Source organism: Musa acuminata, chromosome BXJ3-3, assembly GCF_036884655.1.
Source record: "Musa acuminata AAA Group cultivar baxijiao chromosome BXJ3-3, Cavendish_Baxijiao_AAA, whole genome shotgun sequence".
In the NCBI taxonomy this organism is placed as follows: Eukaryota; Viridiplantae; Streptophyta; class Magnoliopsida; order Zingiberales; family Musaceae; genus Musa; species Musa acuminata.
This window is the reverse complement of record NC_088351.1, coordinates 34,107,373-34,166,316: the sequence shown is the minus strand read 5'-3', so window position 1 is coordinate 34,166,316 and position 58,944 is coordinate 34,107,373. Positions and strand designations below refer to the sequence as shown.

Genomic DNA, 58,944 nt, shown 5'->3' with positions numbered 1-58,944 from the left:
GAAACTTCTGTGACACCAATTCCTTGGATTTGGAGGGATATCTTTTATGTAATAGCACTGTTTGATTTCTGTATGTCTGTAAACAAGGATTTAGTTTCACTTGGTGACCTTTGTGGTTTGATGGTGGACTTGTATGTTGACCTGGATCTCTGTTTGGAAAATGTTATGAACCTATTCTTTTTGTTCAAAATATGCTCCAGTGTTTCGTTTTGATTGAGAAATCAAGTTGCAAAAAATTCTTAATATTTTTTTTTCCTTCATTTGACTGAGACATCATTGTTCATTATATCCATTACCCAACTATTGAAATGTTAATATATTTTTTTTCTAATGAAATGTTAGTACTTGACATAGTTACTTAGCTACTGATATGTATGTTACTTCTAGTTTTATGTCAACCAGTGAAGGGTTTCTTCGTGACATATATATTATGGTCCAACATATTTCAATGAATGATATCTTTATTTTATCAAGTCTTTCGAGTTTTATTTAGTAAAAAAGAATGTGTTTTTCCATATGAAACATTGCTGCAATTGATCATGAAGTGTTACATTGTTTGATTATGTATGTGTATGTATAGTGCATAAAAGAAGTTCAAAAAAGGAGGGTCTGTTTCATCCACAACCTGTTGAATGATTGACTACTAATTAAAAGAAGGGCTCATGTTTTGCTTTTGGTTCGCTGCAAATATTTCAACCTAACCTAACCTTGTCAGGTGCATGGAAAACACTGTTCTTCCAATAGGCTCATGAAAGTTCATATCTCAATTCCTCGAAAAGAAGTAGAGACTTATTCGTGGTTTTGTTCTCCCTTCCTATTCTCATATCTCCTAGTCATTGATCTCCAGCTTCAGCCCAAACTCCTTACCCATGAGCTGGGAAAAGCCCTCTATTTGTACGACACTCGACCCGTCTCTAATTTGTCGTCCGATGCTCACATTACTGCCGAGTCCCGTCGCATTCAGATGCGATGTCGGTTTTAGCTGCAATCCCACTATCACCACCTTCCTTATGACCAACCTGTGCTTCAAAGCATATGTGCCGTTGACCACTTCCGACTTGAGCCTCAGATTCTTCTTCCCTTCCATCCAGTTCCTAAACCTCACCAAACTCCACTCACTCGCCGCCCCTCCCATCTCCACCTCCTCCCCGTCGTCCACGAACACCTCCCCGCTTGCACTCCCCGCCTCGTCGAGCGCCACGAGGAGCTCGAACGGGTTCTGCCTCGCCCGCCGAGTCGTGAGCGCCTGGCCTTGCATCACCACGATGTTCCCTCCCCTGACATGGACGTTGATGGTGTCCGCCGGCGCATCGAGCGTCACGTACTCCCCGTTCTTGCTGCTTACCCACCGTAAGTAGTCGAACAGGTTGTACCATCTGCCTTTTGGGAAGTAGGCCTCGACGGTGATCGCGTTCGGCTTCAGTACCGGGGAGACCATCACCCCTGCCCCCATCAGGAACTGTGTGCTGATGCCGTATGTCGTCGTGTCTTCAGGGAACGAGAAGAAGAGCGGTCGCGCTATGGGTGCTCCCCTCACGTGTGCCTCGTACATCAAGGTGTAGATGTGAGGAAGAAGGCGGTAGCGGAGGCCGAGCGCCTTCCGCGCGGAGCGGGCGACGGAGTCCCAAATGTAGAGCTCTTGGTGAATGGAGTGGATGTCCGAGTGGTCTCTTGCGAACGGATAGAACGCGCCCAGCTTCATACAACACGAGAAAGGTTTCGGTCAGTCTTCGTACGATCCATCGGCAGGCGACAAAGTTACAGCGCACCTGAATCCACCGGCTGCAGAGCTCCTCGGTGGTGTCGTCGCCGAACCCGCAGATGTCAGCTCCGACCATCGGGATCCCGAAGATGCCAGAGTTGAGGATCGATGGTATGGAATACCCAAGATCGTCCCATTTCGCGGCGTTGTCCCCGGTCCAATGTGCCGCGTACTTCCCCGAACCGACGAAGGTCGACCGGCTGAGCACGAACGGCCTCTTCCCCGTAGTCTTGATCAGCCCATCATGAGTCGCCCTGGATTCCAGGAGGCCATAAAGGTTATGCGCATCGTACTCTGTTACATTCCCAAAGTGAACTGCAGATGCCGGCACCGTCTTGTTGTTGATCGGTCGTCGAACACCGGCATTGTTGACGCTATACGAAGGCTCATCTATCGAGTTCACCGGCGGAGAGGTTATGAAGTTAGATATCTCGTTCATGTCAATCCACAGGCCGTCGACCGGAAGCGTCTGCCGGAAAGTGGCGATCTCCCGGGCCCAGAAATCTGCCGCGGCAGGGTTCAGGAAGTCCGGGAAGTAGACCGGTCCGGGCCACACACTTCCAAGGTAGTACTCCTGCCCTCTCCTCAAGAAGACACCTTGCTTCATCCCCCTCAGGAATGTGCCATAGGTGTTGTTGACACTGATACCTACAACGTTTCCATCGTTTCAGAGCCGAACAGGGGACAGAGTCTAGTTGCTGCAGGACCTAACCTGGATCCAAGATGACCACATACTTCTGCCCGTTCCTGTGAAGCTGGTTGACAAACCTCTTCATCCTGTCCGCCGGGAAGTTGATCGGATCGAGCGTGAAGTCCTTGAAGCCATCCATGTGATCGATGTCAGTCCACATTACATCAAGAGGTATGGTGGCATTTGCGTAGCCTGCAACCACGTATTCCAGCTCCGACACGTTCTTATACCCGTATCGGCACTGGTGGAATCCTGCATCCAAAGAGGTAGGCATCTAAATCCCGGATCACGTCGGACAGCTCGAGCATGGGTGTGTGCTGTGTACTGACCGAAGGACCAATACGGCATGGGGGTGGGTCGGCCGACGAGCTCGGTGTACTGGTCCATGACTGACAATGGCGACGGCCCGGCGAAGAAATAGAAGTCGAGGACTCCTCCGATCACTTTGTAGGTGATGTAGGATCCTCCGTATATGACGTCCATCCCGTTGCTATTGAGGAGGAGCACTCCGTGGGTGATCCCCGGCGGACTGGTCGTGTTGGATGACGACCTCACGTCGATGTAGAAGGGGTGAGACCCGTACAGATTCTGGTCGAGGATCGCCGCTGGGATGTCTGCGTTCCACATCGTCAACGTGTCATCCGGGACTAGCTTGAACGTCCTCTTGGTGTGCTCCCCGAGTCCGTACAGCGATGCTCTGTCGGCCGGCAGCGACGACGAGATCTCCAAGTAGCGATCTTTGAAGACGAACGTTGGGAGCGTGCGGAAGAGGACGTCGCCGGTGGAGCGGCGGGAGACCGTAAACGTGACAGGGGATGTTGGATGGAGGGTGAACTCGAGGTCGGAGTCTTTCATGGAGATGACATGGGCTTGGAGCTGATCGTGGCGGCCTTGGAGCATTGGTGGCGGGGATTGCCGAGGGATGATGCGCTGAGGAACCTCCCATCGCCGGTGATGGGAGTCGGTGATTCGGACTCGTAGCCGATCCTTGGTCTCAAAGCTGCACGTAGATCTCCCGGTCAGCATCTATAGTCTCGGTAAACTAAGCTTAGCGCACACATACACACCTTGCGAAGAGGCTGATGTTTTGGATGTCAGGGCCGTAGACCGACGTGCTGCGTATGAGTCCGAGCTCGGCGGTCAACGTCTTCCCGGAAGGGGCGACGCCGACGGACCGCAGATTGTATCCATATCCGACTTGTTGCTCTTGCGAAGCAGCGGGAGAACCGAATCCCAGAAGCAGACAGAGATGCAAGAGGAGGAGGAAGAAGACAGAGGAGGGATTAGCAGAGGGGAAGATTGTCATCGTCCACATACGATCACTGGCGGAGGGATGAGCTGAAGACCACGAGACGGTGATGCTTTATTTGAGATTGGTGGGTGACGGGGAGGAGAAAACACGCCTGAGGTGGTTGCACGTTATGTCGTCTTGAGCGACAGATAAGGGTGGACCGATCATCCATGGGAGGGCAGATTCCCCTCATGTCTTGTTCGAAAAGGACGGGGGTCGTTTGTAATGATCCACAAGTAAGTGTTGTTCCACGCACGCGGTGATGCCGCGACAGAGACGCCATAACCAACACTACATTGGTAACAGTAACGATGCATGATTGAGAGCATCGATGCAGAGGGGATTGACGCAGCAGCAGCAGTACATTGGGAATCTCATGTGCAACTTCGAGGCAGATAAGGTGATGACGATGATCACGCCGTCGGTTTCGGGAATTGTTTGACAGCAGCAACAATTCGCATCCAAAAGTCAAATCTCATCAGGAAAGAAGTAAAGCTGCTACAAAGTCAAAGGTGTAAGTTTGGTATACGTGCTTCACCATATCTGAGGAGATAAAATTAGCCGTAATAAAAGGTATATACGTACCTCTCCATATCCGAGGAGATAAAATTAACCACCGTGTAAGGTAGGCATTGAAATGATCAGCTACCCAATTCCTGTTCAATTGGTTTTGCTAGTTTATCTGTCACGTCTAGTAAGGATCTAATATTTAAGTCTGGTTAGTATAAACAACTCTTTAGCCGTGGCATCGGGGCCAACGCAACTTAGTTCGTGTCCGGATGATGGGTCGTCGTTTCCTTCAGGAGGGGGCTCCTTGCTAACGCGCTCGGAGAGAAGTGCCTCGCCTTGGTGCCTGCACACATGTTGGGTCAGGATGCTCGACCCGACTCCTCTGATGATTAAGTTAGTCGATGATCGTGGGAGTCCCCCCCCTTTTTTGTTTAGAATGCCAGGGTATTTATAGGGGTGTTCGGTGTTATCTGATGTGCCTGCTCGTATGGGGTAGGATCGTACCTTCTGATGACGTCTGACATCGTTGTTGGCGTAGCGTGCGGAGTCGAGCCTGAGCGATCGTTAATGGGTCTCGATTGGCGTTACGACCCGTGTCAGTCGCGCGGTGTCAGCCCAACAGGGGTGCGAGGCGTCAACGGGTGTCACGCAAGTCTTATCGTAATTATTACCCTCATCAAGTCTATCATAAATTTGTCTCGATTCATGTGGTTCGGATCTTGAAACATACCCAACAAAAGGTCGTATGCTTGAGTTAATAGCGTTGGATATGATAACTAAAATCTATCATATCAACTATACAAATCATTCTAAGACACAAATAGTGAGATTTGTTCTAACATAGTTAATACCACAAAAATATCACTGAATAAGTCAAATTTTTTCCAAGATGGAGGTCTTTTGTGATTCAGCACATCTATCATCGACGAGCTTTCCAATTCCCTCCATGATAGCAAGCGACAATCCCTCCTCGACAACAATTACAAACATCCATCCAATGAACTATTCTTTAAAAAATTGGAAGGGATGTTTCTCGACTTCGTAATCTCCATTTACAATCAACATGAGTACTCATTTCTTTTTTCACGTGTTCCACGTGACTTCATTTTATATATTTTCTTTCAATTTTTAGATATACATACGCATGTGATGGTGGATTTTATTATCAGAAATTTCTCATCTTACCCATACAAAACCCAGCATGTGGGGTCCATATGAGAGAGGACACGTCATCCCTATCCATCTCTAACCTGAGTTGGGTCGGCTTTTACCAACCATGATTCCAAGTTGGTCCAAAACTAGGCTTCGGTTCGCAGTCCCTTTAGATCGAGTTAGAGAAGGATTCTAATGATGGGTGACGGAGTGTGGCTTTCGGTATGAGCTGTGATGACTTCGATCTGGGCTTGGTGAAGCCCATTAATATGTTCTTACAGTGTCTCTTGGGCCGGCCCACTCTTGTTTGGAAAACATCATTCTCGTCATTACAAAAAAAAATACATTTTAGTTTTTGTACCATTATAATAAATATTTAAAATATTAATACAACATATAATTTTAATAAATGATTTGCTTTTATATTAGTACGACGATATTGTACTTGAAAAATTTACATTTGAATCTCTATAATTTTGAAAATGAAACAAATAACCTCATTTGTCTTAATATCATTGGTTATATTGACAGAAAATATAAGACATTATGTGCTAGATCGATGAAAAAGTGATTGGTAAAAAGATAATTTCAATGTCTCTTCTATTTCTAATGGTATGGCCTAGTTACTTTGCCACCTAGTCCACCTCTTGTTACATTGTTGGGATACTCAAGGCATAGTTGTCATCGTACCTGGCTTCTGACGTAGTGAGAGCGACCACCACCGAGATGTTCAAGGTATGGTCATTGTCTCGCTTGACTCCTGGTGTAACGAGAGCGAACGCTACTAGGATGCTCAGGGTGTGATCATTGTCACTACCAATATCATCCTCCTCGAGCCCCTCCTTGTAGTTGTGCATCCAGCACTCGCTATGACATCCCATTCTCGATCCTCGCCCATGCCACTTTCGGCATCCATGATGCCCATGTCATCCTCCTCCATGCACTTTATCGCCTATGATTGGTTCGGGCCTAAGACATGGATCGATAGCCAGACAGTCTTCCTCCTCCTCTTGGCTTTCGTCCTCTTGTCCCCTTACGGAATGCCACTCCCATGGCTTGCAACCTTACTGTTAGAGCTCGTCGTCTTCTAGGTGGCCTGCTTGTGTTATTATGGAAGCGGATGCATGGTATCAAATTATTATAAAAACTCTCAGCTTTCATTCTTCATCGCTTGGCTCTTAGGTTGGATTTACAACGATGTAGGTGGATTTGGCCCCATGCTCTTTATGATGCCCGGTCTATCACCACCCAAGTTCTAGGTGTTGAATCTCGGATTTTGATGATGAAGTCAATTGTCATTTGTTATCTAATCTATGTGTTGAGATAAGTGTGCAGGATTAACTACGATGAGATTAAGACAAGCAGCAGGAGTTGCCCCGGAGTCAAGATCATGATCACGTTGGGAGTTCGAGAGTTCGACGGAAGTTCGGACGGTCGTCGGAGGTTCAGAGAGAACAGATCCGAGAAGTCCAGAAGCTTGCCAAGCGAAGCTCGTCGGAACTCGCCAAGTGGATCGTCGCAAAGTCCAGGAGTATGCCGGATGTCCGCAGAAGGATCACCGAGGGTTATCGGTTGATCGACGGAAGTTGGCCGGAAACTCGCCGGAAGAAGCGATTGACGCATCGGAGCAAGCTGCAGAAGTTGTCTTAGAGATAATCGTAGTTAGCACGATGATTAAGCATGAAAATGGGAGGTGATCCCATTAGCTTAATCTTGGGGCAATTGGGCCCCTGAAAAGATTCAAAGTGGGTCGAATGGAGTGAACCATTCGGACCCTGATTGCACCAGGAGGTGCAACCGCCCCAGCCAGGAGGTGCAACCGCCTGGGCTGAGGGGTTGAGAGGTGCAACCGCCCCAGCCAGGAGGTGCAACCGCCTGGGCTGAGGGGCTGGGAGGTGCAACCGCCCCAGCTAGGAGGTGCAACCGCCAGGGTTGCACGGCTGGGAGGTGCAACCGCTCCAGCCAAGAGGTTGCACCGCCAGAGCTCAAGTTCCGAGCTCTGCCAGGCGATGCAACCACAGAGCTCAGTCTTCGAGCTCTGGCAGAGTGGTGCATCAGCCTGAGCTCAGTCTCGAGCTTTGCCAGGTGATGAATTCACCAAGCTCAGTCTTCGAGCTATGGCAGAATGGTGCATCAGCTTGAGCTCAGTTTGGAGCTCTGCCAAGTGATGCAACCACCGAGCTCAGATTTCGAGCTCTGCCAGGTGATGCAACCACCAAGCTCAGTCTTCGAGCTCTGCCAGGTGATGCAACCATCGAGCTCAGTCTTCGAGCTCTGGCAGAGAAGAAGCAATCGGCAGAGCTCAGTCTTCGAGCTCTGCCAGGCGGTGCCACCTCTCCAGTCGAGAGGTGCAACCGCCTGATCCCAGAATTCTGGGATTTGATCGATTTGATCGTTTTGAGCTCGAATTTTGAATTGGGTTGGGGCCTATAAATACCCCACCCATTCAGCACTGAAAAGATACAGACCTATACCAAAATTGTGATCTTTTCTGTGATTCTAAAGAGCTCAAAAGTGTTGTAAAGCCTTGAGTCTCCTCCTTCTGTTCTTCAAGTTTTCAACTGTAAAGTGAGGAGAGAAAGGTCTGTAAAGGTTGTCTCCTAAGCCTGTCAAAAGGAGAGAAACTGTAAGAGGGAAGTTTGGCCTTCGCCCATTGAAGGAAGGCAGCTAGTTGACGTCGGCAACCTCATCGGTGGAGGAAGCCAAAAGTGGAGTAGGTCAAGGCTGACCGAACCACTCTAAATCTCTGGTTTGCGTTTAATTTCGAGCACTTTATCATTACTGCAAACCTCCCTCATCACTACTGCTCTCTGCGCTTTCACGAACAAGTTCTAAGTGCTGTTCTTCCAAATCTGGATTCAGACGTAAACTCGTATTTTCATACATTACAGTTTACGTTTACGTTTGATTCTGCAGAACTGTTTTCCGCGCTTTTACGAACGAGCTTCCTTGCAGTTTACGCTTACATTTTAATCCTATTAATAACTGCAATCTGTCCTCTACGATTTTACGAACGAGTTTCAACATTTAGATGTAAAACTGCATTCGGACGTAAATCGGCTTTCTTCGCTCAATCATCAGATTTCAGTTTACGTTTACGTCTTGATTTCAACTGCATACTACCTTCTGCGAATATACAAACGAGTTTCAAAGTTTAGACGTAAATCTGCGTCTAGACGTAAAACTGCGTTTAGACGTAAATCTGCGTTTAGACGTAAAACTGCGTTTAGACGTAAAACTGCGTTTAGACGTAAATCTGCGTTTAGACGTAAAATTGCGTTTAAACGTAAAACTGCGTTTAGACGTAAAACTGCGTTTAGACGTAAATCTGCGTTTAGACGTAAATCTGCATTTAGACGTAAATCTGAGCTTAGACGCAAAACTGCGCTTAGACGCAAAACTGCGCTTAGACGCAATCTGCGCTTAGACGCAAACTGCACTTAGATACAAACTGAGAATTTGCTTTTGCATCATAATTGTTTTTGAACGAACGCAGCTTTTTGTTTTTAAATTATTATAAGATTTCCGCTGCACTAATTCACCCCCCCCCTCTTAGTGCTCTTGATCCTAACAATTGGTATCAGAGCTCGGTTAACTCTCTAAAGGATTAAAACCCAAGAGAGATGGCATACGCCAGAAACCAAGAGGGGCATTCGATTACACGTCCACCCATGTTCAGTGGAACGGACTACACTTACTGGAAGACCCGAATGAGGATCTTTCTTATTTCTATGGATTTTGAACTATGGAACCTTGTTGAAAATGGATTTTCAAAATCTTCTCTTCCAATGATCAATTGGAACGATTTGGAGAAGAAGGCTTTCGCTCTTAATGCAAAGGCTATGAATGCCTTATTTTGCGCTCTTGATAAAAACGAGTTTAATCGTGTTTCAACTTGCGAAACTGCTTTTGATATTTGGCACACACTTGAAGTGACCCACGAGGGCACAAGTAGAGTGAAAGAGTCAAAAATCAATCTGTTGCTGCATTCTTTTGAACTTTTTCGAATGAAACCGAGTGAAACCATTGGCGACATGTTCACCCGTTTCACGGATGTCGTCAACGGTTTAAAAGGTCTCGGAAAGAGCTTTTCGGATTTTGAGCTTGTTAATAAGATACTAAGATCCCTTCCTAAGAGTTGGGATCCTAAAGTCACCGCCATTCAAGAGGCAAAAGATCTGCAAAATTTCCCTCTTGAAGAACTAATCGGGTCATTAATGACCTACGAAATGACCTGCAAAGCTCATGAAGAGCAAGAAGACATCCTTCCAAAGAACAGGAAGGATATGGCACTTAAAACTTCTGAATGCCACTTGAGAGAAATCTCAAGTGATGAGGATTGTGACGATGACCTGGCACTTTTGACAAGAAAGTTTAAGAAATTCTTCAAAAGAAACAAGTTTAAAAACGATGTGAAAAATAAACTTGAACCTAAGAAGGACCAAGTGATCTGCTATGAATGTAAAAAGCCGGGACATTACAAAAGTGATTGTCCCCAAGTCAAGAAAAGAACGACAAAGAAGAAGGCGCTCCAAGCAACATGGGATGATTCGAGCGCATCCGAGGAAGAAGAATCCAACACCGAGCAAGTTGCTCATTACGCCTTTATGGCCATCGAAGAGGAGGTAACGGATTTATTAGATGCTGATTTATCTTTCGATGAATTATTAAATGCCTTCCATGATTTATTTGATGAATGCAAAGTTATAAATAGAAAATACAAGTTGCTAAAAAGGGTACATGATAATCTTACCTGTGAGTTTGATAAATTAAAAGTCGAACATCATGATAGTTTAAACTCATGTACCAAATGTCATGATTTAGAAACTATACAAAAAGAAAACTTGCTGCTTAAGGACACCTTGAAGAAATTCGAGGTTGGTAGCAAGTCATTAAACATGATCCTTACAAACAAGGGTCATGCTCCCAAAAGAAGTGGGATTGGATTTGTGAGGAGTCCTCACCGAAATCCAACTACCTTTGTAAAAGGCCCCATCTTACACGTTCAACACCAAACCAAGTGCAACTTTTGTTGCAAATCTGGACACAAGACACATTGTTGTCCATTCAAGAAAATAAGTCCAAACAAATTAATTTGGGTTCCTAAAGGAACCATGATAAACTCTATGCAACATGATAGAAAATATAGATCTGTTTATGAGGCACCCAAAAGCAAATGGGTTCCTAAAGATCATCCGTTCCTATAAAAACATTAAAAGTCTAGGCCGGAGCAAGAAATAATGTTCTGCTCCTTAACTCTCAATAATCATAAACCAAGAATCAAAAAGGAACTCGCAACGCTTAAGTAACAAGTGGAAGCTATGAAATCACAAATACGATACAATTAGAAACTTATGATATCCAAATTCACATACCCCCCTGATCTTCAAAACCTGTTCATCTACGGATTAATTCTTGTAGAAACTAAACATGTCATGATCTTAAAAGGGACACCAAACAAACATTCGTATGCACGTTAAAAGATCTATCTTACAAAGAGCCTCTTCCTTAAATAAAAACTCATACGAAATCATGTAACAAACATCAATTGCTCTGAAACTCTTCTCAAAGCAAATTCTCCCAAATCAAATCATCCTAAGTACTCACCTGCTGCAGGCGGTGGCACCTCTCCAGCTGGCGGTTGCACCTCCAGCCTTCACGGGTTGCCAGAGGTTGCACCGCTCCAGCCAGAGGTGCAACCGCCAGCAGCTCTGCCCCCTTAAAATCACGCTAGGGCCGGCTAAGGAACCGACCCCAACTCACCCCCATTCCCTCCTCTACTCTTCCAAGACTCCTCCATTCCCACTTCACTCCTCTAAGCCTTCCAAATACCTCCCATTTCGGAGCAAAACATCAAGAATCCTTCCTTCTCTTGAAGATTTCACAAAGGTATTCTCTAAGAAGCTCTTAAATTCTGTTTTGTTCTTCATTTTCTTTAGCTCATCATCATCCCTTTAAAACAGCAGTAGTAATGGGATCTAGAAGATCCTCAAGGGACAAGGGAAAGAGGAGAGTAGTAGAAGAGTTTGATCTCACTCTTTTTGATTCCAAAAACCATGCTGAAAAATTTCTCTCCTTCGAACTAAGAAGCATCAATAAGGGAAAATATGTAGATCTGAATGAACTAAGAGATGTAGAGACTATCCATTGGTTTGCAAACCTAAATCTACTTCCCATTTTGCAAATCAACGAACCCATTTATCCTAGACTAGTTCGATTGTTTTACAACAACATGCAAAAAGATGATGAAGAAAGGATATCAACCTATCTCTTAGGACAACACATTTCAATCACTGATAGATTCATTTGTGATATAATAGGTATCCCCATGAAAAGCATAGGACTTTACTTCAAAGGATCATGGGATGAAAATACTATTGGAACATCTTACGTTGACGCCTTAGGAACAATCCTTGCCAATCCTAACATAGAATCTATTTCTAAAAGTTGTGAACATCTAATGCCTTTTAACACTAAGATACTTCATCATATCATGACTAGTATAATTCTTCCTAAGCAATATCATCATGATGAAGTGAGTCAATTGGAATTAGGAATTATGTACCTAATCATGAAAGAACGTGACATTTGTCTTGGCTATCTGATCCAACAAAACATGTTGGAATTATCTACAAAAGATATGATGCTCCCATATGGTGGAATTATTACTAGAATAATGAAAGCTTACGACATTCAAATACCACTAGAAGAAGAAGTAATGAAATCAGATAGATACAGCATAATAAACAAAAATCTACTTCACCGACTAAGATGTCACTATAGAAACGGTAACTGGGTTAGAATGCCTAGAAGAACTAATCCCCCTGAACCTGAACCTGAACCAGAGCCGGAAACCCCAATCTTTAGGAGTACCCACTCTCCTCCAATTTGTCCCTTTGAGGAAACACATCCGGTTGAGCAAACTCACACATCATCCATCGAAGATATCGGGATTCGGATGGACCGATTTGAGCAACGACAAGAACGGCTTGAACTTCGACAAGATCAAATCCTAACCGAGCTACAACAAATCCATCGACAATTTGACTCTTTATTTAGGCACTTTAATCTTCCACCTCATGAATAAGCTTGTATAAACATCTGATGTTTTTGATATGACATGTTGTAAACTCCTTATGTTATTCATGAAGGACTTTGTCTTTATGGTTACCTGATATGCTGTACATATGTTACCCTGATATGGTTATCTTTGTCTGTGTAAGCATATTTGCAAACATCTCTTATTGTTTATCTCGGTTTTTGCACTGAAACTAAAAAGGTTTAAAAACCTATGCCTTGAAAATATGAAGCAACATACCAATGTAAGTTGATAAGTCAGCAGTATGACATTGATATGGTTGCTATTGCTAATATGATTGCTATCATGCCATGTATCAAACAAAAATTTGCATCATACGAACTGATATCTTACCATGTGATGCAATGCTACACTTGCTGAAATAAAAAACCTGCTATGCAATATGATATAATGCTGCACTTGAAATAATTGTGTTACTACATCAAAATTATTTTTCGGATGTTATTACTATTACATGCCTTGACAACGCTTGATCAAATAACATGTTGCAAATTATGTGACAAATATTTTTAACCAAATGCATGTAAAAAGTTCATTTTTTGGGTTGTATGCTAAAAATGGGATGTTCTCGTACACTCTTATGAAAACTCCTTGGAAAATGACTTTCCTCCGTCAAGCAAAAACAATAAAGTGATATATGTGTCATAACTTCCTTTATATGCTTGATAATGCTATCATGCTTTTTGTTGATGACAAAGGGGGAGAAAAATATGAATTGATAAACACTATGTCATAGCTGAACTGCCATAATCATATCTATGTCATAGTTGCAAATACTTGAGTGATGCTATAAACAATGTTATGCCATCCTTGCATCACCAAGAGATATGTGAACATGTACTATGTCATAGCTGAACTGCCATAATCATATCTATGTCATAGTTGCAAATACTTGAGTGATGCTATAAACAATGTTATGCCATCCTTGCATCACCAAGAGATATGTGAATATGTACTATAGTTTGCATCATATCTTGATTTGATATTGTGAAGAAAATGCAAACTTGCTAGAAAATCTCAAATGTAAGCATCATGTAAGAAGTCCTTCGTTGCTTTATATGATTACATGATGAATGGTTACAAACACTATCATACAAACTTGTTGATGTATGTCATGCCTTGACATAATTCTTGAAGAGATACATCATGATAGGCATCATGATGGGAGCATTGATAAGTTTAATTGATCTAACTTATCAATGCGTCACTTGAATTCTTAGGTCTTGAATTCAAGGTTGACTTATCTCAACTATGGCATATAGATAGGGGGAGTTAAGGATAACTCCTTTATCAATTGATTGTCATCATAAAAAAGGGGGAGATTGTTGAATCTCGGATTTTGATGATGAAGTCAATTGTCATTTGTTATCTAATCTATGTGTTGAGATAAGTGTGCAGGATTAACTACGATGAGATTAAGACAAGCAGCAGGAGTTGCCCCGGAGTCAAGATCATGATCACGTTGGGAGTTCGAGAGTTCGACGGAAGTTCGGACGGTCGTCGGAGGTTCAGAGAGAACAGATCCGAGAAGTCCAGAAGCTTGCCAAGCGAAGCTCGTCGGAACTCGCCAAGTGGATCGTCGCAAAGTCCAGGAGTATGCCGGATGTCCGCAGAAGGATCACCGAGGGTTATCGGTTGATCGACGGAAGTTGGCCGGAAACTCGCCGGAAGAAGCGATTGACGCATCGGAGCAAGCTGCAGAAGTTGTCTTAGAGATAATCGTAGTTAGCACGATGATTAAGCATGAAAATGGGAGGTGATCCCATTAGCTTAATCTTGGGGCAATTGGGCCCCTGAAAAGATTCAAAGTGGGTCGAATGGAGTGAACCATTCGGACCCTGATTGCACCAGGAGGTGCAACCGCCCCAGCCAGGAGGTGCAACCGCCTGGGCTGAGGGGTTGAGAGGTGCAACCGCCCCAGCCAGGAGGTGCAACCGCCTGGGCTGAGGGGCTGGGAGGTGCAACCGCCCCAGCCAGGAGGTGCAACCGCCAGGGTTGCACGGCTGGGAGGTGCAACCGCTCCAGCCAAGAGGTTGCACCGCCAGAGCTCAAGTTCCGAGCTCTGCCAGGCGATGCAACCACAGAGCTCAGTCTTCGAGCTCTGGCAGAGTGGTGCATCAGCCTGAGCTCAGTCTCGAGCTTTGCCAGGTGATGAATTCACCAAGCTCAGTCTTCGAGCTATGGCAGAATGGTGCATCAGCTTGAGCTCAGTTTGGAGCTCTGCCAAGTGATGCAACCACCGAGCTCAGATTTCGAGCTCTGCCAGGTGATGCAACCACCAAGCTCAGTCTTCGAGCTCTGCCAGGTGATGCAACCATCGAGCTCAGTCTTCGAGCTCTGGCAGAGAAGAAGCAATCGGCAGAGCTCAGTCTTCGAGCTCTGCCAGGCGGTGCCACCTCTCCAGTCGAGAGGTGCAACCGCCTGATCCCAGAATTCTGGGATTTGATCGATTTGATCGTTTTGAGCTCGAATTTTGAATTGGGTTGGGGCCTATAAATACCCCACCCATTCAGCACTGAAAAGATACAGACCTATACCAAAATTGTGATCTTTTCTGTGATTCTAAAGAGCTCAAAAGTGTTGTAAAGCCTTGAGTCTCCTCCTTCTGTTCTTCAAGTTTTCAACTGTAAAGTGAGGAGAGAAAGGTCTGTAAAGGTTGTCTCCTAAGCCTGTCAAAAGGAGAGAAACTGTAAGAGGGAAGTTTGGCCTTCGCCCATTGAAGGAAGACAGCTAGTTGACGTCGGCAACCTCATCGGTGGAGGAAGCCAAAAGTGGAGTAGGTCAAGGCTGACCGAACCACTCTAAATCTCTGGTTTGCGTTTAATTTCGAGCACTTTATCATTACTGCAAACCTCCCTCATCACTACTGCTCTCTGCGCTTTCACGAACAAGTTCTAAGTGCTGTTCTTCCAAATCTGGATTCAGACGTAAACTCGTATTTTCATGCATTATAGTTTACGTTTACGTTTGATTCTGCAGAACTGTTTTCCGCGCTTTTACGAACGAGCTTCCTTGCAGTTTACGCTTACATTTTAATCCTATTAATAACTGCAATCTGTCCTCTACGATTTTACGAACGAGTTTCAACATTTAGACGTAAAACTGCATTCGGACGTAAATCGGCTTTCTTCGCTCAATCATCAGATTTCAGTTTACGTTTACGTCTTGATTTCAACTGCATACTACCTTCTGCGAATATACAAACGAGTTTCAAAGTTTAGACGTAAATCTGCGTCTAGACGTAAAACTGCGTTTAGACGTAAATCTGCGTTTAGACGTAAAACTGCGTTTAGACGTAAAACTGCGTTTAGACGTAAATCTGCGTTTAGACGTAAAACTGCGTTTAAACGTAAAACTACGTTTAGACGTAAAACTGCGTTTAGACGTAAATCTGCGTTTAGACGTAAATCTGCATTTAGACGTAAATCTGAGCTTAGACGCAAAACTGCGCTTAGACGCAAAACTGCGCTTAGACGCAATCTGCGCTTAGACGCAAACTGCACTTAGATACAAACTGAGAATTTGCTTTTGCATCATAATTGTTTTTGAACGAACGCAGCTTTTTGTTTTTAAATTATTATAAGATTTCCGCTGCACTAATTCACCCCCCCCCCTCTTAGTGCTCTTGATCCTAACACTAGGTACTCTTATTCCGTTGCTCATCGCCAACATTGGTAATTGGGCAACGACGACATTGAGCATCTCGGTGGTAGGGCAATTGGGTCTCCCCGTCTTTATGATGCTAATAGAATTCAAATATAAAAAATAATATATAACTAGCCCCATCTAGTATGATATATTCTATATAATAAATAAAGCTGTGACAATGGTTATCAACGACGTTGTTGTGGACCTATTGTTCCGACACATTTCTTCCTACAAAGTTTGAAAATATCACTATCATTGCTCGAGTTAGTACAATTCTTATTTGTGAAATAAGTTAGGATCTTGACAAAATTCCACTAAACTCAATTCATTGAAACATCCTAATAGAATGAAAATTATGTTCTTCTACTCTTTTATCTTCTATCTACGATGATCATTTAAACATCTTACCCGCTCATAACGTAAGTTATAGAGGGATAGAAAAAGCAGGAACACAAATAAATATGTTCATCCGGAATGAAAATATTTATTTGAAAAAGTAAAATTCCTTACGTTACTGTAAACTAAAATGTTATCTTGTATAATAGCAAGATGTGAACACACTTCAATAATGTGAATCGTAGCTTAACTACACAAAAAAAAAAGCTGAGAATTCTAACACACAAACCACTAGTCTTAACCCTTTGTTTACGTGATCACGTTGTTTGATCGACCAAAAGGGTGTGGAAAAGCCACATCCCTGCAAAGCATCAAACCGGTGGCTTAATTTACATGCTACATTCCATATATCCTATGTGGTGACACATGGTGCCCATGGTCTCGCTTGACCAAAGAGAGCATCATCATCTTGACTTCCAAGACATGCCCAATGAAGCGTGGAGAGATGAGAGGTACAAAGTAAAAAGAAAGAAAGATGTGAGCCTACCTTTGAAACAGCATCACTAGACAAAGATTTGTCCTCCTCCCCCTTCCAAAGGCCATAATGATCTATGATGTATGTATGTATACAAAGTCCACAAAAGATGTGTCAACTACTCCCCCCCCCCCCCATGCAATAGATTTATTACACCCAAAGTAACTTTTTCCCAATCTCACGAATTCTCATTGTCGGGGCTTTCCATTGTACACGAGAATAAGTCCAAAGGGAGAAGTTTTTGTGGTCGGTCATGGGACAAAAGCTAAGGAGACATGCTTACACCTTTTGAGAAAAAGTAGCATTTAGATGGAGAGAGAGAGAGAGAGCAATGGTCATCATAATTAAGATGTGTCCATCGTAGCTAATCATGCCACTAGTGGAGAAATTAATTAAGCTAGCTTCTATGAAATTTTATTTGATTCGATGGTGACTCTATAGTTAGAGAAGCTAATCATCGCGCTTGCTATTTAGTCAATTTCATAAAATTTACTCAAATCGATTGAGCTTTGATGAACAAAGCATCTATTATTTATTTAATATACTGAACTTATTATCTATTTTTTCGAAAAACAAATAGTAATTTTGATAGTAGCATTTGGTCCAAACATAACCATTAATGAGTGCAAGTCGTATTCCAATATATATCCAATATTCTATGCACATATTTAATGGTTAATATATTATTACACATTAATAGATCTCAAGTTCAAATTCATATTTGAATGTCTCGTGTACTGTTTAATGTAATAATAATTTGTGCTAATAATTTGCGGCATGAATCATGACCAGTTGGTGCACCACAACATCAGCAGGAACAGTTGTGATTTCTTGCAAGCGTCGAAGGAGTCGTCGTCGTCGTCCCAACATGATGTCCTGTGCTTGTTGTCTTCCCCATCTTTTTTGGTCAAACATCACGGGGGAGCTCCGATGGCTGTCTCATGAAAGCTCTACCAAGCTTTAGTGAAGCCGCTTTGGACGACCCTCGCAAAAAGGCAAGCCTATGGCAGCAGCAACACAACGCGCACGTAGAAGAATATCCGAGCTCACTCGCCATGACCTTCAAAGACGTCCAAGTAGAAGGAACAAAACTGCTTTCCAAAAGCTTCCTTCCGACCCAACTTGTTTAGGGCAAATAATAGATTCCTTTTCTCTTCTGATGAACCCAACCGTGCATGCCATCGTCTCCGTGATCAGTGGTTAGGGTGTCGATAGTGAGATGCCGATGGCTTCTTGCGATCGAGACAAACATTACGAGTCAACATTACTACGTTGCGAGAGGAGCAAAGGTAGATGAGTCAGTGGATTTGGCAATCTAAAAGTGGAGAAGACAACTCCTAGCTGTCACTGGCTACAGATAATAGCACTCAGATAAAGCTGCTTCGGTTTGCCAGTTTCAATTGACTGTCATATTAATCAAGTATTATTTCTCACTGGAATTTGTCTTCCGGTTTCTACCATGCTAATTTTCTACCCTATAAATTTGTCTCAGGCTATCATAACAACAATGATAATTGCATGGATAACCCACTTCATGTTCTATGTGATTATACCTTCCTAGTTTTCTCCATGATTCAACAAGTATATATATATATATATATATATATATGATCCTCCGCAACAATCGATTTGTCTTTGCATGATTTAAGTCTACATGCATTAAAAAATATATCAAAAGAGTCGAATTTACGTGATTCGATACTCCTAGCGAACATCCATCGATAATTTTTTTTACAAAAATTCGCTCTATAAATACTCACTATTTATATAATAATTAAATTATATTTTAAAGATTTTTTTTTTCTTCATATACAAGTGCTTAAATTTCTTATTATCTAAGGATTCTACAATCGAGAGTAACAAATAATTTCTGTTGAGCATTGTCTTTTAAGGTTTATCTTAATCACTCACTCATTGTCCAATTGAAACTCGAATAAAGCTATTTCGGATCATTTCTATGATATTAATTTTAGCAATGCAGACAGGGGACAAGAATTAGGTGACTCGTCATAATCTAGCAAGTTGACCATTGCAATGCAAACATCGATATGATAAGGGAATAGAAACCCTGCTATGGTCATTAATTTAATTTATTTTAGGAAACAGGAACATTAATGCTGCCTACAAGAGTCTGAAAATATTCCCAAAGTGCAACATAAATTAGTCTTTATAATTCGATTACACTGAGGTGTCATCAATTATCATCCAACACTTGGTTCTTTCATCTTGTTGATCGTCCCTTTTTAAGGTAGAAATAGGGCATTTTATATCATCTTGAGGATGACTCTTAGTACAACAAAAGTATTATTCCTTTTCGACATGGACTCTTAACTACAAAAACATCTATATATGTATATGTTGATCATCTCAATGTCCTCTTTTAGCAGAAGCTTCGTGTACTAGATTTATCCTTTGTTGATTATATTATAGTATATTAGCCTAGCAATTTGATATAAATAGAATGTAGGCCTAAATGTGCATTCTTGGATGGGTTGTGGGTTGTGCTGTCATACATAACATATTTTTTGGATGATTCACAGTGTATTCTTAAACTAGTGGAAAGGAATAATTCTCCTTTGAAACATATCCATCTAATCATTCTTTAAATTACACGCGACCGACCGATGTTGATTTTGTAGTTTCAGTGCCATCTATTTTATTAGTCATCGAATCAAATCCTTAATCAGCTAAGCTAGTCAATACCTTTCGAATGATATATATATATAGTGTCATATGCTTGATTGAATGTGGAGTGAGGAGCATAGACAACACAAAACTAAAACAAACATAAGACTTTGTTGCTCATTGTTACATGATGTTACATAAGTACTAATAACAAGAGCTAGCAGTTCAACTTCAGTTATCTTCTGTGCAATGAAGGGATCAATATGGAATGTTGATAGGCTCTGCCTTGTATGTGGACACAATTTGCATGATATAAATGAGATAATGAGTGGGAGAACATCACAATGGACCACAACAAACATGATCATGCAAATAACACTACTATGTATGCAGCAATAGACCTAGTGATCCATTTCAATTGGGGGTCCCTTTCTGTTCTTTTAACCTTCTGATGTTCTCACTAATATATAGTTATGTATACATTAAAATCGTTCTTCTTTAAATGTGTCTCTCTTCTTATTTTTGTACTTACATTTTATTTTATGCATTCTATCTCTATGCCAATTACCTGAGTCGCATATACCTTTGTATGAAATATTGAGACATTTCTCGACAAGGGAGGGAGAGCTTTACTATGATGTCTCCAATAGGAAAAGCTTTAGGAAGATCTTCGTTAATGATGCCTGACTACCTACCAAATTTTATATATTTTTATGGAGACAATGAAGTTGTATTTTGACTAAAGGTCACTTTAAAAAAAAAAAATTAATATCAAGCAAAGATGAGAAAGAATTTTTTTAAAAAAAATGAAAATAAATTTCAATATTTGTAAATACTTTCGGAAGGTGTATATGGTTTTAATCTTTCCAAACTTCTCAATGCCACTGTGCAACTATATCAGAATTCAACACAAGGGTAGCAAATGCAAGAAATGAAGTTGTATTATGACCAATTAGTACCTGTAATCCACTTTTCTAATCAGACTAAAAGGATTGTACTCTTGCTTAGATCTGTCAACAGTATTGAGTGTCTGATGAAAGCTTTGGTGAGTACAAATACATGAATACTAAATATTAAAGAAAAATGTATGAAAAAGAAAATGCAGAAAGTATAAATAAAACATAAAAAAGTAAAGAATGCTATCTTTTTCCTGATTGGTAGGCTGAGGTTGGCTGCAAGAATCTGAAGTTAATCCAAGTGCTCCAGACAAACCCAGTTCAGAAGAAGAGAAAGAAAAAGAAATATCTCTCAGAGGGGAGTGAGGAAAGCCAGCAGGCTTTACTTGTTTGCTCTCAGGCCCTGCAAGCTGGGAATTATAGCTACCCTTTTCACACTTTCTCCCCTCCATCTCCGTCCCAACTCAATCCCACTTCAAGGTCCGTCCGGGGAGAAGCAAGCTAAGAAGGCACTGCTAGGGTTTGCTACGTCTGGGGAGCTGGGATGGGGTTTTCCAGTTGAGTGGGTAGTGTGCTTGCACCATCAAAAGTGGCTCCTTTGCGTAATATATTAATGCCTGTGTTGTTTACTTTTGAGAAAGGAAATCCTCTCCTCCAAGGGGGCTATAAATCCTCTACAACTCTAACCTTGGCTTCTCATCACTTCTCTTTCCCTTTACCTCTCTCTCTCTCTCTCTCTCTCTCTCTCTCTCTCTTCAGGAACTAGATCTTGTAAGGGTTTGTAGATCAAGTGGTCTTTCTTTTTCTCCATGGAGGAGAGTCTTGTGGAGCTCAATCGTCAAGAGAGGAAGAGATGTGAAGTGGCCCTTTTCACTCCCTTCCTCCGGGTAAGGGAGTGAGTTTCCTGCTTCCCAATAGAGAACCAGAGGTGATGGTGGGGAGAATACAGGTGAAATGGGTTGTGCCTGGCTCCCTGTATGCCACACGTATAGACCAACCCATCGAGTGATTGGCTACTGTGGGTGGCGTGCAAGGAGCCAAGCATGACCTCTCTCTCTCTTTCTCTCTCTCTCGCTCTCTCTTGTGATCTAGCGGTCATTTTATGTATGTGGTGCTCGGAATAGTAAGAGATGGACATGTAGCTACGCATATGATCATATATCTTGAGTTTGATCTTGACGGTCGTTTCATTGTTTTGCAGGAATCAAGGGGCCTGTGTCCAAACTCTTGTGGGAGAGAGAGAGAGAGAGAGAGAGAGAGAGAGAGAGAGAGAGAGAGAGAGAGAGGTTTCAGATAACTATGATCCTTTGTCTTTTATTTGATTCCTTTACTTGTGAGCGATATTTTTATGATGACCACCCAATTTCCTCGTGGTGTTTTGTTTATTACTACAAATCACCAGTGATACAGAAGTGGAATATAGCTTTTGCATTGATATATATGTGGATGAGACCGAAGATTCTACGACATGAACATGGATCCAGCTTGTGTATCATCACAGTAAGATCGTCATCATCATCATCATCATATGTTTGCCTATACATTCAACCTGTGTTACAGGCTAACGTGTTGTTGTTCTATGGCAAAGTTTTATGATTCTTTCATCTCTTGATATCCATAAATAAATGGCAAAGATACTGTTCTTGATGGTTTGCAGTAGCTGGAGCATTATTTCTTGATCCTGTTACCATCGTATGTTGGTTTCTGCTATCTTCAAATTGACATTGTGATGCTTATAGTTGTGTACAAATGCACATCATTCTCTCTCTGCTGAGATTCTATAGGGTTCAGATGTGTGTCAGCTCCTTTGCAATATTTGGATGGGACTAATTGGGTGTTCATTTCTCTCTCATATGCAATCTCAAACACTCTCAACTGCTACAATGTATGAGTGACCATCTTCTTCTCTCGCATGATCACTTAAAAGATACATACCCATTTTTTTCCACAGGAATGTATGTGTTTGCCTCTCTGACAACTTTGTTAGGGTAAACTGCTCTCCACACTTCTTGTTTCTGTCTCGAACTTGTACAGATGATTCAATGCTCTCTTACATAGAAATTCTTATGCTTTGTCTTTGATTATTCTATATATGTATTTGTATGCTCATGGTTTGTGTCGACAACATTTGTCTAACATCTATCACTCACTCACTCACTCACTCTCTCTCTCATGCGGCTCCTTACGACGATATCTGATATCTCAAAGAAAAACTAATCAATAAACCTCGGTGTTTTATGTCTTGTGATCAATAATATCAACACACACAAGCGCATGCGCAGCATTTAAATTCTCGAAAAGATGTTGAAACGAAGCAAGAACTTAAGCTTCCTGCCCTACAAGTCCAATAGTTTTTGATGCATCGAGTGCTTGGTTGGAAGCATGCATGTCACCTTCTCTGCAACACTTCCATGGAGGGTTGTTCTGATAAGAGTGTGATAGCTTCTCTAGCAACGTCGGGTCCACCGGAAGGAGAGGTGCTGAGGAATCCACAGCATGTCCATTAAATTTAGGTTGGGTGGTGCATGGCGCCATACCTTTTGCCTTGCTGTTGTCTGTGACAGTGCGAGCAAGAAGAAGAGCCCAAGTGTCTTGGCTCGGTGGGTTGTCAGCTTTCTAGCCTACCGAGGACTGAGCAGCTTTGTGTGTCATCCAAAAGGAATTTTCAAGACTAGGGAAAGAAGCCCATCAGAACTCCCCATCCCTCCCTCCCTGGAACTCACCCTGCCCCCACTTCCCTCTCCCCAATGCATGTTTATGTTTATAATATACACACACCATCATCATCTCTCTCTCTCTCTCTCTCTGTACAGGAACTTGTAATATATATAGATATATATACATATAAAAGAAAGTTCTGGACTAATCTCTCCCCTCTTCCTCTTCCCTGATCTTGCTTAGAGTGAGCTTTCATACAGTGCAAACTGAGAAGTAAAGCAGGCAGGGAAGTGAAAGAAAGGTGGCAGCAGCTCAACTCCACCGAGGGATGACAGATACCAGAGAGCACATCCATGCTGTTCATCATGTCCTTTCGCCACTCCAGGCGCGCATCTCAAAGCACCTGAAATCTACTGGCACAGTGCGAATCCAGCAGGTGGAATTCCATGTACTTGGCCAAATACACAAGCCTTGTGTCAGTGGGTGTACGTATCAAAACGAAGGCAGGCATGTGATCTGAATGAATATTGTATCTGCCATTCTCGTCCAGCTTACATGCAATTCCAGCTTCGTGTTAGTGTGGTATATAACTTTATAGGATGGATGGATATAAATGACTGATGCAAATAGGACAAAAAGAATAGGATTCATTCAGCGAGTGTTGGGTTGGCTCGACGAGGAACGCCGAGTGCACACTGGGCATGGGTTTATTCCCCTTCTCCTGTACCCAACATGGCTACCACCAACATGCTTCGACTGCCAAGGAACAAAAAGCTCCTCCTCAACAGCATGCTGTAAACTTGTCACTGGACGTCACTGTGCCATGGTTGATCGCCTGGACAAATCTATAAACCACGTCCATGCAGTATGTTGTTGTGCCCAAGGCCTGTGCTGGATGCCAAGTCTAATAGGATTTTGAGTCAAGCAAACTCTCTCTCTCTCTCTCTCTTAGTTAACAAACAACTTATGACCTTCAACCTTAGTTTTTGGGACCACCTGAATCTGGACACTGAGCTATTTCCGAGTCCCAACCCAACAGAAGCCAACACTGTAGATAAAGCACAAGCACAGAGAATTCTCTTGACAAATAGAGGAGCTTGAAATCCTGACACACACAGGGAACAATGGATGCCACCCTCAGGTGAGAGAACCAAACTGGTTTGGTCGGTGACCCGAGTCAGAAAGGGCCATCACAAGTGATTTTAATTGGATGGACACAATACCAAAGCAGTTTAAAGGTAAAGGGACTTCCAGCCCTCTGATCACCTTGCAAGTTGGGCAATTTTGAGAGAAAGGAACCTACCTGCACACCCAGGGTGGGAAAAGGACAACAGCAAAAGCACCTTTTGGAATAGATCTAGCTCAGGTATGCTTTTGAAACTAATCAGCTACTACACCAGGAGGCTTATTATACACATCCAGTTCTCAACACCATATCAGTCAACACCAGCAAGTAAAACATTCAAAGACCTGCTTGTTCATGTTTCTATACCATCCTTCTCATGAAACACTAAGGAACTGCTTTTCTGTCCTCAGTCAGTAGCACAACTTTCCAGTAATTACCATCAAGAACTGTTAAGACACTGGCAGAGGAAACATTAGGGAAGAAAGCAGTGGGGACATGACAATGCTTAAAAAAAACTCAATGTAGAGCTGTATAGCTTGTGTTTGATCCTCTCTTCCCTATAAACAAAGAGAAGGTAATAATAAAAATGTCAGAATTAACTGACAAGAGTGTGTAAACATCTTGTACAAAACCCATTTGAGAGAAAGTTATACATATGACTTCAAAATATAGATACACAAACAGAAAGAAAATTTTTCCCCAACTGATGTACTTCCATCATGCCTATAGATGAGAAATTTCTAATAGCCAATTCTTAAAACTCTCTACTTGAGAGTATGTGTATCCTAGAGAGCCGATTCAACATTCGTATTGAATTTCAGTTAAACATGGAATATCTTTCAATTTGCTGGCTGGATCAATCAAACAATTCTAACTTTATTCTTTTAAACTTCGTAATGACTCAAGTTCTGTTTTGATCATAAGCCATATGGATATCTACAGAATCTAGAATCTACAAGACGCAAAATCAAGAATCAAACCGATTTTCCTTGAAAAAAAATTGAGGGAATTACATCGACTCTACATGACTATGTACCTTGAAAATTTTCTTTTTCCTTTTTACATTCACTGGTTTTCAGTCCCGCTCAGATATTGATGTGAAGGTCATGGATGCATACGTAGTGTTCTCTGATGACGAGGGTGATTTCTCTAGAGCAGGAGATATGCCTGAGCTACTCATTGGATCAGCCTTATTCTTGCTTCTAATCTTAAGTTCCATGAAGTCATCGATTATACCAGGCTTAGTGATCTCTGAGTCCACATCCTTTTTGCCGGTCAACATCTTGACGACATTGGACATTGAGGGCCTAAGCTTCATGGTGTCCTGTGTGCACAAGAGTCCAATCTTCAAGAACTTACATGCCTCTTCAACATCCAAGTCATCTGTCAAAGAATTGTCTATGATATTCGCCAGCTTGCCACATTCGTAAAGACCCCACGTCTGCAAGATGAGAAGTCCACTCGTGATGCCTGGGGACTGTACAGTTACATAAACCACACTTTATTTAAAAGACATATAAAAACTACCTATTTGATGATGGTTTCTTGCTGTCTTATATATCTAGTTTGAAGTTAATCTCCTTATTTTATGCTTACGTACAAATACATACAGCAGATTATTATGATGATGTCAAACCATTTTATTATGTGTAGTAAATTGAAACAATTTTACATAGCAGAGATGATTTATTTTATTTCTTTCTCTGTATGTTGTTAAAAGCAGATTGCTTTAGTAAACTAGATACAGGATTGAAGCATTAAAGAACTAAAGAGGCAAAAAGAAAGGGTTGAACTCCTACACTCCCAGAACAATACACTCGGAACTCTCTTGTTGCACAAAAATAAAAAGTATTATTTTCAAAAACAAATAATGCTTAAATATACAATAACATACCTACTATTTATGTAATATAGTCAACATTTAGTTTGCGACTGGGGAGTATTTTGCTTACCCTCTCCAGAAGAAATTGATCTTCATAAGGTAGCCTTGTGTTGGTGTTACATCTGCCACTAACTATTTCTAGTAGAAGAACACCATAGCTGTAAACATCTGACTTCCTTGTCACTTGTCCTCGAACCGCATACTCAGGTGCTAAGTACCCTCTGCAAAGAAAGAGACTTAATGTTTTGAAAAGAAACAAAAGCCAGTAATATCATAAGCGAGATGACACGGAAACAGGATTTTGTATTGCAAGCAGCAAAACTATTTGCAGGGACAGTTGCAATTTCTAGATCTGGAAGTTAGTGGATTGCAGAAGAAAACAGCCATAAGCTCCATATCAAATGTGTTTTATGATGAAAACCAGATAATAGGAAGTTCAGAAAAGGCAACGGAACTCACATTGTTCCAGCAACTCTGGTACTGACATGAGTCATATTAGCTGGCAGAAGCTTCGCTAAACCAAAGTCAGAAATTTTGGGTGTGAGGTCCTTATCAAGAAGAATATTGCTTGCTTTAATATCCCTATGAACTACATGCGGTCGGACTTCTTCATGAAGGAATGCAAGTCCACGAGCAACACCAACACATATTTTGGCTCGCGTTCTCCAGTCGAGCTGAATGCTACTATGGCTGGAACCTGAAATAAGGCAACAGCAAGAATGTTTTGACGTGCTCAATTTATTAGAGAACCTGGTTGCTATTGAAGACACAAGAATACTAAATGAGAAGCATGAGAAAGAAATATGGTACCAAGGAGTGTTTGTGCAAGGCTATTATTCTCGCAATAGTTGTAAACAAGTATTCTGTGAGTTCCTTCTACGCAACAACCATACAGCTGGACAAGATTCTCATGGATGATACCAGAGATCACGGTGATTTCAGTCAGAAATTCCCGTGCTCCTTGTTTTGACTCAGAGGAGAGCACCTTTATAGCAACAAATTTTCCATCTCTAAGCCTTCCCTGTATGAAAAAACAGATATAAAGAGGAATGTTTCTAGACTTAATAGCATTTACCAACTATGATATCTATGCAAGCTAACCTTGTACACAGAACCAAAACCTCCCTCTCCAACTTTGTTAGCAGGACTAAAATCATCGGTTGCATTTTTCAATTCCTTGTAAGTGTAGATTTTAGCGACTTCAGTTCCTGGAATGTCTAAATAGTAATACAACAAAGTTATCAAAAGCTTGAACTAAAGGTGGAATGGAGTTTTGGCATAAAATACGAAAATTAACAAAATACGCCATGTTCGATGAGAAGGCAAAGGAAAAAGTTAAATCACAATAAACCACCAAATGGCATGTCTACCTTCACTGGGTTGATCGTGTTGCCGGCGTGAAGTTTTTCTCTTTCTGAATATGCAAGAGAAACAAGTCATCACTGAATGAACAAACTATCAGATTTTCCTGTGTGTTGAATGTCGGGTAATATGAACAAAAAGTTCCCTGCAAAGGTAGAGACTCGAAAGGATTAATATATAATCATGAACTTAGACAAAATGAATGCAGAAGAATTATTGACAGCATAGAGGTTCAAAAAAAAATTTGCAGAGTTCTGAATCTTTGTGGCTCATGATTCATACTATGTGGCTGAGATGAAATGATGAAGTAGCAAAATAAGGGTTTTTCAAGGAATTGTGGATGTATCACGTATATGTGTGACAAAATAGCTCTTTGTTTGTAAAAGACTGGTGAGGAGACCCTAAACAAGTGATCAACTTCTGGTTTTTGCATAGTCATTACTCATTAGTGCACTGGAGGTTCAAACATAAACTTCAAATGGAAAATGTTGTTTCACTTTTTGGAATTCATGTTAAGTTTCATTGTGCAATTACTAGAATTCCAGTCTCAGTATAACCGAAGTAACCTTATTTGGCCACCTAAAGAAAATGCACCTTATCTTTCTCAAGTCACTAGACCAATTAACTATCGCCACATGAAAGATATCATTTCAACCAATCAAACATGTTGAAAGTATATGCTCAAGAAGAATTCGACTTCTGGATTGCATCAGAATAAAGACCAGCAATCACTGAAATTTCAGTTGGAAAAGCTCCCACAGAAAAAAAATTTCACTCTGAAGCTATAATTAGTCATGTCTATGATTCTACCGTTGCAACAGACAAGATGCTCGTAACCTCGAGTTAATGATGACTGAAATTTCGATACCAACAGGCTTCATCAAGAAACCTTCATAAATCTTCTGCAATTGTTCTCGAAACGTAGAATGCACTGATTCCCTCTAGCACAAGCAATTTAGATCCCTTAGCTTTGCAGGCCTTTGCTAAATCTTCATTGGAAAGGCTCAAACCATGTTAGTTAGTTATCACTGTTTTTGGCTTTAAGCATTTGTACCCACCTCCTTTTCTGTTAATCTAATTATAACCCTTTAGCGCTCATGATGATACGACTCAGGGCTATTAAAAAGATTAGATTGAGTGTACTTGCTGAAGGATAGAAAAAAGAAATGAGAGGAGAGATATAGGAAGCATCTATATTTGGAGCAAGAAAGACAGGAAAGTTTGCATAAGAATGAACAGAGTCGAGGATGAATTATCTTCTCTCCAATTTGGAAACAATTTAGAGAGAGTAAGAAGAGGTGAGAAAAAGCAGATATCTCCAGTTGCCCTCTTCGGTATGATGGCCAAACCAGAGACTTCGCCTTCTTCCTTTTCTTGTCTGTTTGACCCAATTCCCCATAGCCAAAGGAGGCTACAGCCACAATGGACAATAATCAACTTATACTAATAAACTGAATCACTAAAAACATTACCAGGATTTCTTGAAAGGCAAGAAAGGAAAAACGCAAAACTACAGAAATGAGACAAAACTTGATGACCAGCATCTAAAAGGTCCCAGAAGCCACATATTATCACCATTATTAACCAGCCATCTGACGGAAACATCAAGCATCACCTTTTATTGGCAACTATATTGATTAGATGCATACATTTCGCGAAGAACAAAACCCAGTTATGGTCATAACAATCAATCCAAATCCAATGGTTTCTGACACCAAAAGTACTGTAAAAAAAAAAGATCTAATTCCAAACATAACCAGAATTCATTCGTCATAACAAGCAGTTGTGCTCCGGAAAACCAATTTTTATTTGTAGCGAACAAGAGAAAAACAGAGTCTTTAATCCGAAATAAGAAACCCAGGAGCGGCAGTCACCTCCAAAGTCAAAGACACCCGATTGATCTATCACCGGAGGAACTGCACAAATCAGGGTTGCCCGTCGGTAAGCAATCGTCCCACCCGCTCCTCCTTAACACTGTCGACAAGAGGAGACAGATCGAGCAAGCAAGCAAGCAACGCCGGTTCAATTGCCCACAGACAAACACAGCGTGCGGCTACCGGAGTCGCCTGGCCAGGGGGCGGAGCGAGGCGGCGCACAAGGGAGGGAACTGCTGCCGTCAGGCGAGAAGGGTTGATGTGAAGCGAGCGAGAGAGAGAAGAAATGGGAGCTTATATTTGACTTCTCTCCATGGAAGGCCTCCAGGTCGGTTGACCAAGTCGGACGTTTGACTCCATCTGAACCGTCCGGTTCGAGTCTCTCCGAATTGGTCTCCAAAACCGGGCTCGATCCGTGTGGAACGGACCCTCGCCATTGGGTAAGGGATTAAACGAGAACGTCACCACGATCCGCATGGCGTTTTGACTTGACCAGGATGCATAGGTGGCGCGTCTACGGTCAACATCGGATTGGCTGGGCGAGACGAATCACGTTGTATGCAGTCCGGGAAATAGTCAATGATCGGATCAAACGCGAACTGTTCAACGGATACTACCAACCCTGGGTGGAAACATTCTCCATGCCCCGACTTTAGTCGCGACTGGACACCGACCGCTAAGTGAAGCTTCCTTTCTATTTTTCCTCGTAACTAATATGGCTCGCCAATGCTGGCCGAGTTTTGATCACGTGAAATCCATTGCCATTTGCATCGTTCTAAGAGAGCATTAGTTAATTACTAATCGCGTGGAATATATCTTCCACGGTCTAAATCCTTGCAATGTAGTCGCGTGGAATTCATGCGCACGAGCGCTTGCATTACGACCATGCACATAATTCAGGCTTCGTTCAATCACTACAAGCGATCTCTCGAGATATCTAAGTGGTTGGTTTGTAGAGGTATAAGTACACGAGCGTAGTACGACGAGTCGTACGGTTGAGGGACGTAGAAGCCCTCGATTACGGTATTCTCCAATCCCGTCATGGGGACCGAGTCACCAGCCAGGGAGGAGGGGACTCTTCTCATCTGGTCGTCCACGTGGGTCCCGCCTGCGGCATCGCGGCATTGCTTTTAGATGTGTGCATGCCGCTCCCGCTTCTCGCCTGCCAGATCATGACTCGAGTACTCACGTGGCCCTCAGGATCGCGTCGCGCACATGCGGCTCCGCTTCTCGTCTGCCAGATCATGACTCGAGTCGTGCGTCACCACTTACGACGACGATGATGGGCCGATCCGCTTGCACTGTTCGATTACCGTCTGCGGTGACGTGACGACAAATCAGCGAATAGTGCATCGACAAGAGTCACGATTTAGATAGCCGAAAGTCTCTTCTAACGGCGCTTTGGATCACGAATTTTCAACGCCAAGATTTTTATATTTATCCCTTTTGTTGTGGGTAACAGCCTTGAGCCGTGGTCTCGAGCCAACGTGGTTCGGTTCGGATCCGGACGACGGGAATCTTTTTGGGGTGTTCCTCGAGCCTGCCGAGGTGGTCCGATCGGAACGGGGTGGCCGCTTCCTCTGGGCAAGAGCTTCTCGCCTGCGCGTCCCGCGGGGACCTTTGGCTTTGCACCTGCACAAAGGTCGGGTCAAAAAGCTCCACCCGACCCCTCCGACGATCAAGTCATAAGATGTGAAGGGGTTTCAGATGAAGAAATCTTTTAGTGTGTATCTCCTCCCCATCTCCCGATGAACGAGAAAGTATTTATAGGGAAGCTTACTGCTTCCTGAACTGCCTGCTTGCAGGGGGCAGGCTAGTAGCGTCTGACACTTGTGTTGGCATGGCGTGAAGAATTGAGCTTGAGCATGGTGTTAATATGCCTTGGTCGACGTTCCGGTCTGCATTGATTAGGTGCTATCGCGTCGATCGAGGTGTGAGGCATGACGTCAACCGAGTCTTATCATAATTACTATCATCATCACTTTTAAAAATATATATTTATACCTCATATATATATATATATATATAATATAATTAAAAAAAGGATCTAAGTGAATGTGTAATTATAAATTGTTTTGGATGTTTGATAAATAAAATTATATTTCAAATATTCATTAATATAAATATTGTTTGATAGAATTGTATGTCAAACGTCCATTAACTCTTTATTCAAAAGTAGATATATATATTTTTTTTAATTAAATAATTAAATGATTGTAGGTAATCTTATAAAAAAATTATATATGACATCCAAATCAAATATGAATTTAAAAAAATATAAAATATTATTTTATATTTAAAATATGAATTGAACATTCAATATATATTTTAAATATGTTCTCAAACACATCCGTACAATATGACGTGTTGTTATCGGATCATAAAGTGTAAGTGTATGAAATTTTTTTTAAAATGGGTTAACTCGACTGTACTATATATTTAATATCTTATCATAATAAAATCCTTCAATCAAATCATGTTTTCGATATTTATTTTTAAAAGAAAGTATAATAATATCATAACACCAAAGATCTTGACCGTTCATATAAAAAAACATGCAAAAAATAAAAGGTCATCGGCAGGTCAACGCTTGTCAACAATGGTGATGGGAGTTTGTAGCTGTCCATCGTACACCTACTTGAACGGTGGTTGTGTACTGTGTTTGGGTCGACGAGGTGTCGTGTCATCGAGTTGGCAATGGATGTTTTATAAGAGACAGAGAGGTTTGACTGGTCTTGCAAATTGTAATGTTCGACAAAAACAACAAAGAAAAAAAGATTGTATTGTGCAAACTAATCTTGTTTTTGAAGTTTAAGGAGAAATCGGATATGCTATGCATGAATTCTTGCATTATCTCGAGGAAAAGAAGGTGCTTAGTGAGAAAGTAATTAGGTTCATTATCAATTCATTGAAAATATTGATAGACAGGTATTTCTTTAACATTGAGTCATCTTTTTATCATCAAAAATATATATATATATATATATATATATATAAGATTATTCGAGATGTCTTCGAGGTAAAAATATTGATCAAAGCTTAAAGAAATTTTTTGACTTGATCTTTCTAATGCTAAGTAACATAAAATAGATGAATATAAACATAAGTGGTTAAAAGGTGATCCTCTTTTATTATATTCAATATGATAAAATATATTATCAAATATTAATGATAATTATAATATTTTTTATTGATATTTTATTCATGCGGATAATAAAAGGTGAGATAATTTATATGAAAAAAAACCGGATTATAAATAATATGGCAAGTTGTCCTCATCAATCAGATTTCAACGGCCAGGATCAGAGCACTCTCGTATTCGTTATTACACGGCGGCGAAGGCTGCGGGAGAGTGATGCGAACTTTCGAACGAGAAACGCGGCCAAGAAATGGCGACGTCGAGCTTGAGAAGAAGGAAGGTATCCAACCTTCCTGAGAACTGTACAAGTTATCGACCTCTCTCTCTCTCTCTCTCTCGCTTCTGCTGTAATTTCTGCTTCTTTTTCTTTTGCGTTATTTGCAAGATGGGCGGGTTTGGAAAACCCTCCAAGATCGGCGAATTTTGCCGTCGTTGGTCAGCCAACCCTGCAAGCGATCGTTTGCTTTCTTTTCGTCGGTGCTTCAGTCGTCTGTAAGATCGCTTCTTGTCCTTTTGTGATGATTTGCAAGATGGGCGGGTGGGGAAAACCGTCCAAGAAACGGTTATTTGGCCGTCACTGGTCAGCCAACCATCTCGAGAACCCTGGAAGCGATCCTTCGGTGCGCTTCAGTTCCTTTTGTAAGAGCGCTTCTTGTTCTTTTGTGATGATTTGCAAGATGGGCGGGTTGGGAAAACCCTTCCAAGATCGGATTATTTGGCCGTCATTGGTTAGCAAACCTTCTCGATTGTTTTCTTTATCTTTGGTGTCTTTGCCTTCAGCTCGTGCTTCTTTTTCCTTCGTGATGATTTGCGATATCGATGGGGTCGGAAAACCCCTCCAGGGTTGGATTATTTTCTTTCTCTTTGGTGCTTTAATCTTCGGTTCGTTCTGTGAGAACCTTCGTGTTCTTTTTGTGATGATTTGCAAGATGGGTGGGTTTGGAATGGCCTCCGAGATTGGATTATTTGGCCGCTGTTGACTAACCAGACCTCTCGAGAACCCTACAAGCGATTGTTTTCTTTCTCTTTGGTGCCTTTGATCTTCGGTTCGTTCTGTAAGAACGCTTCTTGTTCTTTTGTGACGATTTGCAAGATGGGCGGGTTCGGAATACCCTCCAAGATTGGATTTTATGGCCGCTGTTGGCTAACCAAACCTCTCGAGAACCCTACAAGTGATTTGTTTTCTTTCTCTTTGGTACTTTAATCTTCAGTTCGTTCTGTAGCAGCGATTCTTTTTCTTTTGTGATGATTTGCAAGATGGGTGGGTTTGGCAAACCCTCGCAAGATTGGATTATTTGGGGACATTGTTGGCTAGCCAACCCTCTTGAGAACCCTACAAGCGAATTGTTTTCTTTATCTTCTTCGGTTCCTTAAGGCTTCAGTTCTTTCTGTAAGGGTGCTTCTTTTTTCTTTTGTGATGATTTGCCGGAGGGGGGATTGGAATGCCCTTCTAGGTCAAATTATATGGTTGTCACCGGTCTTCGAACCCTCTCTAGAACCTATTTGGAATTGCTTTCTTTCTCATCTCGGGTGCCTTGTCTTCAGTTCCTTAGCAAATGTCTGCTTCTTTTTCTATTGTGATGATATGCAAGATGGTGGGTTTGCAAAAGACTCGGAGATTGGAGTATTTGACCGTCACTTCTTTAGCTTGAATCCTTCACAAATATTTGGAGCAAAGTTTTGTCTCTGTTATCATTTTCTTTTAGTTCTAATTGGCTGGGCACAAACTATTTCCAGGGATGTAATTATCAAGATTTTCATGCCATATCTCTGAATGCATGTGGTGCTTGTTTTGTTTAATTCAAACCTTTTTGAAATGACAGGTATCTTCTCTGTAGGAGCATAAAGTTAATGACCATTCTTTGGACCATGTCCTGTTCAAGGAATGCATTTTGCTTTTAGACTGCTTAGACCATGTCTTCATCTTTTGCTTTCTTCATTGTTCTTTCCATTCTTCATTATCTTTTGCTCCAAGTTTACTTTAAATCGACCATGTCTATTTTCTTCCTAGATAGAGGATCACTAGAGGTTGCAATGTTAACTGATTGCAAATATTCTATCTTTTTTAGTTGGTCACTAGCATTGAGTTCGGGGTTACATAGATAATAAATCGGTACTGCATATTTTAGTTGATTGCAAATATTCCTTTTTTGTTGAAGGTCATCTTCCAATCTTTTTCAGATTTATGTGGTCATGTTGGACGTGCGGCATATGCCACGAAAAGGACTATCGATTTTGGGCAGCCAACTTCGCTCTCTCATCCCGAGGTACTGGTTTAAGTATGTTACAGCACTTTTTTCCTTCCCTGTTGCACTTTGAGACCTGCTGATATCTCTTGTCTAGACACAGTTGCCACCTGCACGTGACCTTTTTGATTTTTGATCGAGAGAACGTTCCTGTCACATCTTTATCGTTTTAAAGTTGAGAAGTTGTAATGTCAATGTCATCTCAAACGTAGAAGAACTATCCTATTGTCTATAAATTTGAGTAGCATGTTACTTGAGAAGTGAAACAGATATTTTTGATATTGCACCTTCCATAACTTAGTTTCGAAGATAAGAAAATGACACTACTTAGTCATGCTACGTGGTGTTTGTGAACCTTGTTATTGCTTTTCTGTTCCCTTAAGAACTTTTAAAAATACATCTGTCCTAAACTCTCATACTAAGATGAATTAAGAAATTTTTTTGCTAAAGTGTTAGTAATTTCTCTGTCATCTTGCCTTAAAACTTAGTAAGGCAGAAGTTTAGGGCATCTAATGCATCCGAAATTCTCTGTGCCATTATTAAAAACGCCCCTTCTTCTCTTGCAGCTAAATTTGCAGCCCAAGGTAAACATGACCTGCACTCGTCAACTTGTATAGAACTGTTGTTTATTTGGGTTTTTAGCTTCAATCTACTTGTCTGATATAATGATGTTATCAAATTGCAGTTATGTGGGGAGATTGGTTCGTCATGCACTCTAGACCTAAATCTGTGCTATATCACTCCTTGTCTGTCTGCATTTGTTTGTTAGATCCAAAACAACTGGTAGCATCTTCCTACCAAGCATTTAAAGGCCATGCAAGTCATGGATCATCAGTTATTGCTAGTCAAGACACTGTTTGGTGCTTGCTGGAGGGACTAGGTATGTTGCTGCTTCTGTTATTTGGTGGAATGGTACTATACCATCCATAAATTATGTCAAAAGGTCTAATTCTTTGATGGGATCACTGAACATTTGACACATTTCAAGTGTGGTAGTATCCTATGTTGGATACAGTAAATACAACCATGTCATCCATTTATACTTTTACCTTTTGTTGTTCATTATTATCCTTTCTTTAAATTATTAGAAAATTTAGGTTTTTATTCTTTTATCTCTTTCATCGGGTTCTCGGCATTACTTTTTCATTTGTTTACCATGATTTTTACCCATGTTATATGATGTCTTGAATTAAATGTAATAATTATCATTAAACCTGGATATGTTTAACAGATGAGCTTCAAATTAGCTGGTCTTGATTTTTATAAACACACATGCTTGAGCTTTTTAGGGACTGGATATGTATCATGAAACAACAATCCTTGACAGGATGATCTGCAAATAAAAATTTATCCCAATCCATTGTTTGAAAATGATTTTGGTCGGATCTTAACACTTTGGTAGTTGATTAGTTTAATTAATACAGCATAATTCATTAAGCAAATTCGTATGATAGAAATTGTAGACCGTCTGGTCAAACAATTAACCTTCGGTGGAGTACATTGGGCTTACTTCTTCTGATCGCACTCGGATGCTATGTATAATTCTTTTGCTCACACTTATGCACTTCCATATGATTGTTGCTATCCTAAATTCTGCAAGACATGCACTGTCAGATTGTTCCTCTCTTTTCTGCAGTAAGAAATATGCAGCAGCTTGTTGGTTTTCTACTGATTGTTCAAAACTTCATTTTGTTGGTTTTTCTGTTTTCAGAAACATAGTGACTGGGTTGATCTTTCTTGATGCATTGCTGTCTGTAGATTTTGTGCTTGTTCATTTCAGACTTTAATATTGTACGGGTATTTGAAAATGCAACATATGCTATCTTAAAAGTAACTATTTTTCTTCTTCTTGTTGATTTCTGCTTATTCTCCTTGGGCATGAACTATCTTGTTGTTGATTTCTTATTGTTGTTGAGTTTTGAAGGTCTTCTCTGACACTTAACTTTTTTTTTTTCCGTTTTATTTTATTTTTCTGGCATTGGATTTCATCGTGTCACATCCTAAATCCTATTTTTTTTTTACGTCGGATAGTCAAATAATAAATTATATTTTATTAATATATATGAATTATAATTTATTTATTTATCAAAATATAAATAAAAAATATTTGTTTTATTAGAAAACATAACGATGTCAACACAGAAATAAATCTTTGCTTAATCTTTTGACTGTCCTTTATTTAAATGGTATAAACACATGGTATAGACACCTGGCAAAAACATAAACCAACGAATAGCCTGAACATTATTTAAATGGATGGGATACATCTCGATACGTTTGTACCAAGCCAATCAATCTACCGTCACGATCAATAAAACCGATCTACAACCACAGATAGTTTAACATGAAATATACAACAAGCACATTATTTAACTCCAAAAGGAAAAAAACGTCAAAATGAGGAAAATATTAATCATGATCACTATCAATGTATGGAGGGACACAATTACCAATAACCTTTTTGACTTTCATGGAAAGACCAATGCATCTGTGGAATTCCGTCTTTATGCCCCTTGGTTCTTCAAATTGCACAAAGACTACAAGGTTGCTTATATTATGTCATGTCATCTACTAACCTGTATTCCTCAACCACAAAGGAACATTTACTATCAAGCATCTAATAGAAAACTGGAAGCTCTTTTTTCTATTTCTCGTGTACATCTAAAGATTCCATTGCTGGGAAACATATGGGAATAATTAAACACATGATTAATGTCTCAAAAGAAAGAGGAGACTGGTTTGAATACTTGGAAAGAAACATCAGCATGAGACCTACATGAAACTCAAAAATATATAGTTTCATAAATTTAACATGTCATTTTTTCATATCGGGAAATTGGTTTGAAAAGGTAAAAGATCAATGTGATGAACTGTAACATATGGAGTGTTCATTCTCTACTGACTTCAAAATTATAGGGTCTCATAATTGAACTATTCAGTGTGATACATGCACACATACAAGAGACACATGAGGAACAGTTATTTTAGAAACAAGATAAAAAATTTCATCATATGTCAACAAAGTTGTATTGTGTATACATACACATCCATCAATTCATATAAGCATTTGGATCGAGAGAGACACACTATCTATGTACCTATGCATTCATATCAGCAGTTGGATCTAGAGATAGACACCATCTAGACACAAAGCTCAATGGCGGCCTTCTCTACCAAAATCTTCACAATTTCATTCACAGAGATTCTAAGTGGAATTACATATGGTGTATAATAAGATTAAAAATGACAGCCTCATTATTTTCAAAATTGCATGTTCCTCTTGAGCATTAAAATACTCACTACAAAAGAAAAAAAATCTGATCAAGGAAAACATTATATGATCATGTAGATCAATCTATCTAGATGAAAGTACCAAGACATGGTTTTTTTCACCTTCTATAATAACAACAATAAAGCCGTAAAAAAATAAGTCTGTATTTGACTACAATTGTGATCATTCTTATAAGTAATCAAATGTTTTCTTCTTAAAGTGAGTATTTACAATTATAAGATCAAACGAAGTTTCAAAATCTAAAATCATATCATCATTTTCATTTCTCTCCCTATAACTAAAGCCCCTATATACTTCTTTATATTTATCATATGTTTTCCCTACAAGATCATTCAAATCTCCTCCAACTATAATTTTTTTTGTTATAAATATTCCTTAAATGATAATATATCTAAGTATCCAAAATTCTTTTTTGGTTTGACTATTCAATCTCACTTAAGAGGAATAAGCATTAATGACATTCATAAAATCTTGTTCCTTTATAAATTTTAGAACAATAATTTGATCTTCAAATCTTTTTTACATCTATAACATTGTTCTTAAGAACCTTATCGAGAACAATTCCTATGTCATTTTGTGTTTAACTATTTCCAGTAAGCAAATAATATTTATTCTTCTTATCATAGTGCCTATCAATTCTAATCCATTCCCTAAAGTGTACTTGTATTCCAAGTTGCTAACATAACCCTCTATTCTTGGACTAACTTCTTTACTCTAATTGATTTTTTCACTTTCTCATAAAACTAAAAAAGCATAATCATAATTTCTTTACCTTGTGATGAGCTTTGATGTCTCAGCATCCCAAGATTAAGATTAATACCTCTCCACGGTTTTAAGGTTCACCCTATAAAGATGTGCACATATATGTAAGAAACCAAGAACTAAGAAAAGATTTCATATAGAAAATGCATGGGAGTAAAAAGACTCGCATGAGGAAGAAAAAGTTTAAGTGTTGCAATGAATTTTAACATGTAGATTTGACAAGAACCTAACTATGAATTTTCTGATTTATGGAATACCAAACAAGCATAGCATATAAATCAAGCCAACCAAATGGAGCTGAACCATGTTTTGTTAGGAGACATAGTAAGAAAAGGGAATAACACATTAATCCGGCTACTAATAAGACAATGGCCAAAAAATAAAGTGAAGTTCTGAGCATTTTCAAAACACAATTATTATTATCTGTTAACAGACATAAACAAATCGTATTGGCCTTGGTATTAATGGTATTAAATATAGAGAAAACATAGACTCAGGCGCCCAAGTTTGTTGTCACCATCTAAAGACAAATAGGCGGTAACAATGATAACAATCCATAGGTATGTGATGGAGCTCGTTTTATACCATATGTTTTGGTCAAATCATTTTCCACATTCAATTAAATTTCCTAAATATTTTCCCTTTGGTCCAATGTATTCTAGATAAAGATGCCAAACCATCTTGACAAATTTCCTTAGCAATAAATGCTTCAATAGCATGTCCAAAAAAGCAAAATATCCTTCAACTCAAACATGACAACAACAATGACCAATCAAATCCAGACATGATAAGAGAATACCCAAACATGATTTCCAACAAAAATCTTTTGATGTTTGGGTTTCTAAATGTATGGAAGATTAACTATTTTCCACAGCTCTCCTATTTTAGAAAAGCGGTGAACAAAAAATGGATCTCAATGGAAACTATTAATAGTTTGTACTTTGTACACTCCAAAAGCTTAATATTCTTTGTTAAATGTGCCACAAAAAAGAACTTCCAGTTGCATCAACAGTCAACTAGACAAAGAAAAAAATGGATAATAATCTAAGAACAATTATAATCTTTTACCTGCAGTCCATGCAGAGTAAATAAATGGATCTCAATGCATGTGCATTTACCGAAAACAAAAAGGCAAGATGCCTGGTTACAAAATCGATGTAACTCTTTTCTCTGATGCAAAGAGATGCATAAGCATCACTCAAAGGAAAAAAAAAATGAAAGAAACAACCTAAATTGATGGATAAGGATCATAGAAAAATATATGATCCTAATACCTGCTGTCCACAAGAAGCAAGCAAATGGATCTTGAAGTGTGTGCATTTACTCAAAAAAAATTGCAAAAAAGATACATAAATATCAATCAAGAACAATAAATGACAGCAACAATCTAAATTTAGCCTACGATAGTCCGCTCTAACCATATAAGCAATATAATCCAATCCGTTGTGCGCGTAGTTGGCAAAATATTTAGGAAGCAAGAACGTCACTCCACTCACACCGAAAAATTAAAACCAAGAAAGTCAAGAACTCACAGACACAGGGTTCCGTCCTAACAAGAAGGGAGCCTTTCAGCCCAAACGAAACCTTAGAGCGAGAGAATCTCCAAGAAAACGATAGAAAGATCCAATTACGAGCCGTAAAACCCTAAAACCAAGATTGAAAACGATAGAGGATATTTGGAAAGCAAGAATATTACTCGATGATGATGAGGGGGCTGGTGAAGGGTGCCGACGGACGAGGGGCTAACCTCGACCGACTTGAGAGCCGCAACCTTGTAGTTCGATCTCCGCAGCCGCCGCTCCTCGGGCTCCTCCTCCGCCTTCGCTGCCGCCCTCGCCGAACCAAACAGAGGAAGGAGACGGAGGAGGGGGAACGAAACGAGAAGCGGAAGGCCCCTTAGGAAGTTGGAATATACCTGAATCTTGAAACTGGCACACGTGTGAGACATCTTAAGCCTTCGTTCGATGAAATGAACACACGTGTGCGGACTTGATGGCCAGTTCGAGTCACGGTCCGGCTCATATTTTGTGGGATCGACCCAGTCCGCGCTCCGACTTAATTTGATGTTGGGCCGGGTTGATGACCCCCCGGTTTGGTTGGGTCGACTAAATGTGTACTTGGTATCTTTACATATATATCCTTACAGAACCCAGAAATAACATGTTTACCATTATTCTATTAGGATTAGATCTTGGATTTGAGTCTGACAACAAGTTAATGAGGCAATTATTCTATCGGAAATAGATCATTATAGAATTACACCTTTCATTACTATGCAAGTTAATACTAGGATTTGATTTTAAAATAGAGTCATTAGTTCAATCTCGACAAATCAATTATTCTATTGAGCTCAGATCTTGATAGAATTACACCTATGCTATGATTACAGCAGCTGCAGTGGATAAAACCAAGCCATATGCTTTTTGAGCACAAAGGTGACAAAGTAGATAAGATCTGAATGCCGCTGGGGCCAACCATAGACATGGAAGGGGCAAGAGAATCATCATACGTTGATGAAAGGAAAAAGAAGATGCCAAGAAGAAAGAGATGCTAGTCATATATATCTTTGGTAGTGGGAGTCACTGGAAGAAGCCACATGCTGGTACTTTATGAGCAGAGGCAGTCAACCATGCTACAGAGGGTGGACTACTTGGATCTACCACTGACATCACATTCTGTAATGTAATGAGTGCACATTCCAGCACTTTGACAGGGACACAATCTAATGGGGAATCTGATAACTTTTGTGGTCCACTTATAATTGTGCCAATGGCTAAAGCTGAAACAGAAGATGATCTGATTCCTAAAATTGTTTGCCAGCAATGCAGATGAACAACCAGCTAAAAATATCTGAAACAACAGAACCAAGATGATTGTGCTGATAGGCAAATCAAGAAGTCCATTACTGCAACAACATACATTCACATGAATGTTCCTAGAAAACAAGTATTGAAATGTTTGTACCAACATTATAGGCAGATGTCATATATGATACAGTAAATTAAGCTAGCTAAGTTGATGCTTCATGTGAGCACCCAAAATGACAAACTACAGCGAAAAAAATAGATGAAAGGACGGATATGAGCTACCGACAAATCTTGTTTTCAGTGTTCCAGTGAGCCCATCGATGCGACCCTGGTGCTCAGATTTCTTGAATCCTGCCGACTGATGTAGTTGTCGCAACCATTGGTTGGAAGCATTTTTATGGGGCCGGAGTTCAGGAAATTGACATCCTGTTTGCCCATCTGCTGCACTTCTTGCGGCGAAAGTATTTTTATGCACCATACGTTGTTCACAAACTCCCTGGACGAGGCACAATCATCAGAAAAGCGTCAAAGAAGCATACACGAAGTATCAAAACAAATGAGGATACTAATGCTCTACGGTCAGGATTAATTCCTCGGCTACAATCTAGTTGATTGTGGATAATAAAATAAGATGGTAGCTTTTCATTTTCAGTTGGAAACTAAGTGGAAGCAGCAAGAATTCTAAGACAAGAAACAGCGAGATAATCTCTCAAGAGTGAACTATGACCATAATTTTGAAAGGAACTAATATGATAAAGTAATGATCATAGAAGGACTTACTGCCAGGGATCATCACCAACAAGAAGAATATCATTCTCCCTGTCAACAAATACAAGCTGCCAGCCTGATCTTAAAGGGTCTTCCAACTGGCCTTCTAGGCCAAACATACGCCCAAGCTCACTGCGCAGCTCATTGTAGCTGCTAAACCTGGTAATGTCTAGTGACCTCCCAAAGGACCCTGATTTGGAAACCTGTGATTGTATTTTACATTGATCACTTGATAGCATAGATATAGGAGGCAGATAACATCAGTTCAATCAATAACCATGTTTCAATCATGTAAAATGATTCGCTGGATGACACAGACAACTCATTATTAAAACTGCACATTAAACTTGTATAGTTAATGTTTGTTAACCATTCACTATAAAGAAGCATGTTTTACTTAGCGTCAGATCTCTTGTTAAGGAGATACTGTAAGCTAAATCAACTGGAGATAATGTAAGCCAAATCAATTATATAATTAAGAAACTATTGTTGAATGCTTTTGCAAGGAACTGAATGAAATACGTACTCTCCTAAATATGATGCTTTGTACGACATGGAATGTTCCAAATGACCATATCAGTCATTGACATCAAACTTTTGCATGTAACTAATGTGCCACAAGTGCTTTTCTCTCAGTATTTTTCACCAAAAGAATCACATGCATTTGGTATTACATCAAATGAGTTGTACAGCATTATTCTAAAAACTCAGAAATGTTAAATTTTCATACAATTCAACTGCAGGAAATTTTCAGAACAGAATAACAAAATCAACTTGAACTCAATGAGGAATAAATCGCTGACCTTAACAAATGTTCCACCCTTCTGGTTTAGTTGATCCGCATTTTGTGAAGACTGCAAAAATCCTGTTTCCTCTAAACCACTGGAACCTGTCAATGCTTGACTCAACGCAAAATCATGTACAGAGGAACCTACAAAATTGCTAGCATCATAGTGCATGCCAGTTGAATCACTTTCACGGCCAACATTGCAGAGGCTTGTCATGCCATTCTGCATTAAAAGTGATGAGGAGTCTATATTAACTCCGAATAAGAGTTGATTTCGGGCATCCATGTTACCATCCTGATTCACTGCACATTCTCTTCCTGGAAATGGTGGCAACATAACAGACCGCTGAGAAATGTTAGGCTCTGAGACACCTAATTGTTCCACCCGAGGTATCATGCATTGGGCTCCAGAAGGGAGAATTGAGTCAACTGCCACTTGTTTTGATGGACGGGGACCAGAAGTAATAAGTTGGTTGGTTCTTGGCCAACTAAGCAAATGTGATGCTTCTCCTGGAGAAAACTGACTCAAAATATTATGCAACGGGGAGGCATCAGATGTTGAGACACAGTTAGTATTGGAGTCTGAAAAGCTCCGTGACTGGGAAATCAAAGAAATATTTTGCATAGTAGCTGATTGAGATTGGGGCTCAGATATAGGTTGAGAGAAGACTGATGCTTCGCTAGGAACTTGTTGATGATCAGACAAAAACTTCTGCTGTTGGGTTTCTTGATGCTGCAGTGCTTGCTGCTGCTGCAGAATCTGTTGTTGGTTCTGCTTGCCAAATGGGTATACCTGCTGCAACTGATGCTGGAAAAATTCAGACTGAGACTGGCTCTGCACTTGGTTTAATTGAATATTCTGAAGAAAGGCTTGTGGAAGTTGAGATTGACCATGGTGTAAAAGCTGACTTGGAGGCATTGGAGAGTACATGCTAGCTGTGTTCTGCATTTGCTGGAATTGCAGCATTGCAGATGATACTTGTTTTGTGGGATCCATGGTCCTTGTTTCTTGAATGCCATCTGCGGCCATTGTAAGGTACATGTCAGGCGGCAGACCAAGAATCGTTGTATCGAACCTTGGCTGCGTCCAGGGTGTAACACCAGTACCCTGAAAATTCAGCGACTGAAGTCCTGGATTTCCACCATTTCTGAACCACGTCACAGGCGAACTCAGACTGAAATCATCATGCTTTCCACCTAATTATATTGGATATAAGTAAGATGAATGATGTGCTGTAGTCTGCAAACAAGTTTCATAGCTTACTTCTGTATTCAAATAAAAAAAATATTAAGGAATACCATGGAGGGAGGGCAATCCAGGAGGCCATGGTCGCTTAAGCCTAAAAGGAAAAGGAGATGGGTACATTGGAAAGGTTGTTAGAGGTTCAATCTCCCAGAGTGACACCTTGGGCTGCCTCTCTCCAGCCGTTGACTCATCCCAGCCAACCTGCATTAACATATCCAAGCTTATATAGCCCGAAGGCCCCGAACAGCAGCAAATGTTTATATTCTTCAAGCAATCAATTTTGCAGAAGTTCATAAAATAAGAGGGTATAATTATAGCATTTATTAAGAAAGGATGCTCTCCGAGCAGATAAAACTGGTTACTGCAGAAAAAATTACTTTCACAGAGCGCCAATGTGAATTTGGCCAATGCACAGGGTCAAGATCACCAATTCCTGTAATTGTACCCATGTATCTGTTAGAAGAAAGAAGCGGCCATTATGAGTGGGAATCTTACAAAATGTTCACAAAGGTATACCTAGTAAAAAATTGTACATGCAGCAAAAGCAAAGGGAAAAGGAAAAGATCATCAACAAAGAAGAATTTGACTTGTTTATGCAATTACGAGGTAAACACTCAAGAACCCAAATTAATAAGATAGGGAAAGAACAACCTACCGTCGAACACTTGACTCTTCCGTCTCAAAAAGCATCCGGAAACGCATACCCACAGAAATACGGGTGTGATAAACTGCTTTAACATACTTGGCTAATGGGATCACAAATTCAGAAGGACTTGCCCTAGAAGGATACATACAATACTTAAACATCCAGAAAATTACATACTTTGAGCTATGACATATTTACCTTGGGTTATAAAATATGGTAAATCGGCTATTTGTCGCGGCAGCATGTGCAGCTGCAGCAAGAAGCCCTATGTGCATGCTATCACTTGATAATACAGATGAAGGCATAACTGTCTGTGGTCTATTAGCACGTCGAATTCCCAGAAGTAATTGATTGTTATCATTCCTACCGAAGCAAAAGTTCAAGTATTGAGATCAAAAGAAGCTGTCGACAATGCCCAAAAGAGCTATTCAACAGTACCAGATAAAAAGTACGGAATCCCCTGCAATCAGTCTCTTTGCACTCACAAAAACACTCCATCCTGTTGTAAGAAGATGCCTCTTTGGCTGACCTACATCATAAGCATGACCATTCCCTTAAAAAAATGCCAACCCACAATGTGACTATTATAAGATTTGTATGAGCTACAAGTACATTTTTTGAAGCTATTGCTTGGAATCTCATATGTGATATGAGTAAAGACACCACCAAATTACAGCATATCCTGCAATCCAACTTTAGCAACTAAAATTTTGTGTAAATTGTCTCGTGAAGAGAGGAACATCATATGAATCAAAGTATGTCTATTTTTCATTAGTAGACATAGGGAACTCATACATTTAGAACACAAAACCTCATGCTCAAGCCTGTTTGACAAATGAAATTAATTATTTTGGTAATGAATCATTTTTCATCTCTGTCATCCCAATGGTCCATCTTAAATAACCTAGCAGAGCAATAAAGAAAGCACACTTAATGTGCATATGTCATGTTCTAGGTCGAAAATGTAAGACAGGACCACCATGTGACCGATAAGAAATTCTTGTTAAGCACATGCTTGTAAAGATGTTGCAGTTTGGTTCTCGCATTATGATGCAAAATGGTATGTATGCACAGGAAATTAGAGATAAATAGTGTCTCTCCAACACAGAACATGTGCCATCAGGATCAGGTCATGATCTCATAAAACTTAATGGAATAGGTCACATATCATACCAGATGTCATCACATATTATGAAGAATCACCTTTCAAGGCTGCTATTATCATGGTCCAGTTACAGATCATATCATTGCATCATCGCATATATAAAAAAAAATCAGCTTTTACGACTGCTATCATCATGACAGCTTTTTAGCAACTGGATTATACTTACTGGTAAGGACCAAGTCTTTTGTTGACCATTGTTCTCGTTACAACATCGATTTTATTTATGCCCACTTTTATGGAACAACATCCTCTTATCAGCAGCCCATGCCCATATTAACCTAGAAAATTTTCTCTTAATACATCCTCAACCATTGTGCCGATTTTCTGCAGTGCTAATGTCCTCTCTCCAAATATATTCTCAAAGCCAGCCCTCACTATAGCATTGAACCTCTTCATTGGCATAACTGCCTGGGAAAAGCAAGTTTCACCCGAGATAAAAGTTTGACATCGTATTTATTACAAGAAAAAAATTAAGGTCAACCTTTCCTAATGGTAAAGCAATCAGTCTCCCAAAACAGAAAGTAACAAAGAACTTAAGATTTTGCAAGTTTCTTCTACAAAACTGGGCAAGGATCACAACATTGTGCAGGTTAATGCATTCCTAGAGATAACACATCAAACAAATCCTAAATCATGATACAATATATGACATTTAGGAACATGACAAACACATACCTCGAAAGATGTGACGGAACTTCCACTCATTGCCATGGAGGTCCATCGCAATCAACTCCTGTGCAGGTGGCTGCAGTGAAAAATCCTACAAAGAGCAACACAAGTAAGAAAAAAAGATTAAGAAATTTCTCTTCTAGTTCCAAAAAACTGCCTTCCTAGAAATTGAAAGTCAATTTGCTAGCAAGCAAGACCTACCAGCGGCGGGAAGACTTTTTCTGCTGCTCGACGAGGAACAGAGAATCCACCATGCGTACTGGTGTCACTTGCAGTCAATGTCTTACAGAAATAATTGGTTGGCTGCTTGCTTGCTGTACCCAATTCAGTAGGTAGATAAGGTTCTTTTTGCTCTTCCTGCAGTACATATCAGATAAAGACAAGAAAATTAAAAGGACATCCAAGTGTTAATGGAATACGGCATTGTCTGAAAAGAGAGAGTTCATTACTGGATTCAGTGGTTGCAATGTCATCTGGGAATAAACTTCATCTGACTCTACATCTGCCTATAGAGAAACCACATCCATGGATAAGCAAACAATCATGAAATCAGACAGCAAAAATTGACAAATATCTGACACAGACTTACATGCATAGTAACATTATGCAGCTGACAAACCAGCTGAGGAGGTAAGCTTCGGTAGCTGGGCAGTGAATCAATCTCCTTGTTAGTTGAAGCAGCTACCTGTAGAGAATAATCTAAATCAATGATCATGCATGGAAGAATAAAAGGTGACTTGTTCCAAAATCATCAGCTAAAATTCATCCAGTAACAGTGAAGGAAATTGATTCAGGGCAGTAGCATATTGTTGTCTTGCTTAGGGACTCAGGATGATTTAGAAAAAGGTAACACAGCTGACCTGTTCACTATGGCCCTGTGGGAAATAGACCACCCGACTTCCAACAGGGGGTAATGAAACTAGAGGTCCAGCACAAGCATGCCATAACTCTGAATTCAGACACCTCTGTTCTTCCGTATCTAGTGTTACATAATTAGAAATTATCATAATGAGTAAAAGTAAGAAAAGACAAGAAGAAATAATGGGCGAGAGTAGGGTTCATCAGCCAACACAGTCATTAGACAACAACCGTCCCTTTACAGGTTGGAGGAGACATGCACATCTGTTTGCAAGGATTAATTTGCTTTGGTTCTTTCACCAAATATACAATTTGCAAAAAAGATCATAAAATGCAATACTATAAGCTCCAAGATAAACGCTGCATCTTTGTTTTTTTTCATGTTGTTATGAAGCACTCAAAAGTCTAATTACACAAACAGCCTAACTTAATACTGACATCTTTCATGGAAACTCAAAGTTTAATCATCTAAAAGAATTGCAAAGTAAACACTCTCCAACAGCTAATGAATGCAAAACTCTTCTAAAAGCTCATCTCCAATGTGGACCTTCAAGGAAGGGAAATGGAGAACTAAATCCAGCATCCGGAAGTGACATTGTAAAAGATCCCCTCAAACCACAGATGGAACATCCTACATGTTTGATCTGCGGACAGTGAAACTCTGTTTGATTTTATTTTGAATAGATGGTTATAGCAGCCAGCAGAAAATAAATGCCTTGTTTTAAAAGAAATTCCTCCATTCTGGCATCCAGAAAATTTTGGTCCTAGAAGTGTCCAATTTAGATAATGTAAAATAAGTCATCACAGCTTAAACATATCTTCTAAGCAGAGGATACAAGACGGATTTATATAATCTACAGCCAATAAATCTAAATTGAGAAACTCTACATAAATAGTGAAATATGTGTATAGGAATTTAGCACAATTATCACCAGAAAACGATCGAACCAGCAGAGACAATTGTGCATACAGCATTGACTTGTCCGATAAAATCAAGAACATAGTTTCTTGCATTAGGAAGGACATGGAAAAGGAAAAAAAGTAGGACAAGGGGTACTCAATTCACTATTGATGCAAACTTCTAGATCAAAAAGCTGATGCAAAACATAGTCATAACTCATAAGAAATTGAATGATACAGAACCAACTACAATGAATCACTAGAAACAAAGATTTAAATTAACAAAAGTACTAAGAGCTTCTAGCAACAATATATATGCAGAAAACTTTAAGCTACACAAGAAAAAATGTCATAGAACTCACCTTCCTGTTGCTGATTGCCCAGACCTGATGATGAAAGCCTCATCTTCTGTACCCACGAGAGAGCTTACTGCAATGGGAACCACAAAATCATCAAGCCTAGCACTGAATTGGGATCCTCGCTTTAAAGCACGAACAAAAATATCGAAGGAAGGAAGTTGTGCATGCAAAAACTTGGCCCTTTTCCTTAGACACAAGAAAATCTTCTATTGTTTATATTTCTCTCAGTGAAACATGCTCCACTATTTTCCCCATTCTTCGTGAAAAGTCTTTTACCCTTTAGTTCATAAAAATGCTTGTGATCTAGATATACGCAGAAAATAATTTAACTTCAACTACAACGATTGAACAAAAAAAAGAAGAAGAAGAAGAAGAAGAAAAGAAACAACAACAGCAACACATGAACGCAATTCATCCAAAACCGATCCCACTGAAACGTTCACCGCCAGCATCATCAGTTCCAAGTTTAACTATGAAAACCCTAGTAGAAAGAGTTGCAACTTCACATCAAGAGATAGTTTTGATCTTTAAGAGAAAGAACCTGAGCCGCAAGAAAGGTCAAAATCTCATAATACAGAAGTTACGATGTCTCAGCTTATCGGAATTCCAAGCAAAATCCCTCCTTTATCTATCAGCTGACAACTACAGGTTTCCTTCACCAGATTCTCAGACAACAGAGACAAAGCCAACGAGCCACAAAGCAGATGAAAGAAAAGTCCCCAGCAGCTACCTCAACTGAAGCAACCGAGCTGAAACCCTACCAACGAAGAGATTGCTCGCCCAAATCCAGAAAAATTCCACCCAACCTGAAGCTTCAATCAGGAATTACTCTCTCGAAACCTTAAAAGCAAGCCGAAATAAGCTGAACTCTCAGTAAAGCCGAAGAATTTGAGAAGAACAAAGCCCCAACCCAAGGGGAAGTAGGAACCCCTAGATTTCACCCGAGGAACGCCCTTCTAAAGCTGAACCAGCAATAATATCAACAAAAAGCACCCAAAAAAAGAGCTCCTTTTCTTCAACCGACGTCAACGTCACACACGATCCCCCTCGGATCTCCACCTCGAACGGCAAGACCGAGCTCGGCCCCCAAGAACTCGTACTAAAAGCTCCGGAGAAGAACCTAGAGCGACCTCCTACTCCTCAGGCGTCCCATCCTGAACCCTAGGCAACCCCACCTCCCCGCCACCGGCTCCGGCACTTGAGACACAGAGGAGGCATTAAAGCAGCATTAGGCGACGACTCTTCCACTTGCGTCAACAATCGGCGGCCAGGAATCGCCTCCTGCTCGCTCGCTCGCTTCGATCGAGGTCTCGGAAGGGAGAGCTCAGGCAAAAGATTCTGCTTTTGCTGTGCTGATCATCCAGTAGACACCGCCACCACCGCCATTTCTTGCTGCTCGTAATGCTTCCTATTTCTTTGATTGCATCTCTCCCTTCTGCCTTCCCACATCATATATACTCTCCTCTCTTTAAAGAAGAAAAAAGAGAAGGTGGAGGAAGAATGACCAGCAGAGTGATATCACCACACCATGCCGTGCGTGCGTGAGCCTTCTTCACCTCCATGGCACATGTGCACATACCACCAAGGTCGAGGAAGAGTAGCGTCACGTGTACACATCTTACGTACAGAATACAGATACACGTACGTTCTATTTCTGACGACGTGCCACCTTCACTGCACTTTTGCTGCTGCTGCTTCTTCTTCTTCTTCTTCTTCTTCTTCTTTTCCTGCAATTAAAATGTCAGTAATAGGCGCCTAGGAATCAGTGGCCATGTCCATCCATCGACAACAAAGGAATTACCATTCGCACTGGAATCAAATATGTGCCTGCTCTGGTCCCCTCACATAAGAGAGGGACTGATGAAGAGGCACCCTTTCCTCCATTAAAGGGAATGCCACTTCTTGCTAATTTTAGTGCAGGAGAAGATGGACATAAAAGGGACACTTGCTATGTTATCCTGAGGGGACCATTTAGAGTGGTGTATGCAGGTACTCTTCTTCCTGAGAGATGAGGGAGTGGAAGACTAGAGAAGCATTTGGATCATAGAGGATGTAGTCTTTGGGGTTGGGGTTGATTTCCTAACAGTAGTCTGGTGGATATATATTAGATCCTCTTGAAACAGCATTCAATCATTTTTCTTTACACCTAAGACATTTGTTTGATGATGTTGTTGTGTTCATTCAATAAATAAATAAATATATATATATACTAAAATATTAAAAGTGAATCTCATCCTCAGCCACTATCATTTGGGTCAAAAAAAAAGAAGAAAAAAAAAAACAGAGCTTTCATCTTTCTTGGTCAAAGATTGCAGCTGGTATTACTTTAATCAGCAAATCTTCTGTAGGTTTGCCAATGTAGGCATTATCATGAGAAGCCTTTTTTTTCCTTATGTGCTACTAATCCTGTGCTCTCAGTCAAAAAAGTTGCCAAAAGTTCTTGGTTTCAGGAGAATAGGCATGGGGTGCATGAATTGTGCATCTTTCCAACATCAGGAGACCTCCAGATGTTGCTGATACCCATGGAGAAAATTAATATTCATCATGGTGCTTTTTTTTGTTTTCAGATGTCTTCTGACAGCCTTTTGCAACATTTTTTTTGTTCTTTTTTTTTTGTAGGTTTTGTGATGAAACTTTGATAGCTTTAGTTTTAGATTATCACAAAATATTCCCAGATTTTTAGAGAGCTTTAGTTTTAGATTATTGATTCCAAGAGAAAAGAGAAAGAAAAGGATTCACTTTTATAGCAAACATTTGCAGAATTATCAGCTTCAGAGCAAAATGGTTCATTATATTGTAAACCAGCTGCCAGATGATCCCAACAACATCCTTAAGCAACAGCTGTCCACAGGTATCAAAAAGAGACTTTTTCTCTGATTTGGTGATAAGCTATATTTGAGTTGAAGACTTAAAGGGTAAACAAAGCATTGAAAATAGTACATCATCTCTTCTTCTCACACCATTTCTTCTCAAGGAAGAAAGCCAATGCAAGCTTCAAACATCTACTTACCAACTCTTATGGGAACTGCAGCAGCTTTGCTACATGCATGTTCAGCCTTTAATTTGCAAGTGACTGATAGGACCACAAGTTTGTGGAGTTGAGAGGCCAATGCATTGACAAAATGACACAAGAAAGCTCTTGTAGAAAGGATACAAGCTTAGGGACTGTAAATGTCAAGGGTATCTTCCAGAAAATAGCAACCAATTAATGGCAAATGAGTGAGGATGTCAAGGGATTTATGGTTAGGTGGGGACTAGAAATGAAGTGAACTTGACCATCATTTTTTGAAGTGTTAAATATGACTTATTTAAGTCTTCCTATTCCTTGCTTTCCTTTTGACATTTTTGAAGTATTTTAGACTTGTGGGAAGCATTGTGGACACACATAGCTCAATATCTTTCACAGTTCACACAACAAGAATGAGTCCACCAACAGTTTATGTACCACTGGTTCGTCAGTTTATGTAAACCAAAGGGATAGAACATTAAATCTTACACAAGAGAAATGAGAATCTCCACACCTTCTAGTTGAGCCATCACATCAGATGGTCAAATCTGGATCTAGGAAATGTAGCATTGTCTTCTGCCTACTTATGGATGACAAATTGTCATGACAGCTACTGAATGGAAAACTCAGTGAGCAATAAGTTTGGCATGAAAGAAATGGAAAACTCAAATCTGAATACCCAATATCCACCAAATGTGATGTCAAAGTATATTAGATAAACAAAAGGTTACAATGTTTGCTCCAACTTGCTAACTACTTGATTTACTCTTATAAAGAGAAGGGATTTTTTTAGTGGACAACTTGAATAACAATTTGTGCTAACATTATAGCAGACAATTTTTCAGTGGAGAAGGATGTTAGATCTATGGCTTCTCTGTTTGACTGCTTTTATCTTATCAGGGTGTTTGGTTTTATCCAGAACCATTTAAATACTTGGCTGGTGTTTGAGCTTCCAAGAAGAGTCAACTCAGCTGTGACCTTATAAAATAACATAGCAAGGAATTTTTTATTTTTTCCTTCAAAAGAAGAGAAAGAAATTGTAAATTGACAACATCAACCAACAGGGAGAATGCATTCCCTTGCATGAACTCAAAATAAATTCTCACATTCTCTGCTGGTTGATTGAAGATCTACCAGTAAAATTTGATTCAAGGGAATGAAGAAAAGCATGGATAATCAATCAAATAGGCCACTTGAATGAAACTTCCCACCTACCAAAATGAATGAAAACATCTTTTGGAGAGTGGCCCCAACCATGTCCTTGCACAATAAGTACTGGATGTGGTAAGTCTGGTCAGGCATGTGCTGGAAGCAAAGCATGATATGAACATTTCTTTTTTCAGGGGAAAATGATATGACCATTCCTCTTGGAAAGTTGGAGGAAAGGAACTTGTGTCTAAAGAGGACCATGAACACTCACTTGGTCACAAGGCCAATGATGCTCGTATCTTACCATGGTTCCTTTTTGGCTGCTTCAGCACTCTGAAGGAATCACAGGTTTGGTTAAACTGGAAGAATACCAAGAGTAGAGTCCCCAGTTCACTCTGGCTGATATACTTCAGCCTGACAGTAGCACTAATTCAATGACAATCACACTGTTTGCATTCACAATTTTCCTATGATCTTGAAGAAAGGATGATGGCCATCAGATGTACAAGAAAACAATAGCAGATGATGGGGACCATTAATTTTATGCTAAGAGAGGAGATTGGAATAACTTTAAGTAGTAGTGTTATGATCATAACTGATATTTGGACCACTATATCAGAATCCTGTCCCCACTTGAGCTGATGCATGGTTGATTTGGCTTTACCTTTTCTATCCAATTTCTGAACCTAAATTGACTAGAATCATATGTGCCAAAGTGCAGAACTATTTAGTTGTTGCTATATTGTGACCATCAGCTTTCACATTGTAGAAAGGACAATGCAAATTAAGAATCTAATGGGGGACACATTCTATCATTGGATAACATATAAATATGTTATGGTGAGATGAGCACAATTTTGATGTGTGATCGATTGGCATAACAATGATTTGATTAATGGAAAGCCGGACAAATTGGTGACTGCTCTAAAGTCACCTAGCACATGCGGAGTCCATGATTAGGCATTACCATGCATGGCAAATCATGATTAGATGAATAAAGCTAAGCTGATAAGGACAGTGATGATAGTTAATGAATAAATGTCTGTCCCAACCTTTGAGTATGAAAAATTCAGGCCATAAAAGCAATCTCAATCCCAAGTTTGACTCCCTTTCTTCCATGAGGGAACAGGTAATGCTTCCTCTTTTTCTACCTGATCACATTGAAGGAGACAGAGAGTCTTATGTGATCCACAGAGGAGCTTGTTTATTTGTGCTTCCTCTCTTCTCTCTCTCTTTCTCTTTGATTTGTGCAGACTGTCATGAAAAAATTGTCATATAATACTTCTTTTTTTTGCCCTCATTATGTTATGTTTCTGGGTAGCATGGTCAGTTCTGATCCTTCATAGCTGGAGCGAAGGACCTATCGATTGATTAAACAAGACAAGGAACTTTAGAATGTAAAAAAAACTAAATATGAAAGTTGATATATTAACTCACAGGAAATGTATCATTCTTTGATATTGATGATGTGATGGTCTCATGAAATACTGAAATAGTGTTAACCTTAAATCTTCATGCTGTTCTGTGCGTAATTCTCTTTGCCTCTCTGCTATCTTCATCCTTATTCAACAACTGAACTATCAGTTCTCTTGCAGATTCCCAGACCTGCAAATACTGTGAGCAACACAAATTTAATCTCAGAAGAGACAGAGAACTCAATATATGAATTAGGAATGCAATTAGTTAACACCAGTACTCTATATTTTGGACTCTGAGGAGATTCTGCCAATATTATGTACATAGAGAGAGTAACATGAAAATGATGTGAAAGAAGGGCTCATGGAGCCCATCTTGTTCCCATTCTGTCTGTCCTTTCTCTTTCCTTGTTACTTAATTGCAAGGATATTTTATCTTAGCTTTCATTCCCAAATCCATACTAGGCCAAAAGGGATTCCTCAATCCATAAAGACACCCTTGCATTGGTTGTGGCCTGGAATTTGGATTTTACTTTCTAAAGGTAGAAGGCACCACCAGGACATGTAACCATGAATTGTTTGGACCTGTACCTTGACAAAGAAACTTGCTGTTCAGTGACTTGAAAGGCCAATGCTTCAACTTTGTTGAAATTTAGTCTAAAACATCAAACAGCATGGACTGGTTTCATGGCAAGCACAAGTTGAACTGTCTGTGGTCCAATAGTGTTCTTGATTCCACCTTTGAGTAGATGTCTACATTATCTGCAGTCACCAAGCTGGTCCAATTTGAATGATTGGACTCATGTACAGGTTTCTTCAGTTCAACAAGCAGTCTGCAATCCTTTTCTATTGAGAAGTATTATTTATGATACAAGTCAACTTATAAAGTATTGACATCATGATATAATTTCTCTTTTGTAACTACGGCAATAGATTAGTCATGGAAATAATCTTCGATTACAGGATATGATTACATGTATTAGGTCTCCATGGATGATGCAGTGAAATTCAAGAATACCCATCTGTTGTCATTCTTATGATAAGGAGGTGGAGACAGCTCTCTCATGCCCTCTTAACCATTCAAACGATCAACTTGATGTATGTTCTCTTATATGAAACCAAACGTCATGGATCAACATATAGAAAACAGAATTATGGTCTCTGACTGTAAAATTGTACATCTAAACAAGTTTGCATGCTTCATTTCAATATCGATTAGTTTCTGATTGTGTAAACTAACGCAATAAAAAGAAAGGAACAAAGGCTAGTCAATCTGCTGACTATGATCAACTGCATGATTCCTATGAGGTAAATACTCTTGAGGGTAGAAGTGATCAACCTGGAATTCCAGGAGTACTTTTATTGAGCTAATCATCAACTGATCGAAGACATAATAAGTACATTTAGCTTGTCCATCATCTATTAGCTAAGAAGCACATAAAAGAATGAAAGAAGAATAGGCAAAACTGGACAGGATGTTTCAGTCGAAATATTCCCATTGTGTTGTCGTAGTTGGAGGATCGAAAGTCTCCCACTTTGTAGTGACGACTACAGGCTTCAATCTGCCGTTCCTGATCTTGAGGAGATCCAGAGTCTCAACACATTTTTGCACCCTCTTTGCCTGCAGAATAAAAGAAGAAAAAGGCCTCTCACTCATCAGTATTAGACTGTTATCCAGCTTTGTTGTAGAAAAGGGAAGGAAATAGTGGTATAGAAATTAGATCATGTGAAGATAAAAAGCCATCACCAGCTATTTCTTTCTTATCACAGAAATGTTGGCTCTTTCATCATGCAAAATAACCTCACCTTATGGACTTTGGAAGGGTCTTTGACTTCATGACCTTGATTGAGGTCTGAATTAGATTGCTGATTGTGTGCTTAAACAAAAAAACAAAAACAGACGTCTTATCTAGTCATGGATATCACTGCTTTCACTGTAGAAATTCAGTGCCCTGGTAAAGCAATTCTGCTTTCCATGTTGCCATCCATTCTACTTTAAATATTCCCCAATCGAGATGTTGCAGGTAAATTAGTTTCAGTTCTTGCACCAATGCATGCACAAAGTGTACTTCAAACCTCTTCCTCGTTGATTATCCTTTAAGTCTGTGGTCTTTTGGCAGTCGATAAAGGTTATCAGTCTATAGGTACTATGTAATGAAGGTAAACTGGCAAAGCCCATCAGGGAAAAGGCAGCACTAATAAATTAAGCTCTATGAATCACTAATCTGAGCACTAATAAATTAGCACATCATGGAAATTGCTCTGTGAACTAATGAAAACCAAGACGTATGGCAGATGTATGGCTTAACGAGACAGAAGATAATTTTGGGAAGCAAAAATGCTAGAGCAAACCTGTAAATTTTTCTGGGAAGAAGCGTCTCCCTCTGTGTGGATGCTATCTAGTTTGACTGCTTGTCTCATGAGCAGCTCTATTAATGTGGTGATCTGTACTTCCGCCACCTTATTCCTTTCAGTAATGGACTTCTCAATGGTAGTAACCTGGAAACAATAGATATTAATCCACAAGATAAGCATACAAGTCATGCAGCAGTAATCATGAATGTATCCCTGATTAACAAAATATCTAATAATCTATCCATCACATGAGCAACAGGTTGATGGTCGTCGACACAGTCCCAAACTTCCTGCTCTCCAAAGACAAGAGTGGATTGCATTTATCAGACCTCTGTTACAAACTTATTTTGACATCCAGGTTATGTTCATCAATATCTTTGTCCAGACAACAAATCTAAGCTATCCTTTATCGTTTTCTATCTGCAAAGAAAAGCTGTCTTGTCTAACTATCCAGCACTTCATCTCAATTTTTAGTGCAATTACTACGTCAACCACAGTAAGGTGTGTTTCCATTGATCAATAAATTGGCTTGTTAATCATCATAGCATACGCATACTGAACATTTGTTTGAGTAAATGTCGAATAATGCAAGTGGTGAGGGCGCCTCACCTGATCGGCCAACTTGTCCACCTCCATGGACTCGGCAGAGATGGCACGTTGAGCGCTTTGGATCCTCGCGTTCTTCCGCATCTCCACGTATCGCCTCTCCAAGCTCGTCGGATCCTCCGTCAGTACCACCTTCGATCGGTTCTTTACGCCACAGACGTCGAGGAACTCGCCGTCCCCCCTCTCCTTCCCCTTGTAGAACAGCCTCTGCTCCGCCGGCTGCAGCCCCGTCTCCGCCGTCAGAATCTTCTTCAACTCCCCTGTGGAGTGTGGACACATCGTTAACGTGAGGCAATCCCACCACCTGCCGGCGACGAGACCCGGAATTTTCCCAGCCTAAAAACCAAGTTAACTCAATGATTCGGTGGACCTACTGGCCGTTGGATGAAAAAGGATATGAATCGGACGGTCAAGATGATCAGGTGACCATAGGATGAATCTACTTAATGTCGATCAACTGCAGCTGCCCTATGGCCCGTTGTCCATGTTGTGTGCCACCTAATCCTCTTTAAATTTACGGGGTTGCCATCATACAAATCATAGTAATTTTGACCACCAAAATACTCGTTCATACAATTTCCTATTTCACGTCTTTTTTCCTCTATTAACGATAATTTTAAGAAAAGGGAAAATACAAGTGGAAGTTTTTATTTCCAGTAAATTTCTCATTTTAATGCAACAAGAACCGAATTATAGATGGATTTTAAGAATATACTCGAAAATATTTGGTAATTATATTATAGAAAGCAGAAACAAAATTTTCTTTACTTATAGGGAAACAGAGAAGTGGAGGAGAGGAAGTCGAATCCGGCGGAGGTAGCAGTGGCGGCGAGACTTACGGAAGGTGGCAAGGGAACAGACCGAGACCTCGAACCTGGCAGCGCCGTACGAGATCCGGAGGCGCATCTCCGGCGGCGGCGCCCCTGGATCCCACCCGCGCCTCTGGACCAGCATCCCGCCGGGCCTCATCTCCCATTCTCCGCCCACCTCCCTAGCCCCCGCCGCCGCCTCCTCCGCCGACCCGCGGCTCGATCCGTCGTCGGACCCTGACCGCCGCATCCGCATCATCTCTGTGGCCCCCCGATCTCGACGGATCTCAGCCGTCTCCCTCCTCCTCCTCCTCCTCCCACCGCCGCCCCTACGCCTCCTCTTTTTTAGTCTTCTCTCCGCCACCGACAGTCACCGGAGTGCCTCATTATATACTGGTGGGAAGTCTTGAGAAAGCGCGGGATCTGGTGGCCTCGGAAGCGGAAAAGAGATCAATTGGATGGGGACACGTGTCGGCCTCTTTACGTCCAATAGTGGACAGCTCAGCGTGGGC

The 58,944-nt window shown here is 40.4% G+C and overlaps 4 protein-coding genes and 2 long non-coding RNA genes across 8 annotated transcripts; 1 reads left to right on the top strand and 5 right to left on the bottom strand.

Moving 5' to 3' along the window:
• Positions 1–644: 644 nt before the first annotated feature.
• Positions 645–3,849, bottom strand: LOC135634388 (probable alpha-glucosidase Os06g0675700). The gene is made up of 5 exons (XM_065144820.1): positions 3,521–3,849; positions 2,783–3,453; positions 2,475–2,705; positions 1,770–2,410; positions 645–1,696 (listed from the first exon to the last, which is right to left on the bottom strand). The coding sequence occupies exons 1-5, from the start codon at positions 3,766–3,768 to the stop codon at positions 830–832; spliced, it is 2,658 nt and encodes an 885-aa protein (XP_065000892.1). The 5' UTR covers positions 3,769–3,849; the 3' UTR covers positions 645–829.
• A 17,046-nt stretch (positions 3,850–20,895) lies between these two features.
• LOC135632733 (uncharacterized) lies at positions 20,896–22,192 on the top strand. Its single transcript, XR_010494766.1, has 2 exons — positions 20,896–21,494; positions 21,747–22,192. It is a non-coding gene; the product is annotated as an uncharacterized LOC135632733 (long non-coding RNA).
• Positions 22,193–24,755: 2,563 nt separating this feature from the next.
• LOC103979032 (cold-responsive protein kinase 1) lies at positions 24,756–29,720 on the bottom strand. 3 transcript variants are annotated; one of them, XM_018822941.2, is made up of 8 exons: positions 29,448–29,720; positions 27,582–27,718; positions 27,313–27,428; positions 27,022–27,232; positions 26,671–26,908; positions 26,282–26,432; positions 25,366–25,806; positions 24,756–24,886 (listed from the first exon to the last, which is right to left on the bottom strand). In XM_018822941.2, the coding sequence occupies exons 2-7, from the start codon at positions 27,649–27,651 to the stop codon at positions 25,405–25,407; spliced, it is 1,188 nt and encodes a 395-aa protein (XP_018678486.2). In that variant the 5' UTR covers positions 27,652–27,718; positions 29,448–29,720; the 3' UTR covers positions 24,756–24,886; positions 25,366–25,404. The 3 variants fall into 3 exon arrangements, with proteins under 3 accessions (XP_018678486.2, XP_009393312.2, XP_009393313.2); XM_009395037.3 differs by lacking the exon at positions 24,756–24,886 and having other exon boundaries at positions 25,291–25,806; XM_009395038.3 differs by lacking the exon at positions 24,756–24,886 and having other exon boundaries at positions 25,291–25,770.
• A 7,494-nt stretch (positions 29,721–37,214) lies between these two features.
• LOC135633610 (uncharacterized) lies at positions 37,215–40,764 on the bottom strand. The gene is made up of 2 exons (XR_010495065.1): positions 40,583–40,764; positions 37,215–38,968 (listed from the first exon to the last, which is right to left on the bottom strand). It is a non-coding gene; the product is annotated as an uncharacterized LOC135633610 (long non-coding RNA).
• Positions 40,765–41,765: 1,001 nt separating this feature from the next.
• LOC135633762 (auxin response factor 17-like) lies at positions 41,766–50,602 on the bottom strand. Its single transcript, XM_065143638.1, has 15 exons — positions 49,633–50,602; positions 49,095–49,161; positions 47,835–47,953; positions 47,564–47,659; positions 47,424–47,480; positions 47,176–47,331; positions 46,981–47,065; positions 45,579–45,669; positions 45,339–45,503; positions 45,150–45,272; positions 44,872–44,947; positions 44,548–44,695; positions 43,265–44,445; positions 42,474–42,664; positions 41,766–42,189 (listed from the first exon to the last, which is right to left on the bottom strand). Exons 2-15 carry the CDS (start codon positions 49,135–49,137, stop codon positions 41,991–41,993), a joined length of 2,730 nt encoding a protein of 909 aa, XP_064999710.1. The 5' UTR covers positions 49,138–49,161; positions 49,633–50,602; the 3' UTR covers positions 41,766–41,990.
• A 5,391-nt stretch (positions 50,603–55,993) lies between these two features.
• On the bottom strand, positions 55,994–58,779 carry LOC135633074 (BAG family molecular chaperone regulator 1-like). Its single transcript, XM_065142140.1, has 4 exons — positions 58,463–58,779; positions 57,627–57,883; positions 57,015–57,161; positions 55,994–56,283 (listed from the first exon to the last, which is right to left on the bottom strand). The coding sequence occupies exons 1-4, from the start codon at positions 58,689–58,691 to the stop codon at positions 56,143–56,145; spliced, it is 774 nt and encodes a 257-aa protein (XP_064998212.1). The 5' UTR covers positions 58,692–58,779; the 3' UTR covers positions 55,994–56,142.
• Positions 58,780–58,944: the final 165 nt, after the last annotated feature.

What these genes read in the sequence shown, in the direction of transcription:
- LOC103979032 (XM_018822941.2), bottom strand. Translation starts at nt 27,651, where the DNA reads ATGACTTGTTTCTCTTGCATATTCAGAAAGAGAAAAACTTCACGCCGG. An exon ending in ACACGATCAACCCAGTGAAG is followed by an intron (nt 27,429 to 27,581) that starts GTAGACATGCCA and finishes ATTACTATTTAG; the next exon opens with ACATTCCAGGAACTGAAGTC. An exon ending in ACCAGAGTTGCTGGAACAAT is followed by an intron (nt 26,433 to 26,670) that starts GTGAGTTCCGTT and finishes CTTTCTTTGCAG; the next exon opens with AGGGTACTTAGCACCTGAGT.
- LOC135634388 (XM_065144820.1), bottom strand. Translation starts at nt 3,768, where the DNA reads ATGTGGACGATGACAATCTTCCCCTCTGCTAATCCCTCCTCTGTCTTC. An exon ending in AACATCAGCCTCTTCGCAAG is followed by an intron (nt 3,454 to 3,520) that starts GTGTGTATGTGT and finishes ATCTACGTGCAG; the next exon opens with CTTTGAGACCAAGGATCGGC. An exon ending in TCTGCAGCCGGTGGATTCAG is followed by an intron (nt 1,697 to 1,769) that starts GTGCGCTGTAAC and finishes TGTTGTATGAAG; the next exon opens with CTGGGCGCGTTCTATCCGTT.
- LOC135633762 (XM_065143638.1), bottom strand. Translation starts at nt 49,137, where the DNA reads ATGAGGCTTTCATCATCAGGTCTGGGCAATCAGCAACAGGAAG. An exon ending in CATTGCAACCACTGAATCCA is followed by an intron (nt 47,332 to 47,423) that starts GTAATGAACTCT and finishes TATGTACTGCAG; the next exon opens with GAAGAGCAAAAAGAACCTTA. An exon ending in GATTCCGTACTTTTTATCTG is followed by an intron (nt 45,504 to 45,578) that starts GTACTGTTGAAT and finishes TTGCTTCGGTAG; the next exon opens with GAATGATAACAATCAATTAC.
- LOC135633074 (XM_065142140.1), bottom strand. Translation starts at nt 58,691, where the DNA reads ATGATGCGGATGCGGCGGTCAGGGTCCGACGACGGATCGAGCCGCGGG. An exon ending in CTGTTCCCTTGCCACCTTCC is followed by an intron (nt 57,884 to 58,462) that starts GTAAGTCTCGCC and finishes CACACTCCACAG; the next exon opens with GGGAGTTGAAGAAGATTCTG. An exon ending in CTTCCCAGAAAAATTTACAG is followed by an intron (nt 56,284 to 57,014) that starts GTTTGCTCTAGC and finishes TTTATTCTGCAG; the next exon opens with GCAAAGAGGGTGCAAAAATG.